At 40.7% G+C, this 72,089-nt stretch overlaps 2 protein-coding genes across 2 annotated transcripts in view; one reads left to right on the forward strand and one right to left on the reverse strand.

The window, feature by feature from the left end:
* The window catches only part of LOC136861540 (uncharacterized), a 6,649-nt gene extending 2,712 nt beyond the window's left edge, over positions 1-3,937 (forward strand). The window contains exon 2 of the mRNA XM_067138828.2: positions 3,561-3,937. Within this exon, the coding sequence (XP_066994929.2) occupies positions 3,561-3,788 (228 nt within the window). The 3' untranslated portion in view covers positions 3,789-3,937. The remainder of the gene's footprint in view (positions 1-3,560) is intronic.
* A 2,855-nt stretch (positions 3,938-6,792) lies between these two features.
* LOC136861556 (astakine) lies at positions 6,793-28,587 on the reverse strand. Its single transcript, XM_067138829.2, has 3 exons — positions 28,477-28,587; positions 18,761-18,895; positions 6,793-7,280 (listed from the first exon to the last, which is right to left on the reverse strand). Exons 2-3 carry the CDS (start codon positions 18,882-18,884, stop codon positions 7,072-7,074), a joined length of 333 nt encoding a protein of 110 aa, XP_066994930.2. The 5' UTR covers positions 18,885-18,895; positions 28,477-28,587; the 3' UTR covers positions 6,793-7,071.
* Between the last annotated feature and the right edge of the window lie 43,502 nt (positions 28,588-72,089).

Below are 72,089 nucleotides of genomic sequence, written 5' to 3' on the forward strand. Positions count from 1 at the left end.
TGATGGAGGATAGTGTTATGTGTGGTGTGTGAGTTACAGGGATGTTGGGTACAGCACAAACACGCAGCCCCCGAGCCATTTGAATTAACCAATGAAGGTTGAAATCCTCGACCCGGCCGAGAATCGAACCCGGGACCCTCTGAGCCGAAGGCCAGTACGCTGACCATTCAGCCAACGGGTCGGACAACTCTCCACTGATAACCCGGAGTATACTACTTAGTTCAGAAGCTCGCCGCTTTTCTCACAAGTCTTCCTAGCATATAATTGGCATCATTTTCTTAACACTATTCTTTTATCGGAACCACCCAGAATCAATCAGGCTACTTTCATTTGGATCTTTTGCAGTTCATGATTCATGCAATCCTAGTGAGAGTCCCATACACTGGAACTAAACTCTAATATACGCCCTTTCCTTTAGATCCACGCTACAACCCCTGTTTACTCAACGTACATATAATCAACATATTTAAATAAGAATATAATGTTCACATAGTGCTTCATATTAATCGTCATAATCATCATATGTAATCAGTGTAACGACTAACTTGTCTCTATGATGAGTTTCCTGGGCTGTTCTTTTAGCATCCTTTAATCTCCTACAGCATGTGTCAGTGGACAACCTCTGCATTGGCCATCCACTGCGGTGTTTCTCAGGTATCTTGCCCTGAACATCGACCATCAGTCTGCCATGTTTTAGTCTGTTCACCAGCCAAGTTGACCTCCTACTCTGGGTCTGGTTGATCTACTGTTGTTCCTCATCACCATGATATAGCACATCTGTAGAGGTCATATTCTATACCCAGCTTCTTTTCTCGACATCTGAAAGGCTTCTAAATTCTTGAAATCACCTTGGTTAAAAGTTCAGGTCTCACTACAGTATATTGCAACTGGCCACACGTAGATCTTCACAATGTGCTTTTCTTAACCTGAGCGACATGTTCCGACATATAGGAGATTGCTGTTTTACGAGATGCGTGCTTATCCATAGCTAAGCGACTCCTATATTCAGTTTCACTCGGAAGATTTTCTGTCATTATTTGTCCGAAACACCTGAACTGTTTCACTTGTTAAATTTATTCCCTTTTTACCGTAGTATGTAATATATATGAATTACTTATTTCAACCCTATTATATGCGTAAGCAACCAGTCTCGGTTCTGCTTTTGACATGTTCTAAATTTCTCTAATTATCAAACTACCACCAACATATTGATGAATATAACTCGAAAGATTGGTAAGTTTTAAGGCACTGAGTTTGTATTAAGCAAACAGGTTCTGTGCTTACCTTAAATCTTGATACAATATATTAAATGAAACGTTCCCACAATATTTAGGATTACAATAAATCCCATCGATTCCCCTAAATAATGTGGACGATGCTACCTCGAATAACTGAAATCTCTGAAACATGGATGGCTTAAGCTTAATTATTTTTTAGAGAATTGTGCTAGAATTTTTTCCATTTGTATTCCTAACCATTTGTATTTTATAGTCATTTAAGTGCAATTTTGTTATTAACTATTCATGAAAGGGTTATATCATCATTTAAGTCATAGGTATTTTATCTTTAGTGTATGAATGCATAGGATTATCACAAACGTGTTATGGGCAATTATCAAACGAAAGACTATATATAGTTATTATGACACAGCATATATGAACTTACAACGGAAAAATGTTGAGGGAAAGGCTTTCATGAATTATCACAGATAAACCTGAGGAAATAATGTCTCGGTTTGAAGAGAATCGGATGAGACTGACCCTTGTCCTGATGCCTGTTTATCGACTATTTTCCATAATGCAGACGTTTAAATCTGGCATTCAAATTAAGATTCCAAATATAATACTTAATTCTCACATTAAAATTTTGTGTTGTATGTAGTCCTTATTTAAATTGATCTTGGCAAGGACCTTGCAACATGCAGCTTTCACCAAATGTCAATGCCATGTATGGTTCTAAGAGTATAGAAGCAGCTGATGTTTGTGTTGGGCTGGGTAATAGTATTCAGAGCACGACTTGTACGTGTGGATGCTATGAAAAATGTTTATCAGACGGTCAGTGATGGTGCAATGGGAGGTTCTGACTCAGTGAGGAAATCGAATGGCAAATGACCTCACTGCCCCATCTTGCATCAATAGACCATTTCACTTGAATTTTACGGTTGCCTTATAACCGCATTATCTTTAGGTGGTGTTATTTTAGTATCCAACAATCGTTTGCGGCAATGACTTGTCAGATAGACGAATGTATAAAAAATATCAATTAATATCTATCCTGTTAGTCCGACTCATTGGCTGAATGGTCAGCGTTGAGATCTTCGTTTCATACAGATGTCGCTACTTGATTGTCAATTACTATCGACATAGTATAGTTACAGTAAACTCGTCACCGGTGGTGTAGTTTTTTTCAGGAACACCCCAATGGAGGTGAGCGGCAAGTGCCATGTTAACCACATACAAGCCGACCTGCAACTTATTACATCTCTGGCAGTACCGAGAATCTAATCCGGGCCTCCGAGGAGGGAAGCTATTAGAACTAACCGTTACGTTACGGAGATATCATAAATAACAATAGCTAGGTTTTCCAAACATTTTATATTAAATGTGTTTTGTTAAGTATAAAATTTTCCATTAACATTTTAGGAAAAAAATGCGCCTGATTTCTCCACAGGGCTTTAGAGTTTGTCGATCATTGTTTTAGTGGAAAGTACACTTGGCCAACCTCCCCCTCCAAAAGAGGAAAGGGAAGAGGTCGGACCCTCCGTAGATTGATGATATCCGCAATATATATTGGAGGGTTTTCAAAAAATATTTTCCCCTTTCACAGAAATTGTTTGACAAATTTTCAATTGAGACATGCGTATAAACTAAAGAATTAGGACGATTTGCATCATGACATAATTATGCTACTACTTCTTTGGTTCCACTTTTCATGAATTTATTCCTCTTATAGCCTAAGTTGCCATCTTATCCTACTGCACTGAACTCCTGCATAACATTTCAGTCTTTATATCGATGTCCTAATTAGGACACCTCGTATCTCCTATTGCTCTTCCTACCAATTATTTCCCTTAGGCCCACTCACGCCTCCTAGCCATATACTGATATGCAGTCCATCATAACAATTTCCTATGCCGATGTGTAAAAGGAAAATAAATCTTGCCTATCGTACTATAGGAATGTGTGTTTGCTTGACGTATTTAGGCACTCCTACAGTAAAAGGTTTTTAAGGTTCATTTTCCTTTGTACATCAGCGTAGGAAAATGAACACAACGAAATTTTTCTGATGGAGTACATATCCTTATGATGCTGGGAGGCGTGACCAATCTTAAAGGAAATAGTGGATAGGAAGTTCATTGAGAGATACGAGGTTTTCTAATTAGACCATCGATATAATCTTCATTTTGTCTCACCAGTCTCTATTTTCTATTATCCATGGAATAACCCAAGAGCCTTTCCTTTAATCTATCGTTGCTACAGAAGCGGAAGTAATATATTGGCATTATCTTGTCTTGTGAAAAGCACTTCACATATGACATAATTCTTTTTCTTCTTCCACAGTGCGTAGTGATCCTGGCCCTGGCTGCCTGCAGTGTCTCCGCCAATCCCGGACTCGCTGCCGCTCCTCTGGCTTACGCCGCCGCTCCTGTGGCCTACGCCGCTCCCGGAGTAGTCACAGCTCACAGCTCGCAAGTGATCTCCCAGAACTTTCACGGCATTGCTGCTCCTCTAGCTGTCCCTGCTGTCGCGGCTTACGCTCACGCGCCAGCTTTCTACATCCGGAAATAGAAGAACCTGATTGACAATCAGTTACCGAAGTCCACAATGTGGAGTCGGATGACTCATTTCCTTCTGTCTTCTGCAGTAGCAAGACGATTTTGTCTTGTTACATGAACAACTGAAATTTCCTATTGATGTTTGCTGAGTATGACCAAATAAAAAATCTTTCACTCTCAATAACAATGTTGATTATTTGTTCCCAACGGACGAAGTGGTACTAAGGGTTCCCTGCATCCCAAGTGGGTAGAACATTGACCAAATTCAGAGATATAGTAGTCACTGTTTCGTCTGTCTGTATCATCAGACAAATACAATTGGTTCATCCCAAGCTATGTGTTAATGTCATACTTCCATAACGTGTTTAATCTGGTTATGCCCCCCACTCCCCACTCTCTCACACGGTCTCACATCATTATCATCCTCTCATGTCCGGCGCCATGGCTAAAGGGTTAGGGTGCTGGCCTTCGTCGACAGGGGCTCCGGGTTGGATTCCCTGCAGGGTCGGGAACTTTAACCACCGGTGGTTAATTTCGCTGACACAGGGACTGGGTGTATGTGTCATCTTCATCATCATTTCATCCTCATCACGGCGCGCAGGTCGCCTACGGGAGTCAAATGAAAAGACCTGCAGTTGGCGAGTCAAACATGTCCTCGGGCAATCCCGGCTCTAAAAGCCATGGCCTACACCATTTCATTTCATCATCCTCTGGTTTTCTCCACATACTTTCTTTCCATTCTTCACTTCAGTTCTATTGTATCCCGGTGTCTTTCGTTATATTTATTTCACTTTTTTAAATGTCATTATATTTTATTTTGTTGCCATTGATGCTTTCACGGCCCGTACTTATAGACATGATATAGGATTTTGGGCTTATGCCGTGTCAAGAAAATAAGGTGAAATTCTTCACGTTTCGCAGAGAACTTTGCTCTGCGTCATCAGAAGAAAATCTCGACTGTTCACGAGAAAGGCTTCTAAAACACTTTATTTTCTTGACACGGCATAAGTCCAAAAGCCTATATCAGTTTATTTTATTTTATTTTATTTTATTTTATTTTATTTTATTTTATTTTATTTTATTTTATTTTATTGGTTTCTATTTTCTTCTACCACATTCGTCCCTGATTCGTCTGATGTCCTCCCTGATACTTCTAAGCACACACAGTGGGATAGAACACTTTAATTGGAGCTTAATATTGTCGTCAGCTCCCGCTTGGAGCGCTGTACCGGCATACAGCAAGCCACCTGGTGACGAACGAGCGTACCACCACAGTTCTCCAATAGTAAAGCATTCTTAAATTCAAACCCTCATTATTGTGGATCAGCCGAGATTTCCTTCTGAAGATGCAGAGCAAAGTTCTCTACGAAACGTTAAGAGTTTCACCTTATTTTCTTGACACGGCATAAGCCCAAAAGCCCAAATCATGTCTATAAGTACATTTTCCTTTCATTTAGTTACTGGGTTTGAGCTACGAACAGCCTGGCTGGAAGAATCCTCATAGTTACTTGACTGGAGAACACTCCCGCAATTTATTTTAAATCTGCATCTGTTAAGACCTAAATATGTGTGTCTCGGTACTTTTCTGTAGTGGGAAAGACAAGTTTTATGCTTATTTTGAAAAGAAAAAGAGGAGTATTATAAGTCACATTTTGGATTAATAACACATCTCGTGTGCAGGTAATAAAGAGAACAAGCTCGTTCGTTTGTAATTCGTACACTTGTGTGCAGAATATATGGCCATACCCGTAGATCACAACAATATCGTCCCTGTTCTGCCAAAACGGCGAACGTTACAATGCTCTTCCTATCCATTATTTCCCTTAAGACTGGTCACGCCTTCCAGTTATATATTAATATGCGGTCCATCAGAATAATTTTGGTTGAGTTCATTTTCCTATGCGGGTGTGTAAAGGAAAATGAACCTTAAATACATCACACTCTAGGAGTGGGTAAATGCCATGCAAACATACATTCTTTCAGTATGGTACAGTAAGGTTCATTTTCGTTTACACACTCACATAGGAAAATGAACTCAACGGAAATTGTTCTGATGGGCCGAATATCAACATGTGGCTTGAAGGCGTCATCAGTCTTAAGGGAAATAATGGATAGGAATAGCATTGTAACATTAGCCTTTTAGGCAGAACAGGGACGATATTATTTTCCTTCTTTAAGTTTTGTGCCACCTAGATTTTACTGCTTCTCCCCATGAATGCCCTGAAGTAAATCCAGAAAAATAAATAGGAACCAATAAATGAAGTCACATTCGGTGTCAAATAAAGGGAGCGGGTCAGAGGTAGTCTCGCTTTATGAAATTTGCATAGATTGGAGAAAATAAGAAGTGGGCTATCTCAATAGAATAAGAAGACTCAACCATGCAGAGGATGGGTTGAGTGTGACCCTCCACTAATTATTTTGGTGGGAGGTAAGTAACTTGTCTATCGTATTGAATGGAGCAATTGACACGGGCTGTTAGACATTTCATTTCCATCATAAAATCTCCATTTTTATATGTTCCAGATTTTCGTGTTCTTTTTAGTGGTATAATGTCGCAAAGGTTTTCAGCGATTCAATGATGGGAGACAGAACACTCAGGAATGTCGTGGCCATGGCCTTAATTAAGGTTTTGCTTGATGTAAAAATGGAAAACCACCTTCAAAGCTGCCGACGGTTGGATTCAAACCCACCATCTTCCATATTTAAGCTCACAGCAACGCGACGCTTACCGTGTGGCCAACTCGCTTTGTTTCCGGATTGTTTTGCTCCCAAGTGTACATGTTCAGTTCGTGTGTTAAACATATCAAAACAATCTTCAAAACAATGAATTTATCAAGTAGAGTGCTACCAAGCCGTAGAGTTATTATTATATTTGTAGGAAGGTTAGGATAGCGAGGTTTCTTGAATGTGTGAGAGAATACGCCAAAAAAAATTGAAAACATGTATGGGGGAACGGTTTTTTGAATAAACTTTAAATTCATAATTTTTTGGACTAAAGCATAAAAAATATTCGAGGCTATTATTGAGTAATTATGTTAGTTTTATTCAATTTTGGTACAAATCTAAAGAATATTACTTGAATGGGAATTAAGAAAGTTTAATATTACATCTTAGTAAGTCCAAGGAACTCGAGAACTATTCAACTAAAATTAATATTTTCTAAAATATTTAATTAAAATCTGACTGCTCCTGGGTAAGCCACATTTAAAAGTAGTCATATTTTATAAACGTATGTTGGAACATTTTCTTGATGTATTAATGTACCAATTCCCATCTTTCGAAGAAGTTGCCAGCTATTATTCCTTGGGTTGACATGTGGACGAAGGCTTCTCACAAACGAGGCCATCCGCGCAGGGACAGAAGAGCCAATAAACGTTGGTAAGCTCGACTTTGGATTGATCAGGGTACCCTACAGTGGTGTTCATTGGTTCTTGTCCTCGTCCTCGGCAGCTTTCTCCCACCTCATGCATCCTCTGACACATGGGTACACTGTAACGATTAGCGCCTGTTCAAACAAACAAATGAATACGTATTAGACGTAGGCACTAAACCATAAACAAACAATTCTCAGAAGCCACAGAGTAATAACACAGCATCACTTATGCATACAGCAATCAAGAGTAATTTATGAGAGTACAATGCCCTTTTGGAAAGGAAAGAAAATAAGGAAACACAGTCTCTATTTTGCAGCACGTGGATACGAAGGTAAAGCCTTTTGAACGACTCAGTGTTTCGGGTAGTTCAAGTATACACACTTGAGAGTCTAGGGATATTATTTTTCATCAAAATTATTCTCCTAAAATGTATAAATTATTTTTGATACCCAGAACAAATAGATTACCTGTTACCTATTGAAGATTGGGACCACTGTCGGCAGCCCTGAAAATGTTTTTCCGTGGTTTCCCATTTTCACACCAGGCAAATGCTGGGGCTGTACCTTAATTAAGGCCACGGCCGCTTCCTTCCCACTCCTAGGCCTTTCCTGTCCCATCGTCGCCGTAAGACCTATCTGTGTCGGTGCGACGTAAAACAACTAGCAAAAAAAAAAGATTGGGATAATTTCTTGTTTACACAGTAGCCTCTAAGTCCAGCTCCATGGCTAAATGGTTAGCGTGCTGGCCTTTTGTCGCAGGGGTCCCGGGTTCGATTCCCGGCTGAATCGGGAATTTTAACCTTAATTGGTTAATTTCGCTGGGTGTATGTGTCGTCTTTATCATCATTTCATCCTCAGGCAGGACGCCTACGGGCGTCAAATCAAAAGACCTGCATCTGGCGAGCAGAACTTGTCCTTGGACACTCCCGGCACTAAAAGCCATACGCCATTCCATTCCATTTCAGTAGCCTCTGTAACGATATCTCTATCGCAGCAGAGCCGTACGATTTCGCACTGTCGCTGTTTCCTAGAAAGTTCCTTCTTCCATCTAATAATTACTCCATAACATTCGTTTTAGTGTGTATTTATTCTTACCATTCACTTAGATTTCTCTCTCATATCATTATTATATGTTTGAAGGTAAAGGAAATATTGTTGTTAAAGGCAAGTCTTTGGAATTTTTACTGACGCATTTAAGGAGATTTGAGTAGAATACAGTAACTATATTCAATTTAATAATTAGAAGTTCTTGGGTGTGAACGATTAGTCTTCCTAAATTATTAAAAAATTACACTTCTAAATACATCAATAATATATCAGACGGTTGAGACATTCAGTGGAATATACAGCGTGGTCGCAAACAATGAAAACCGGTCATGATGAGCGTTAGAGGGTTCGTCACAATAATACATGATTTGAAAAAATAAAAATAAAAAAATAACTCGTTGTAACTTTATCAGATGCTGAATTCAACCAACCAGATCGCTTCGCGGGTGAATTTAACTGGCATTTACGAGGCGGTGTTGCTAAAACTGTAAGTGGCTTAAGACCTGCTTGAGTGCACCAATCGAAGAAAATGAAACTCTGCCAGGAGAAGGATTTGAACACGGACCTCCGAGCTGACAGGATTGTGCCACAGCAAGTATGTTAGTATGTTATTATCAGTTTCACTTTTTTCATTCAAATATTCTCAGCTCTGTACTAATCACTACTGATCTGCATTTAGGGCAGTCGGCCAGGTGGTAGACACCCTACCTGTTGTTTTCCTAGCTTTTTATTAAATAACTGCAAATAAATTGGAAATGTATTGAAAATCTCCTTGGTAACCCCTTTCCTATAAACGAATATTTGCTCCAATTTTCCTCTTGAATTACAACTTTATCTCCATATTTTGATCCTTCCTCCTTTTAAAGACCCCACTCAAAGTTATTCGTGCACTAATGTCATTCCATGCCATCTCTCCACTGACAGCTCGAGACATACCACTTAGTCGAGCAGCTCATCTCTTTTCTCCCAAGTCTGCCCAGCCGTGACACCGGCTGGAACTCACGGTGTGTTTGTGTTTGTGTTTGTTCTAACTTCTCGGTTATGGCTCTCAAACCAATCTTAATTCATGTGCAGATTTAGCAACAGCGCCTCGCAAATCCCATTTGAATTCGCCCGGGAAGTGATCTGATTGGCTAACTTCAGCAGGTGATAAACGGAAAACGGGGCCTGATATCGAATTACATTTTTTCGAATTATTTATCAGTATGACCAACCTCTAACGGTCATTTACCGGGTTCACGCGTCTCCCTCCCCCTGTATGTAAGTATCTCTGCAATAAAGAACGAAATCCAGCCTTTAAATATGCCAGCAACTAACTGCCATGTCTTCGAACAGTAGGAAAAACAGTTATGCGAGTTACAAGTTCACTTCAATCCACAAATGCTTGCTAATGTACCACAAGATCGAAAATAAGTTGCTCTCCTAGAGGTCTAAATTCTGCAATTTTAAGTAATTTTCTGGAAATTGCCTTTCATAGGGAGATAATTTAGTGGAAAGGTAAATTTAGTTTAGCCACCATCTGTGCCACTCTTCGAACTTCACGAAACTGATTGGCGGAGATTCTTCTGTCCCTCGAGGACGGTTACTAATGCATTCAAATACGAATATGGACATATTGTATACAAATATTGCCTTTAATACGAAATTACACAAGAATAACAAAATAATAGCATTGACTTTCTTAACAAACACCACATCGATGGCTTTCTTTTGATACTTCTTATGGCCCAATGCTCCTCCTGGCCATTATATTCCCTAAGTCTGGTCACGCCTCCCAACAACATATATGCAGTTCATCCGAATCATTTTTTCTTGTGTTCATTTTCCTTTGCAAATGTGTAAATGAAAATGAACCTTAAATATTATACTGTAGGCGTGCTTAAATTCGCCATGCAAACAGCATACCTACAATGCGGTATGGTAAGGTCCATTTTCCTTTTGATGTTAGCGCAGGAAAATGAACAAAATGAAAATAATTCTGATTGTTTGTATATAAATATGTGTCTGGGAGGCGTGACCAGTCTTAAGGGCTATAATGTTTAGGAAGAGGATCAGGACATACGAGGTTTTAAAAGAAAGCCATCGATATGTAAAATTAATTCCTATCTCTGTACATGTCCGTCATTTTGGTCTAATGGTCTATGTCAGTAACGAATGCTCTAATATTGCTCGGTTTAGCTGAGAGGACGTGGTTCCGGTTCCCCGTGAGGAAGTGGAAACATTTAGAAATGAAATTTGCACTTCCAGAGATGCCCTGACGTTCACTCAGCCTACATTAAAAACATGAATACCAATTTAAATCCTGGGGGCATAGAATAGAGCTAACTACTCTGTTCCACCGGGCTGAGTAGCTCAGATGGCAGAACGCTGGCCTCCTGAGGTAAACTTGGCGGCTTGGCGGCTCGGACCGGTAATATTTGAAGGTGCTCAAGTGCGCCAGCTTCGTGCTGGTAGATGGCGCGAGTCGGGCTGAGTGGCTCAGGCGGTTGACGCACTGGATTTCTGACTCCAATTTGGCAGGTTCGATCCTCGTTTAGTCTGATGGTATTTGAAGGTGCTCAAGTATGTCAGCCTCGTGTTAATAGATTTACTGGCACGTAAAAAAATCTCCTGCGGGACTAAATTCCGGCACCTCGGCGTCTCCGAAAACCGTAAAAGTACTTAGTGGGTCGTAAAGCCAATAACATTATTATTATTAGATGGTACGTAAAATAATTCCCGCGGGACAAAATTCGGACACATCGGGGTCTCCGAAAATCGTACAAGTTTTCTTTTCTTAGAGAATGGGTAACTTAGGACCAGGTGGAATCAACATTTATTTTTCTAGCCTTTCTTTTAGCCCAGTGCGCCTTTATATACAACGTGTGAATGTGTTTTCGTTGCATTCACCATGCGTGTTGGTGAGTCTTCCTATCTTCTTCCTCTAAACCCGGCTTGTGAGTGATCTTTTTGATTTCGTTTCGATCGTGTAAATTTAGTGATCCTAATTCTTTCAACTGTCTGTCTGTACCAAGGCAGTCGGGTAGCCTTGCTCTTAAAAATGGATTTTGTGTGTTAGTCTGTTTGAGTCCATTGCTTCTATGTGACCCATGAATTGGATTCTTCGTATGCCCATAGTCTCAGTGATTTTGGAAATATTTTTATATAATTCTGCATTAGGCTCAGGATAATGTACTCTGACTTTGGTCTTTGGTCCTAGGATTTTTCTCATTATTTTACCTTCTTTCACTTCTATTTTCCCTTTTAATATCGTGTGTTCCAGGGTAAGTGTTTCAGACGTGTAGAGAGCTAAATCATTATTGTATAATATCGGATTTTTCAGTTCCATAAGATACATTTTTTGTAAGTTTTTGTTAACTGGAAAGCAGTCTCTATTTTATGTATTTGCGATTCAAAAAATTCTTTTAGTTACAATTTGCTGTTATCCATTCGCAAAAATATTCACTCGATAGATGTTACCAACATGGAGGTCAACTGGTGCAGTTTTGATATCTGATAGCCTCTGCATTTCAATCTTTCAAAGGCCCTCATAGCATGTAAAGGGATGTTTTTGCTTTTGCTTTCGCTTTTGATGTTGTTCAATCTTATTACCACGCACTTCGATAGTTTTGCTACGCCTTGATTTGGCTTATCTCACTGTTTAAACAAAATCCTGCTAAAGGCTTCGGAAATAATGTATAAGCCAAAGTACAAATAGAGAGACGATTATACAGTAACCATCAAACAAAATTATAGCAAACTGGAGCGAGGCATACATATCCAGCTGACAAGAAGGGAGACAGCAGCCACTTTGTCCCATTCCCTGTCTCGTAAGGCTCGGTCGTTGGCAGACCTCTGTAGTAGTCCTAGTGAAATACGTCATTTCACTTGTGATTGTTAAGCACATTAAAAATCACCCATCTTAGTTAAGTATTCCATTTTTTCACCAGTGATCATTACATGCAACTGAAACGAACAGCCAATGAAAGAAGAGAGTGGTTGCATCGACAAGGCATTAGCTTTTAGAATATTGATTGATTGATTGATTGATTGATTGATTGATTGATTGATTGATTGATTGATTGATTGATTGATTGATTGATTGATTGATTGATTGGGAGGGGGCGGTAGAATACATTCATGGTATGCCGTGCCTATCGTAAGAGGCTACCAGGGCTCTCTGTTTGGGCGCATGGGTTCGCAGCCAAGTTCCCCGTAATTGAACATGGCATTGTTTCCACTTACTTGTCGGACCTGCCTTGGTCGAAACTTGTTATCTTCCGACTCCTACCGTCTTGTGTTTACGAGGCCTCGGGCGTACGTTATTTCACTTTCATGACATGTATAACCCCCCCCCCCCCTCGATATCTTCATTCTTCGAAGTGTGTAAACTCCTACACATTTTAGTGCTAATAGAAAATGGATGCCCATTTGTACTTACTCTTAAAACGGTAAACGCCACCATCAATAAGTATACCATTAATCAAGTAGTGATTATTTAAAAAAATTAATAAGCTATAACTCATATGAAAGTTGTGCGGAAGTACTGCAAACTATTGTCATAACTTTTTACACCATAAAACAATATTTCCGTGCTTTGTTTAAGAATGGCATGCAACTTAGTCCATCTTCAACAGAAGAAGGAATCATAAAAGGAAGCATCCAGATTTCAGTGGATTGATAAGTGGACGTAAAAGAGAAATAACAGAAGGCGAATTACGACGCGTGCCATATGATTTCCTTCGAAGACGTTAGGTCTGCATAATTGAAATAATTTCCAGCAGCTGTTATGACATTGAGGTAAGTACAGGGAAATAAATGCCTTATTTCCATTTCTTCTTTTTTTATGATAACGAGGCTGTTTCCTAATTCCTTCTAGTATAGTGGCTGTCTCCAGCGGCAAGAGCCGGTAGGATTCTGCGGGAATTAAGTTTATACTTCCCGTAAGCTCGCAATGCACACCTCGCTTGAATTTGCTTGGTGATCTCATCATATTATTAATTTATGAAAATACTAGCCATATACCAGTCCTTAACTACGGTTTTAAACTAAAAGTTATCGTTCAAAGTTTTTTATTAATTTTGGAGAGTCCACCGTAGGCTGAGCCTATGAAAATATACCACAAGTTCATGCATCAAACAGTTTTTTGAAAAATTACTACTTAATTTGGGTATAACACTCGTAGAAATCGAATATTTAAGTCCCTACCTTATTTAACATCTTGGACGTAGAAGCGACAAACCTGTCAAATTTTGACTTCGTACGTCAAATATTAATGGAGGAATGAACGTTCTGTTTTAGGGGTAGAATATTCATTTGAAGTATATTTCTTACCTAACGTCTAGGACATAAAGACCGACATTAGTACAACATTTCTAAAGTTTTACGTGTAACCCTTTTATAGAAATGAATACTTTTTTTCATCGGGCCTCATCCACTCCCCCAAAGCCCTTAGGGATGTGTTAGTTCAAGATCACTTCTTATTTAAAATTTAAGGTATAGTGGAACATGTGAAATGTTAACCTCATTAAACGCTTTCAAATTAATAAATAATTTTGCTTCGGATATTAATCCTCATTTAACACCTTAAGGGCTGAATTTTTCTGAAATAAATTTCAACTTTGAAGGAATTAATATTTTGGTTTCCGGGATTTTACCCCCGTTTCATTCTCTTAGTAGTGAAATTTGTAAAACCCTTTCTTAGTGATCACATTCACTGTAATATATAAATGTATGCCAAAAATGTCATTTCTTATGTCCAGTAGTTTTGCTTGGGCGTTCATAGGCGATCAGTCAGGACATTTCCTTCAAACGTATAGATTTCAAGTTAATAGGATCTGAAGCAGAAGTTCGTAATCAATACAATCAACAGCAGACTTCTTGCCATCAAACCATATTACTTCGTCTCGTATCGTGGTAAATATTAACCTAACTGCAGGGAACTCTATCAGCTACCTCCTCTTAATACTCGAAGGCATATCGACGGCTTACTTCTAAAACCTCGTATCTCGCAATGCTCCGTCTACCCATTATTTCCCTTAAGACTGGTCACGCCTCTCAGCCACATATTCATATGCAATCCATCAGAACAATTTTCGTTGTGTTAATTTTCCTATGCTAATGTGTAAAAGAAATTGAACCTTATCTGCATTATACTGTAAGAGTGCGTAAATACATGCAAACAATATCCCTACTATACGGTCTGGTAAGGTTCATTTTCCTTTACACATGAGCATAGGAAATTGAACACAATGAAAATTGTTCTGATGGACTGCATATTCATATGTGGCTGGGAGGCGTGGCCGGCCTTAAGGAAAATAATGCGTAGAAAGAGCAGTAGGTCATACGAGAATTTAGAAGTAAACCGTCGATATCCATGCAATGAGAATCTGACAGTGTTGCAACAACTCGTTAATTAGCACTTTTTGTTTGTGCTTCCTCAGAAATCTTACAATGAATATCTGTTTTTTTTAAGATTTGTGGATTTAGGTATTAAATAATTTATTCATTCATGATTTATGAAACATGTGGATTTATAACTCAAATTAACCATTAAATAAAAAAGTGTTTTCTGAAATAAATATCAGGAGAAAGACATAGTATTCTGACCTACCTAGCTGATTTTATTCCTTCACTGAAAGGTAGCTCAGAGCATTAAAGCACTGGGCGATGGGGCGACTACCAGTGGACTCAGGAAAATTTCATCTCAATAATCATGAAATGGATTTTCAGATTTTTTTCCTCCCATATTCTACTCTCTTAGATAATTACCGCACTCTTACAAGTTTTACAATTTCAATGATATGTCTCGTGCAATCTCTTATCTCTTATCACATGTACTCCTAATCATCCCTGCTAAAATTTTCTTCTCCCAACAATGCTCATTTAATTTGGTGGAAATTTAGTAATCAGTTCGGTCTACGACAATGGCATGTTCTTAGTGACAGATTGTGATGAAAGCTTACAATGTAATATCTTGCAAATTGAAAATAGCTGAGTATGATGGTTTAAAAGGCAAAAATGATACCATTAGGGAAGAAACCTAAGAGAATTGAGTGCCAGGTTGGGATCAGAAAACCGGAAATTTTAGTTCATTTCAGGCGTTTAAGATTTATCTTCTTCCAGGATCGTGGTATAGCATGTCGACGGCTTACTTCTAAAGACTCGTATCTCGCAATGCTCTTTCTATCCATTATTTCCCTTAAGACTGGTCACGCCTCCCAGCCACACATTGATATGCAGCCCATCAGAACAATTTTCGTTGCGTTCATTTTCCTATGGTGGGGTGTAAAGGAAATTGAACCTTAAATGCATTATACTGTAGGAGTGCATAAATATGTGATGCAAGCAACTTCCCTACTATACGGTATGGTAAGGTCCATTTTCCTTTACACGTCAGCATAGGAAATTGAACACAATGAAAATGGACTGCATATCCTTATGTGGGCGCGGCCAGCCTTAAGGAAAATAATGCGTAGGGAGAGCATCGGGACATCCTAGGTTTTAGAAGTAAGCCGTAGATGTTAAATTAAATGGAGGTGCAGTAAAGCTAATGCTGTGAGCTTGCAGTTACGGTCAAAACAGTATTCTGTAGTAAAGAAATCAGATCCCGGACTAAACTATCTTTACTCCGATCTGTTATTAGGCCGACTTGGCTGAACTCTGCCAATGGAGCTGTATGCGTAAACCGGCTTCTGTGGTGGGATCATGTGAGACAAATGGAAAAGAATAGGCTACCTAGGGGAATAATCGACTCGGCCATAGATCATAAGAGAGGTGGAGGGAGAGCAAGCCGACGATTTTTAGACCCAATTTTTAACGATTTGAAGTTAAGAGTTAATGCGATCATGTAGATCATCGAGCATGTTACAAACAGAGGATTGCGTAGGTGTTTAGTTAATTCACAGAGGCTTGCAGACTTCATTCTAAAAGAAATATCAGTCTATATTGAAGATGTATAATGGTACAATACACAAAATATGTTACTGCACGTACTCTTTCCATTGTACATCGCTTACTCAGTTCCACATTGCATAATGTTGCTGAAGGTCAGATAGCGCTTACTTAAAGCAGGTTGCTGCATGGGAGAATTCCCTTTCTTATGAAACAAATTATAGCAATATGTTCTCACATTCAGTATGCAACGAGACATCATGCTGGAAAGATAGCGCCAAATTACACATATTAGTTTGAGTTTACTTTTAGTTCTGAGAAAGAAGAAGAAGAAGTAGAAGAAGGAAAAGAAAAATAAGACCATGACAGTGATTTTAATAACGTCAATCGCTGCAAGCTCTTTCGAATTATCCCGATAATTCGAATCAAATGTAGAGAAAGAAGGGTCATCTAATTCTGTACAAAAATTAAACAGCCTGCAGTGATAATTCTAGCCAAAATTCACTCAGCATTCTAGAGAAGAATGAGGAGAATTCAATTTGTTTCCCCTCCTTCCTGGCGTTTTTATGGAATAGGCAATTAATAAAATCAAAAGGTAATTTAGGAAACAAAATACATTTCAAGAAGAGAAAATAATAAACATTCGCAGAATGTTTTTGTTAGTTTAACTGAGCCTGTAGAGGATCTAGAGAAATCACTGAGCGTAATAAACACGATTTTGGAGTAGTAAATGTTGAAAATAAATAAATCTAAATGAAAAGAAATGGCATGCAGCTGAATGAAGTCGAGTGATACGGGAAATACCAGATTACTTAACGAAATGTTAAAGGAAGTAATAAGGGCGAGGTATAATATCGTCGCTGGAACGGTAAAAGGTTGTATTCCACAAAGCTCTTCCTATCAATTATTCTCCTTAAGACTGGCCACGCCTCCCAGCTACGTATGCATATGCAGTCCGTCAGAACAAATTTTGTTGTGTTCATTTTCCTATGCCCATATGTAAAGGAAAATGAACCTTACAGTACCGTACTGTAGGAATGCACGTTTGCATTACGTATTTACGCACTCCTAGTGTACAAAGCATGTAAGGTTCATTTTCGTTTAATTGTCGACATAGGAAAACGAACACAACGGATATTGTTCTGATGGACTCTGTATCCATATGTGGCTGGGAGGCGTGACCAGTCTTAAGGAGAATAATGGATAGGAAGAGTATTGTGGGATACAACCTTTTACCGTTCCAGCGACGATATTGTATTATGAATGATATAACTAGAATAATCAATAATGGAACAAGTACGGACGACGTAAAATATGAACTAGCCTAAGCTGAATAGACCTTCCTCAAGAAAAGGAATCAAATCATATCAAGTACTGATATGTATTTTAGAAATATGTTTCTGAGGGCATTTGTGTTAATATGGTATCGCAATGAAGTGAATTACGGACAATAACTGGTGTAGAAATGAAGAGAATAGGAAACTTTGAAATATAGTCTTACTGAAGAATGTTGAAGCAGAAATTAATAAACTTGATCGCAAGTTAAAAGATATTTAGTTATGTTAGAGTGATGAGACCGATCTGGAGAAATTTTACCACAAGGACTGATAGACTGAATGGACAAATCTCGAGAAACATAGATCTTGGTCGGTTGACTTTGGAAGGAAGTGTAAAAGTAGCAATAGTTCTATGTGGGTCAGTGGAAGAGTCGGTACCCCTGTGGGCGGTAGATTATTTTTTTGTTTTGTTATTGGCTTTACGTCGCACCGATAGAGATAGGTCTTATGGCGACAATGGGACAGGAAAGGGCTAGGACTTGGAAAGAAGCGTCCGTGGCCTTAATTAAGGTACAGCTCAAGAATTTGCCCGGTGTGAAAATGGGAAACCACGGAAAACATCTTCATGGTTGTCGACAATGAGGTTCGAACCCACTATCTCCCGAATACTGGATACTGGCCGCACTTAAGAGACTGAAGCTATCGAGCTTGGTGGGTGGTAGAATAACACCCACGATAACCCCTGCCTGTCGTAAGAGGTGACAAAAAGGTACCACAAGGGTTCTGTCCCTTTTAGCGTGGGTTGGTGACCACGTGGCACTTAGCTGAGTCCTGGCATTGCTTCCACTTACTTATGCCAGGTTCCTCACTTTCATCTATCCTATTAGACCTACCTTGGTCAACTCTTCTTTCTTTTCCGACCCCGATGGTATTAGAGAACTCGAGGCCCACGGAATCTTTAATTTTCACGTCCTTCATGGCCATTGTCTTTCACTGGCCGATACTTTAATTTTTCGAACTGCTGGATCCCTTTCATTTTTCTCCCTGATTAGTGTTATACAGAGGATGGTGGCCTAGTTGTAATTCCTCTTAAACCCACCGAAAAGAGTCGGCCGTTGGATCTCAAGATCGCGGGGTTCAAATCCATCGGAGGTATTCGGATTTTTGAAGGGCAGATAAAAATCAATTCGACGTTACAACATGAGCTCGAAAGGCCAGCACTCTACCGTCTGAGCTACCGTCCTGGCAATATGATGAGGTCAGTACATGACATGTGGTTGAGGAAGGCAGCATCAAACAAGTCCATGGACTGAGAGTCCAATTAGGCAACACCAGAATGAATTCAAGGTTCACAAGATTAATGACTTCGATATCCAAACACACATAAAAGTCTCCAACTACTACTACAGTACTTACCGATAGCACAACAGCTTCCTGGGCCACACTCCTTGCTGTCCTGACACTCAATGTAACTAGGCCTTGACGAGTGCGCGGACGCTATCATCAGCAGCATCACAACGAGCAGTACCAGCTTGGACATCTTGACGTTAGCTGAAAACATAATGACCAAACATGAGCGTGCCGTTGTAATAAGCAAGCTGTCTTTAGGAGGAAATCCCGCTTTATGAAAGGCAAATTGCTGTAGTGTGTTCACACATTCAGTACGCAGACTCGACTGGTTCCGCTACGATACTCATCTATAATTAAATATCTCCCATTAGCAGTACAAGTATGTCCGACTCGTTGACTGAATGGTCAGCGTACTGGCCTTCGGTTCAGAGGGTCCCGGGTTCGATTCCCGGCCGGGTCGGGGATTTTAACCTTCATTGGTTAATTCCAATGGCCCGGGGGCTGGGTGTTTGTGCTGTCCCCAACATCCCTGCAACTCACACACCACACACAACACTATCCTCCACCACAATAACACGCAGTTACCTACACATGGCAGATGCCGCCCACCCTCATCGGAGGGTCTGCCTTACAAGGGCTGCACTCGGCTAGAAATAGCCACACGAAATTAAATTAAAGTACAAGTATCATAATCTATGTATATTCATCCACCGCTTTTTCCTCATCCGTGGGTTCGCGGGTGCGAATTGTGTCGCACATATGGATTTGGCCATGTTTTACGGCTGGATACCCTTCCTGACGCCAACCCTATATGGAGGGATGTAATACTATTGCGTGTTTCTGTGGTAGTTGGTAGTATGTGTGTTGTCTGAATATGAAGAGGAAAGCGTTGGGACAAAAACCAACAGCCAGTCCCTGGGCCAGAAGAATTAGTCAGAGGCGATTAAAATCCCCGACCCGGCCGGGAATCGAATCCGGTACCCTCTGAACCGAAGGTCTCAACGCTGACCATTCAGCCTACGAGTCGGACACCATAATAGATATAATGAGAATGTCTTTTGACTTATTCTCTCTAACCTACATTATCTGGAATAATGTGAAAATTATACTTTTCATCCTCTGAGGAGAAGGTGGTAGATTAAACTCACGTATCCGTTCTGTCATAAAAGTTTGGCAACCACGGTTCTCTATCTGAGTCTAGGATTCCCTCCACTTACTTGTGCCGGGCTCTTCACTTTCATTTTTACATCCGACCTCCTTAGGTTAACTCTATTCCTTTCCAACCCAGACGGTATTAGATTTTTATTATCTATGAAGTGTTTCATTTCCGTGTCCCTTTAGTTTTTCTTTTGCGGGTATGCTCCACCCTGACCCTTACACGCCTTTTGCCAATTCCTTCATACTTCGAAGAATTAGACCCCTTTCAATTTTTCCTCTGTTTTATGCTAAGAGAGGATAATGGAATTCTAGCTGCACTTACCCTTAAAAGAAAAATCACCACCTCCACCAAAAATATCAGTGAAAAGTATGTAGACTGCACATCCTGTATAGGAAGCAATAAATCTATTCTTCAAACATTTCTAGAAAGACAAGTTGAACATGCGGTACTGTCCCGCGGGGAGAAACATGTGTTCAATTCTCTGAAACTGGCTCATAATGAAATAATTGTTATTTTAAATTATACTAAAAAAGCATTCTTCTTCATTTAAGGAGCATAGTGATGTAACTGAAAACCGAGAATCTAAACGTTTGCCTACGTGGGGGTGGGATTTTCACAGGATAGAACTGTCGTAGGAACTAGACAAAAGAGTGACTGAATGGGTGGCTATATTTCTGGAAAATAGATCTCAGGGAACTGGAGTAGCTGAAACTGCATCTGGCCTTGTAATAATAAAGAGTGGAATTCCTCAAAGCGCTATTATTGGACCTTAATGTTTTATTATACATATATAAAATATACGAGTAAAGAAGTGGAATCAGAGATAAGGCTTTTTGCGGATGATGTTATTCTGTATAGAGTAATAAATAAGTTACAAGATTGTGAGCAACTGCAAAATGACCTCGATAATGTCGTGATATGGACAGTACACAATAGTATGATGATAAACAGGGTTAAAGTCAGGTTGTGAGTTTCACAAATAGGAAATGTCCTCTCAGTTTTAATTACTGTGTTGATGGGGTGAAAGTTCCTCTTGGGGATCATTGTAAGTACATAGGTGTTAATATAAGGAAAGATCGTCATTGGGGTACTTACATAAATAGGAGTGTAAATAAAGGATTCATATACCTGCACATGGTTAAGAGTGTATATAGGGGTTTAGTAAGGATGTAAAGGAGATGGCATATAAGTCTCTGGTAAGACCCCAGCTAGAGTATGGTTCCAATGTATGGGCCCCTCACCAGGGTTATTTGATTCAAGATCTAAGAAAAATCCAGGAAAGCAGCTCAATTTGTTTCGGGGGATTTCCGACAAAAAAGTAGCGTTACAAAAAAGTTGCAAAGTTTGGGCTGGGGAGACTTGCGAGAAAGGAGACGAGCTGCTCGGCTAAGTGGTATGTTCCGAGCTGTCAGTGGAGAGATGGCGTGGAATTACATTAGTAGACGAATAAGCTTGAGTGATACCTTTAAAAGTAGGAAATATCACAATATGGAGGTAAAGTTGGAATTCAACAGGGCAAATTGGGGCAAATATTCGTTTAGAGGAAGGGGAATCAGGGATTGGAATTACCAAGAGAGATGTTCAATAAATTTCCAATTTCTTTGTTATCATTTAAGTAAAGGCTAGGAAAAAAACAGATAGGGAACCTGCCACCTGTGCGACTGACCTAAGTGGAGATCAGTAGTGATACAAATGGTTACCAAATCCAGATGCGTACGTTGCCATATGGGAGTTAAGTGAGTGTTATATTGTTTGATAGTCTTCCCTCATTAACTTTACTGCCCCATCTACCTTTCACCGCGACATTTTAAGGAGTGTTCTCTCTTATTTTTCTTCACCTAGGATGATATATCTTCAAAACATCGGAACTATTTATCTCTGTTATTCATTTCGGTTATAAGTTCGATTTTATTGCTCCTGACAATCATTCAATCAATCATTCAATAGTAATCGTATGCTCTGGGCTACAGTATATGAACATTTTATTTTGATGACATCTAGGATGCCTGTGGTCAATTTCTACCAGATGGCGAGGTATTCAGGATCTCCCTTTGGGCATCTATGGATCAGTTTTACTGAATTTGTCGGTTGCATACCAAATGTGTCAAATGCTATCTTTTAAATGCCGACATCGTACGACATGGAGTTCCGCCCTTGAAAATCCAATTAACTCCGCCGGATTTGAACCCTTGATCACTTGGTCCGGAAGGAAAAAAAATACTCCACCACTGATTTACAGAGGGAGTTAATCAACAAATAAGTAAGTCTCCTTTTTAATCTGTTTACTCTCCAGGGTTGGTTTTTCCCTCGGAATCAGCGAGCGATGCCACCTCTACTGCCTCAAAGGCAGTGTCCTGGAGCGTGAGACTTTGGGTCGGGGGATACAATTAGGGAGAATGACCAGTAGCTCGCCCAGGCGGCCTCAATGCTATGCTGAACAGGGGCTTGCGGGGAGATTGTAAGTTTGGAAGGAATAGTCAAGGAAGAGGGAAGGAAGCGGCCGTGGTCTTAAGTTAGGTACGATCACGGCACTTGCCTGGAGGAGAATTGGGAAACCACGGAAAACCACTCCCAGGATGGCTGAGGTGGGAATCGAAGCCACCTCTACTCAGTTGACCTCTCAAGGCTGAGCGGACCCCGTTCTAGCCCTCGTACCACTTTTCAAATTTCGTGGCAGAGCTGGTAATCGGTCCCGGGCCTCCGGGGGTGGTAGCTAATCACACTAACCACTACACCACAGAGGCGGACGTATCTGACAAACCTGCAGCTAAGTAGTTCACGCTCTATGGCAACGGAATGAAGCGGAAAGGCCTTTTACAAACAGATGTGCAACAATTTTATGCAGTGACGTTATCCATTGCTCAACATTCTGTTAGTTATGCGTGGCATTTGTCTATCGATAACGACATGGAAATTCACTACCTTGGCCAGCGTTGCCAGTATCTTATCGCATGCACTGGGTTGACAGCAAAGAAATACTGCACCTTATATTTACTGTAAAAATGCAGTAAATGAAGAAATTCTCCTTTCAGTGTTACGTATGTTTTTCGCTGTTTTCTGTTATCATTTTGCTTCGTTATGTGATGGGTACATAGTTATAGGGGAAACCTTAAGGAAAGCAGCCAGTACTATAATAAGACAAAGGGGAGGAGTGAATTTGTTTGCCATTGTTCGCTTTGCTGACTATCTGTAGAACCCTGCACGGATATCCGCGAAGTTAGTGTCTTGGCGGATACAAAATGTGTGGCAGTGCGAATCATTTTGCAGGTAATTTCTAAATGGTGAGGTTTATTGATTTTCACTCAGGTATACTGTTGTTCTTGCTTTTGGTTATGCGACCCTTGACAGTAGTATGGAAGAATACTGATATATAAAGAGCGTTGAGACAATAAAATCGTAAATCTGATCAAATCCTAACTGGCTCCTGCCCGTAATTAATGGAAGGAAGAAAAAAAAGTCAATATGTCTGTAGTTGTCTCAAAATAAAATTCTTCATAACCTGTGACTGTAGGGGATGTGGTGCCAGGTGTCAGGTCTATTATATTTTGTTAACAAATCTACCCCTTTCAATACATTTGGTGTAATATACTATAGTTAAATATCTACAATATCCGCGGATAACAGTTTTGCGGATGCGGATATTATTTTGTATATCCGCGCAGGACTCTTATCTGATGGTTCGCAGACGCTGGCCATGCCACGGATATCATTAATCAGCAACACATGTCGCTAAGCAGTCTTCGTACTGTCTGATAATAAAAAGTGAGTGGGTTGGTTTCACGGTACGGGTCGTATAGTTGTTTGTAACCTTGAACGTGGTTTTCCATGACACCGCATTTTCTCACCAGGCAAATGCTGTGGCTATACCTCCTTAATCAAGGCCACGGACTACATCTACCCAGACGTAGCCCATTCCTATCCCAGCAAAGAAATCCTTAGTACATGTAAACTTTTTTTTTTTTTGCTAGGGGCTTTACGTCGCACCGACACAGATAGGTCTTTTGGCGACGATGGGATAGGAAAGGCCTAGGAGTTGGAAGGAAGCGGCCGTGGCCTTAATTAAGGTACAGCCCCAGCATTTGCCTGGTGTGAAAATGGGAAACCACGGAAAACCATCTTCAGGGCTGCCGATAGTGGGATTCGAACCTACTATCTCCCGGATGCAAGCTCACAGCCACGCGCCTCTACGCGCACGGCCAACTCGCCCGGTACATGTAAACTTAAAGGGCCTTGCATACACCTAGTAAAGCTATAGTGACGATGAACAGCTAACAAAGAAAGAAGACTCTAGGATATTAATATAATGTACACTGCTCTAGCCGTCGCAAATAGACAAATACGTAATTCTTAATCCGGTTGGAGATTTAGTCATCACCGGATTGAGTGTCTCAGATGGTTGAGGTGCAGGCCTTCTGACCCCAACTTGGCAAATACGATCCTGGCTCAGTCCGGCGGTATTTGAAGGGGCTCAAATACGTCAGCCTCGTGTCAGTAGATTTACTGGCACTTATAGGAACTGCCCCGGGATTAAATTCAGGTACCTCTGCGCCTCCGAAAGCCGTAAAAGTAGTTAGTGTAACGTAAAGCCAATAACAATATTACATTTAGTCATCAGGACTATGCATGTGGTTATCAAATGTTTCGTAACCTGAATAAAAATGTTTTCATGCTATGAAATAAAGTAATTTTGAAAGTACCCACCTCTTTTCATGACTGTTCATCCTTTGCTACCCCGTGGTGTAAATGTATCGTGCCTGCCTCTATCCAGAGTGTTTGGATTTAATTCCAGGCTGATTATAGTATTCTTCTCCTGGACTAAAGCTTTGGACGATGTTCACTTAGTCTTGTGATTAGAACACTGGAGCTATTTGATACAAGAGACAGCAAATCCTGTCACGAAAATCAAGCAATACCGCTGAAGTCGTCACGCTGTCAATATTATCATTATTTGTTGGCCATTTTGCTGGACAGCAGTCTTCTTGGTAGCCAAGTCCTCAATGGGCTACATGTGCTGGAGAGCGGTCATCTTTTGAGAAGGTTGTTTGGATATCATAAATCAGCCATTGCATATAAATTGTCCAACTACTTTGAATTGTGCTTATGACCAGTATATTTCACAATAACTACCAATACGTTCCATTCTAACGTATCATATTCTGAACAAATACATATCGTCGCTTCACCGGTAAAACGTTGTATCCCACAATACTCTTCCTATCCATTAATCTCCCTAAGACTGGTCACGCCTCCCAGCCATATATGGATACGCAGTCCATCAGAACAATGTCCGTTACGTTCGTTTTCCTATGTGGACGATTAAACGAAAATGAACCTTACATGCATTGTACACTAGGAGTGCGCAAATACGTAATGCAAACGCACATTCCTACAGTACGGTACTGTAAGGTTCATTTTCCTTTACACATGGGCATAGGAAAATGAACACAACAAAATTTGTTCTGATGGACTGCATATCCATACGTGGCTGGGAGGCGTGACCAGTCTTAAGGAGAATAATTGATAGGAAGAGCTTTGTGGAATACAACCTTTTACCGGTCGAGTGACGATATGAATTACGTGATGTAGACGAGAATTTCACAAGTAAGAGTAGCGTTGGTATGAAACTCGAGTACGAGAGTGGAATGCTAGGAAATACACATAATGTAATGAAACTGTAATCCGGATTCTACGATTGTGAATACTTCGCCATGAATTTTCAGCAGCAAGATAATATAAATTTTCTGGTCTTTTAGTTGGTTTATAGTTTCCAGCATTTCACAAGATACTGCTTCTAGAATTTTCAAGGGTCTGCTTTCTCCGAAGGTTAGTCGACAACTGGAAATCATTGTCTGGTCCTCCCACTATACGTTACTTACATGTATATCGTTCAATAATAGGAATATGGGTATTTAGCAGCAAGATAATACACATTTCCTGGTCTTTTAGTTGGTTTTATAGTTCCCAGCATTTCACAGGATACTGCTTCTAGAATTTCCAAGGGTCTGCTTTCTCCGAAGGTTAGTCGCGAACTGGAAATCATTGTCTGGTTCTTCCACTATACATTACTTGCATGTATATCGTTCAATAATAGGAATGTTAGTATTTAGTGAGTGCTCCAATTTGAAAATAGAGCAGTTATTGGATATTGACTAGAAAGTGAGTAGGATGGGCTTGGAATCTGAGAATAATTTACGAATTTCAATGATTGATATTTAACTAACCCATCTGACACAATCATTGCAGGCGAAATGTTCGGGATATGGATCTGCACTACTGGTGATAATGAAAATGTGTGCTGTTGCGTAAAATAATTTCTGTCTTTGAATACCATAAACATACACAAGAGTCTCTGTGAGTTAAACAATTTCAACTGTGTAACTTACTGCGCAACCCTTTTTCAACCCAGCACCGCCGGCTCCCCCGCGGCACAACAGCCCATTAACATCCCGTCCTGCGAAGGCGACTGCTACTCTAATAATAATGCTATTTGTTTTACGTCCCACTAACTACTCTTTTACGGTTTTCGGAGACGCCGAGGTGCCGGAATTCAGTCCCGCAGGAGTTCTTTTACTTGCTAGTAAATCTACCGACACGAGACTGCTACTCTAATAATATTATTTGCTTTACGTCCCACTAACTAATTTACGGTCTTCGGAGACGCCGAGGTGCCGGAATTTAGTCCCGCAGGAGTTCTTTTACGTGCCAGTAAATCTACCGACACGAGGCTGTCGTATTTGAGCACCTGCAAATACCACCGGACTGAGCCAGGATCGAACCTGCCAAGTTGGGGTTAGAAGGCCAGCGCCTTAACCGTCTGAGCTACTCAGCCCGGCAGACTGCTACTCTACCAGATGGCCTGCAGATATTGGAGTTTCACGTGGTCAGAATGGCAATACCCTCAATCATACTGCTTGACCGGATACGTTTCGTCACGAGACTGAGTGCACCCCACTCCAGTATAAAAATGTCTGCACTCTCCTGAAGTCGAACACGTGGTCTTCCAGCAGGAGGAACGCAAACTACCCCTGCACCAAGCTGATGCGACCGCTTAAAATAGGTTACGATAGATTCCCCGCCATAACAAAGTAGAAAAATTACTCAAAAGATAACGTAAAGAACTGAAGGATTCTTCTTCTCCTGCTTTTTCTTCTTCTCTTCCTCTTATTCTTCTCCTTAGGCTGTTTCAGTTTTTTGGAATTGGCACTACATGTCGATTTGTCCAGATTTTCAGCCGGTTGCCCTTCATTTCGCCATCAATACGGGGATGGAAGTAGGGGTGGTGGTGATGGTGATTATTGTTTGAAGAGGAAGTGCAACTGGGCAACCATCCTCTAAAGGAAAGTTGAAGAGGCACGATACTTCGAAGAATGAAGATATCGGCAAAAGAAAGAGAAGGGCCACAAAGGGCGTGACAATGAAAGACTGCGTAGGCCTCGTAAATCTACTGTCATCGGAGTCGGAGAAGAACATGATTTGACCAAGAAAGGTTATGAAAGCTTCTGAGTCGCCTTTTAATACAGGCTGGGACAGTGTGGTTGTTTCCTTCCGCCCCGACCCACAGGAGAAGGAGGAGGGAAGTATTCACTATTGCATGTAATTTTGCTGGTTGCCAATCTGATGCTGTTATAAATGTGCATTAAATCGTACAAAACACTCAGTCACCGAGCAAAAGGGAATTAATCAGATGCGAATAAAATCCCCGTCTCCAGTGACCATCCAGCACAGGATGGTCTAATGCGATAGCCGTTACGCTGCCACTTCAACTAAGAAATCGGAGATTGTAATTATTATTATTATAATAATAATAATTTCTTCTGGCTATTTCTAGCCGGTTGTAGCCCTTGTAAGACAGACTTTCCGATGAGGGTGGGCGGCATCTTCCACACGTAGGTAACTGCGTGTTAGTGTGGTGGAGGATAGTGTTATGTGAGTTGCAGGAATGTTGGGGACAGCACAAATACCCAGTCCCCGAGCCAAGGGAATTAACCATTTAACGAATTATGATTAAAATACCCGACCACATTGGGAATCGAACCCTGGATCCCTATGACCACAGGCCTGCACGCTAACCATTTACCCATTGAGATCTGATACCCACAAAATGATTTTTTAACATTAATACTTTCCTTGCTAGTAGACATTGAAACAGAACGCTTTCGCACAAATATGAAAATAGAAGTAAGCCCGTGACTCGACGGAACATTGAATGTTATAACTTATGGCCTGTTTCTATCCCTGAACGAGTTCTTCTGTACAGACGTAATCATATAACACGATATAGAAAAACGATACGGAAAGGAAATTTTAAAGAGCGGGAAAGTGAAAATATATACTACGTATATTCAAAATTATGGTCCTATATGTTTTATATTCAGCTCATTTATTGTATATCGCCGTTACACCTAGAAAAACCGTTATGTGACAATGTTGGGGGGAGTAATACTGACCCACAGCACATGTATCACATAGAACGAAAATTTGTTAGTATAGGCCTAGTTCGTGCATTACCAAACTTTAAATGACAGAACCTTTCTAGTCAGAGTTCTAATCTGAAAAAATATCACATAGCAGTTTTTCCAGGCGCAGCGATGATATTGTAGTTATTTGGAGAGACTGTACTTACTTGTCAGGAATAGCTCAACTCGGTTTATAGTGGAACTCGGACGGTACACGTAGTGCAGGCAGACTAGTAAGTACTGCGGCGAGACACACTGCAAGGCGAACAGCTGAAACAACTCCCAACACCGCCCATTATAAATGGTTTCCGTACTGATAACGAACAGACCACCAGATAGGGGCGAATGGCGTGTTTCATATCAAAATCAGTATGCCCTCACATCACACTGACAATTGGCCTACTTCCTTATTTACCGAGCTCGATAGCTGCAGTCGCTTAAGTGAGGCCAGTATCCAGTAATCGGGAGATAGTGGGTTCGAACCCCACTGTCGGCAGCCCTGAGGATGGTTTTCCGTGATTTTCCATTTTCACACCAGGCTGTACCTTAATTAAGGCCACGGCCGCTTCCTTCCCATTCCTAAGGCGTTTCCTATCCCATCGTCGCCATAAGACATATCTGTGTCGGTGCGACGTAAAGCAAATAACAACTTCCTTATTTCCCACAGCCTCATCACTACGACTTGGCTCACGGGAAGTTCCTCTCAGATATTGATAGATATGTTCATCTTTCTGGCAATACATTGGATTACTATATAATCACCTTCGTTCAGTAGAGCGAACTTACATGTGTATCTTTTTGGTGGGGTCCGTAAAGTATCCTCCATATTTTCTATATTGTAATCATTTCTTTTTCCTTTTGAGACGTGGAACGCGGGGATCTTTTTAAATATTTGTTTCAATTACTGTGTTGTTGGGGTGACAATAACTGAGGTTATGTTGAGTAGAAGGTCATCTCAGCAAAATTATACCTGTAATATTTTCTACACAACAGGTCCAGTTCATATGGATGTACTGTAGAATCCCTTAGATTCCCTTAGGGAACCTGACTCATTACATTGGTATTATGGTGCGTTCATTTAACTTGATAATGTTCGAAAATTCAATACATTTGCAAAATAAGTTTATTCACTTACTCCATAGAAACACTATATCCAGAAAGAACCACTACAATGAAGTCTGAAAAACAAGAAAAGAAAATACTGATTCAAATAAGTCGGGTTATTTATTCGATTGAAAACTGTAGATCAATGACGTTTTAGGTACAAAATCATATCTTGCTAGTGTGAACAATTAGGCCAGTAAAATAAAGAATACGGAGACATAGAGTTGTGTGTCACATCTGTAAAAAGTCATAATATTTTAGTCACCGAGCTCGATAGCTGCAGTCGCTTAAGTGCGGCCAGTATCCAGTATTCGGGAGATAGTAGGTTCGAACCCCACTGTCGGCAGCCCTGAAAATGGTTTTTCGTGGTTTCCCATTTTCACACCAGGCAAATGCTGGGGCTGTACCTTAATTAAGGCCACGGCCGCTTCCTTCCCACTCCTAGCCCTTCCCTGTCCCATCGTCGCCACAAGACCTATCTGTGTCGGTGCGACGTAAAGCAAGTAGCAAAAAAACAAAAAACAAAAACCAAAAATATATATATATATATATATATTAGTCTGCTGGCAGTGTATTCGTGATAAATTTCACGTGTATTAAATACCATTTCAAAGTATAACTCGCCCTTCTTCTTTGGTTCATCAGGAAATAGATTATCGCATTCTGGTCATATAGGGGCTGCCTGGCCGAGGCGGTAAAGGCGTGCTCGGTTCGTCCGGAAGGACGTGGGTTCGGAATCCCCGTCAGGAAGTCGTAGAATTTAAGAAACGAGATTTCCACTCCCGGAAGTGCATATAGCCCTGAGGTTCACTCAGCTACACCAAAAATGAGTACCAGGTTAATTCCCGGGGGCAAAGGCGGCCGGGCGTAGAGCCAACCACTCTACCCCATCACGTGCCGCGGTTAACAATGGTGGAAGCCTTTACCTTCCACTCCTCCAAGGGCCTTCATAGCCTGTACGGAGGTGTCTTTGTCTTTGTATTTTGGTCATATACGTAAAATTTATTTCGACCTATGTTTAGTGGGATAAATCATACGAGTATTCTTTCTAATTACATTTACCCTCCATGGTTGGTTTTTTCCTCGGACTGAGCGAGGAATTCCAATTATACCCCATGAAGGGCAGTGTCCTACAGCTTGAGGCTTTGGGTCGGATATACAACCGGAAAGGAGGACCGGTACCTCATCCAAACGGCGTCGCCTGCTATGCTGAGCAGGTGCCTTAAGAGGGGATGCGAAGATTGGAAGGTACAGACAAGGAAGAGGGAAGGAAGCAGCCGTGGCCTAATGTTAGGTACCATCGCGGCATTTGCCGGGAGGAGAAGTGGGACACCACGGAAAACCACTTCGTGCATGACTGAGTTGGGAATTGAACCCCACCTCTATTCAGTTGATCCCCCGAAGCTGAGTGTACGTTTTTACAGTCCTCGTAACACTTTTCGAATTTCGTAGCAGAGCCGGGAATCGAAACCGGGCCTCCGGGGGCGGCAGCTAATTACACTAAGCACTACACCACAGAGGTGGACTCGAGCATTCTAATCTATCTACAACACTTTCTTGTGGCTCTTTTTTGTCATTTTATGAGGAAGCCATACTTTTCAGTGTCGAATCAGTTAATGTAAGTTAAAATCTTCTCTCTTTGTCTAAAATGCTAAATATAACACATCTTCCTTGTTGCATTGATTGGTTATTGCGTATTTTCTCACAGGTGCAATGTCTGATGAATGTGTGTTTCTGCATAGCTTTGTTATTGTGTTATCATCATCATCATCATCATCATCATCTGTTTACCCTCCAGGTTCGGTTTTTCCCTCGGACATAGCGAGGGATCCCACCTCTACCGCCTCAAGGGCAGTGTCCTGGAGCTTCAGACTCTTGGTCGGGGGATACAACTGGGGAGTATGACCAGTACCTCGCCCAGGCGGCCTCACCTGCTATGCTGAACAGGGGCCTTGTGAAGGGATGGGAAGATTGGAAGGGATAGGCAAGGAAGAGGGAAGGAAGCGGCCGTGGCCTTAGGTTAGGTACCATCCCGGCATTCGCCTGGAGGAGAAGTGGGAAACCACGGAAAACCACTTCCAGGATGGCTGAGGTGGGAATCGAACCCACCTCTACTCAGTTGACCTCCCGAGGCTGAGTGGACCCCGTTCCAGCCCTCGTACCACTTTTCAAATTTCGTGGCAAAGCCGGGAATCGAACCCGAGCCTCCGGGGGTGGCAGCTAATCACGCTAACCACTACATCACAGAGGCGGCTTATTGTGTTATATGTGCTATAATTAGGTTTTAGACAAACGTAAAAGCTCTAAGGATTTAAATTTTAAATATTTGAAGTCTGGTGCAGGCCTTGAAAGGCAGACCATCCGATGAGGTCAGGCAGCATCTGCCGTGTATGGTTAAACACGTGTTAGTGTGGTTGAGGATAGTACCTGCGTGGAGTGTGAGTCAAAGGAAGGTTGGACACGTCACGAACACCCAGTTCGTGAGCCAGAGAGAAGACAATTTAAGATAAAAATCTCTCTACCCGACCGGGAATCGAACCCAGGGCCCGGAGCACCGAAGGCCATGACGCTGACTACTCAGCCAGAGTCGAATCCATCTATCCTCGTTCTATGGCTACTAGGTAAGGAAGGTGCAGCTCTAAGCTTGCATTTCGGAGACCTTGACTTCGAACCGTATCGTATGCAGGTGGCTGCTACCTTCCCAGTCCTGGGCCTTTCCTCTATCCTAAATGCCTATCAGCCTCAGAGTGACGTTAAACCGTTTTCAAAGCCTAATGTAATTCTTCCAAGAACGTGGACTCAATGAAACTAAATTAACAAACAAAGAAACAAAGAAACAAACAAACAAACCTCATAATGCTAAAGCTATGATGGACCTCGGTCTGCCGAGTGACTGCTGCTCAGGACAAAAGCCTACAGATTGCGAGGTGACTTGTTGTCAGCGTGACGAATTCTCTCCACCTTTATCCCTGGTTTTCTAAAACGGGACGCTGTATCACCGTTAAATAGCTCCTAATTTGTTCTCATGTAAGTAGAATGGACACTCTGATACAGGTAAAAATCCCTGAACTGGCTGGGAATCAAACCTGGGGTCTTCTTATAAGGGGCAGACTCGCTAGCCCTAGAACATCGGACCAGAAAGCAAATCAAAGTGCCTTATCTCCAACCTGAACGCAGGTGACCTAGTCAGGAATCCCAGCTTGGGCAGAGCTCAATGTCAGGCATCCCAAGCCGGAGCTTATTACGCTAGGGTGGCTAGTTTTCGTCCGCTTCTTCTTTACCCAGACAGTGCGTATGTTACCCATCCGAGGTGTGACGACGCCAAAAGGTGCTTAAATTCGGATATTCCAGAGAATCCGGTCGATAAATATATATATAAATCACCTCCCATTATTATTGAGGCAATTGTGGTTCGGCCTCTCGTTCCATGGCTCAGACGGTTGAGAACCTTCTGCACCTTGGTATTACATATTTACACAAAGATATAACATCTTTTCTGACAAAGTATAACTGGTATTATCTCATCATGTGAACACTTCTGGTAATTGCAGCCATTAGTTACGCAAGGTCTGACCTTCAGAAATCCCCTATACTGTTTACAACAATGATGTCACCGGTAAATCTAGGACTCGTCCTCAAACAGCCTCGCTCCAATAAAAATCGAATGACACTCAATGAAGAGGAAGTGATGAATGATCAGACTCCGACATCCCAAGTGAAAATGTAATTCTTGACGTTCCATTTTAGGGGACTGGGACCATGAGATCGGCTTGTGTGGTTGTGGTCACGTAGCTTGCATTTTCCGCCAGCACTGAAAACGGCTTTCCGTGGTTCCCCATGCTCACACTGGAAAATACAGAGGCTGTACCACGACCGTTACCTCCCCAAACCCGAGGTCGTAAATATTGCAAATCTTCTCACGTGGTAAAATGAAACGTCGTATGGCTTTTAGTGCCGGGATATTCCAGGACGGGTTCGGCTCGCCAGGTGCAGGTCTTTCTATTTGACTCCCGTAGGCGACCTGCGCGTCGTGATGAGGATGAAATGATGATGAAGACAACACATACACCCAGCCCTCGTGCCATTGGAATTAACCTGTTAAGGTTAAAATCCCCGACCCGGCCGGGAATCGAACCCGGGACCCTCTGAACCGAAGCCCAGTACGCTGACCGTTCAGCCAACGAGTCGGACTTCTCACGTGGTCCAGAAGGTATTTAGTGGTTGTAGTCTAGTAAGGATGTACCGGTATAGTATACTGTAAGCCAGTAGTAAGATTCCAATTAGAGTATGGTTCCAGTATATAGGGCTCTGGCGTGGTATACTTGATTCGAGAACTGGAAAAGATCCGAAGGAAAGCAGCGTGGTATGTTCTGGCTGATTTTTGTCGAAAGAGTAGTATTTTGAAAACTTAGGAGAAAGGAGAACATCTGCTCGACTAACTGGTATGTACAGGTATGGAGAGATAGCGTGGTATGGTATACATATGTTACATATTTTTTTCTGGCGGCTGAATATTGCATTAATACATCGAAGGCCGGCTGAGTGGCTCAGCCGGTTGAGGCGCTAGCCTTCTGACCCTAAGTTCGCAGGTTCGATCCTGGGTCAGTCCGGTGGTATTTAAAGGTGCTCAAATACGTCAGCCTCGTGTCCGTAGATTTACAGGCACCTAAAAGAACTCCTGCGGGATTAAATTCTGGCACCTCGGTGTCTTCGAAAATCGTAAAAATGTAGTAAGTTCGACGTAAAGCCAATACTATTAGTATTAATACATTGAAGGCTTTCGGCAACGCAAAGATGGGAAAGGGAAGTAAGCGGCCGTGAAGTAAGGCACAATCCCAGCCAACACTTACATGGAGTGAAAATGGGAAACCGCGGAAAATTATCTTCAGGGCTACTGACGGTGGGAATCGAGCCCCACCATCTCCCGAATGCAAGCTCACAGCAACGCAACCCTAACAGCATGGCTAACAGGCTTGGTGGAATGATATTCGTAAACCAATAAGCTTCACTGAGGTTTATGAAAGCTGGAAGTCATAATAAACATTAAAACTGGAATTCAAGTGGACAAATTGGGAAATATTATATTTGTTTATAGAAAGAGGAATTAGGGGTTGGAATAATTGACCTAAATAAATGTTCTATAAATTTTCAAATTCCTTGAAATATACGTATACCAGTTCTTAGGGAAGATGCCACCTAGGCGACAGCCCTGTGTGCAAATCATTGATTGATTGATTGATTTCAGTTCTTCCCCATCCTTCTATGTGTTAATGCGGTGTTAAATAACTCGCAAAAGGAAACATTATTGCTCGTGAATTTTGGCTGCTTTAATGTGTCTACTTATACCTAAGTGGGCCTAGAAATGATTCCAAAACACCCGTGATCTCTTTGGTGAAATACCAGCTTCGGTATTCACCAAGAATTGAACTAAGAAACCAATCAAAACACAGTTCGTGAACGACCGAATTAAAAAGCTCTAAGCCACTGCTCTGCCAGTCTGAGGAGTTCTTGTCACAAAGCATTATCATTGTAAATGAGCTCGCGCTTAGTTTTGGGTTCTAGTTTAGCCTCGGTTATAAGTGTACAAGTGTACAATCATTTTTAATTCTAGATTTCATGAGGTATTTACTCCCACAAGTACTAAATGAACAGTATACAGGGTGAAGCGTAATTAGCGCACTTGGGCGTCGCAGCGCGACTCCTCACATGCCAGCAATAAAAAAATGTCTCTTACAAAATTTCGTCTTGCCAGTATATCTGGCAGAAAAACGACGTTGAAGAGTAGCAATCTGGCAACGCTGTAACCACATCTAGGGTAACTACCTCTGTCAGGAGACGTTAGTCGTACTGTACAATTGGTGCAGTGAATAGAGTTTAGGGATGGCATGCAGGAGGTCGAGTGGCCGATCCTGGGTTGAGGCGTATGTTTTTTATTTCGTAAATGTAGGCCTAGTCCAGGTGGTATGGTATCTGGCATCTTAATCGTCAACAGCGATTGCAGAGGGTCCTCTAGAAACCATTTGCACTTACATAATACGATCCTAGAAATGGACGAACAATTGTTTTCATTGGTCAGATTTGAAAGGCGCCCTTTCCACGTCGTGGGCGTGAATTTAATATGGACAGTATTAGTGCTAATGTCCTACATCTGCGCGACCATATTACATGTAGTATGGTGGCATCTCCGAAAACCTTAAAATAGGTAGTTCGTGGGACATGAAACAAATAACATTATTACTATACATTTAGTATGTAAATGACAAGGTAGACGTTGTGTTACTGTACTGTGCTATCATCTTTAGCATATCGAAAGTGATATTGTTTGTGTAGTTATTCTGTCCTATGACTGGTCATTTGTTTCAGCTGTCTATTTCTTATTAGTCTAACCAGGTATTTGTTGTTTCAGCGTTACAAAATGTTGTAAATGTAGGATACATGTAACCTCAGAAACGGTGTCTTACTGTATTACAGTAGGTAATGTCAGATGGAAATTAGCAAATAAAAATGCTCCTCAACCCAGGATCGAACTATCGATCTCCTGCATGCCAACCAAAAACTCTACCCACTGCACCAACTGTACAGCACGGCCATAAAGCGCTGACAGCGTTAGTTACCCTACATATGCTTACAGTGTTGCCAGATTGCTACTCTTCAACGTCCGTTTTCTACCGGATATACTCGCAAGACGAAATTTTGTAAGAGAGATTTTTTTATTGCTGGCATGTGAGTAGTCGCGCTTTGACGCCCGAGTGCGCGAATTACGCTTCACACTGTAGATATCTTTAGATAGGACGTTGCCCGGCACTTCACCGTGTCGATTTCTAAGTACATTCTCGTCAGTGCACGCGACTATAGTGAATGATACCCTCTGCGCTGTCCGGCTCCATGACTAAATTGTTAGCGTGCTGGCCTTTGATCACAGGGTCCCGGGTTCGATTCCCAGAAGGGACGGGAATGTTGACCATCATTGATTAATTTCGCTGGCAAGGGGGCTCGGTATATGTATCGTCCTCGTCATCATTCCATCCTCATCACGACGCGCAGGTCGCCTACAGGAGTCAAATGAAAAGACCTGCACCTGGCGAGCCGAGCACGTCTTCGGGCACTCCCAGCACTAAAAGACATATGACATGTCTTCTTTTTTTTCCCTCTGCGCTCTTAATACCTTAATGGAAAGAGACTGCAATGCCTGGATTAGAAATTTTTCGAGATATCTCTTAATATATAGATCAATCAATCAATCAATCAATCAATCAATCAATCAATCAATCAATCAATCAATCAATCAATCAATCAATCAATCAATCAATCAATCAATCAATCAATCAATCAATCAATCAATCAATCAATCAATCAAATCATCGTTGAACTGAATTTAGAACTGGTGGTTGATTTCCTATGAATTGTTTACCTAGATTTTGTCCGGATCCATGGCTAAATGGATAGCGTGCTGGCCTTTAGTCAGAGGGGTCGCGGGTTGGATTCCCGGCAGGGTTGGGATTTTTAACCATCAATGATTAATTTCGCTGGCACGGGTCTGGGTGTATGTGTCGTCTTCATCATTTCATCCTCATAACGACGCGCAGGTCGCCTACGGGAGTCAAATCAAAAGACCTGCACCTGGCGAGCCGAACATGTCCTAGGACACTCCCGGCACTAAAAACCATGCACCATTTCATTTCATTTTACCTAGATTTAAAAAAATATTTCAACGAAGTAGGAAATTCATTGAACATTAATCTTGATCAATTATTTCATTCCCTACTGTAACTCCATTCTCTATAAATGAATGTTTGACCCAATGTGTCCTTTCGAATTGCCACTTTTCCTTGGTAATATGGCATTTCCTACCTTTAAAAGATCCACTCAAGCTAATTAACCTAATAATGCCATTCCAGGCTATCTCTGCAGTGAATGCTCGAAAATCCTGCTTAGTCGAGCAGCTCGTCTGAACTCCCATGTCTTTCCAGTCCAAAGATGGTAACATTTTCGCAACACTCTTCTTTTATCGGAGATCATCCAGAATCATTCCAAAATTCTTTAATGTCCTTCCCGGTTCTTTACAAACTACTTCATTAGGTCAGAAAATGAGTCTGAAGTGTCTTAAATCCTTCGTCAGGGATAATAAAACTGTTATGGAAGAAATAACTAAATGAGAATATCATCATCATCATCATCATCTGTTTACCCTCCAGGTTCGGTTTTTCCCTCGGACTGAGCGAGGGATCCCACCTCTACCGCCTCAAGGGCAGTGTCCTGGAGCTTCAGACTCTTGGTCGGGGGATACAACTGGGGAGTATGACCAGTACCTCGCCCAGGCGGCCTCACCTGCTATGCTGAACAGGGGCCTTGTGGAGGGATGGGAAGAGTGGAAGGGATAGGCAAGGAAGAGGGAAGGAAGCGGCCGTGGCCTTAAGTTAGGTACCATCCCGGCATTCGCCTGGAGGAGAAGTGGGAAACCACGGAAAACCACTTCCAGGATGGCTGAGGTGGGAATCGAACCCACCTCTACTCAGTTGACCTCCCGAGGCTGAGTGGACCCCGTTCCAGCCCTCGTACCACTTTTCAAATTTCGTGGCAGAGCCGGGAATCGAACCCGGGCCTCCGGGGGTGGCAGCTAATCACACTAACCACTACAGCACAGAGAGAATATCACGTCACCATATCCATTTCTATTCAATGCTCCACCGTGTGCTGCTGATCATATCCGTAATTCACTCATATCCATACTCGTACTTCAGGCATCATTTTAAAATATATTTCTCTCTAATTAATATTCTAAATTACCACACACAAGGTTTCACCTTACGTGGTATTTTACTGATATCTACTCGACTCTGTTGAGGTTGGTGTGATTTTGTATAATAATAATAATAATAATAATAATAATAATAATAATAATAATAATAATAATAATAATAATAATAATAATAATAATGTCCGCCTCTGTGGTGTAGTGGTTAGCGTGATTAGCTGCCACCCCCGGAGGCCCGGGTTCGATTCCCGGCTCTGCCACGAAATTTGAAAAGTGGTACGAGGGCTGGAACGGGGTCCACTCAGCCTCGGGAGGTCAACTGAGTAGAGGTGGGTTCGATTCCCACCTCAGCCATCCTGGAAGTGGTTTTCCGTGGTTTCCCACTTCTCCTCCAGGCGAATGCCGGGATGGTACCTAACTTAAGGCCACGGCCGCTTCCTTCCCTCTTCTTTGCCTATCCCTTCCAATCTTCCCATCCCTCCACAAGGCCCCTGTTCAGCATAGCAGGTGAGGCCGCCTGGGCGAGGTACTGGTCATACTCCCCAGTTGTATCCCTGACCAAGAGTCTGAAGCTCCAGGACACTGCCCTTGTGGCGGTAGAGGTGAGATCCCTCGCTAAGTCCGAGGGAAAAACCGAACCTGGAGGGTAAACAGATGATGATGATGATGATGATAATAATAATAATAATAATAATAATAATAATAATAATAATAATAATTTAATGTGTGCAAGAGATGGTTGCAAGTTCAATTTATTTTAAGTATTAATATGTTAATAATAATACTACTACTTCTGTAATATATGTGGTTTAGTTACAAGATAATATTTTTCAAGCAAGAATGTTATTAGAAGAGTTATGTATATATAAAACAGAGTCCTGTAAATATGTAAACAACATGACGAATGAATAAATACTACTACTAAATACAAATCGAGCTGCCTTCCTTTGAATTTTTTTCCAGTTTCAGTTCTAGTATCATGAATACACTAGAACTCTACTCTAATTGAGGTCTTACTAAGGACTTACGCGCTCTTTCTTTTATGTCTTTGCTACAACCCGTGAATACTCTCATAACCATATGACGAGATCTTACAGCGTCGTTACTGTGCTTATCCCTGGGAATATCTCTCCTTATAATAACACTCGAGTATTTACAGTGATCCCCGTTAGGTATGTTACTTTCAACCCATCAACACAATAATTAACGTTGACCCCAAGAACTTTGAAAAAATTCCACACTAAGCTTTCGACTAAGAGCACTGAAAAGTTTTCGGAATATCTAAAAGGACACGTTCAGTTAAAGGGAAACATACCTTAAAGGAAACCTACAACCTGTTTTCCAGTCATTGACCGGGCCAGGGATGGAATGAATGAAGAAGATATAGGTTATTAGTACGATGGGGTCACCACTCCCGAAGTGATTTACTAATGACTGATAGAAGCTATGAAATGAGAATGGAGAGTGTTGCTGGAATGAAAGATGACAGGGAAAACCGGAGAACTCGGAGAAAAACCTGTTCCGCCTCCTCTTTGTCCAGCACAAATCTCACATGGAGCGACCGGGATTTGAACCACGGTATCCAGCAGTGAGAGGCCGACGCGCTGCCGTCTGAGCCACGGAGGCTCTACCTTCTATGGTACTGGCGTAAAATGTTTAATACATCTTACAGCTTACGTGAATGAACTGAATCGACGAAATGTCACTGTAATGTAGATCCTAAATGGAAGATAATAATTGCTTTTACGCAAATAAAGTGTAAAATATGCGGTAAATTAAGAAAGAGTACGAAATATTTTACTTGCAGGGAATAATATGGACACATACTTTACAATCTTACAACTATTTTTCTGGTACATCGCAGAGCTTCCGTATGTGTTTTGTTTGTCTAACACTTTCTTGTGTAATGTCTTTGCTCACTGAAGTTGTTTGAATTAATTTTGTGTCATCTTCATGTCTCTCATTCGTTTCTGGCCCTAACTCATTCATTAAGTGATATAGTTATTAGTCCACGGATCATGCTATTTTCCTTTTCACAAAAAAGTAATATATTTATTGCTTCAGGCATCATGCTATTTTGCTGTTTGAACTGCCCGCGTTAGTCACATGGACAAAGATAATGAGAATTCACATACATAGTACTCCCATTCATTGGTGCTAGCCCTGGACCTCAAGAAAGAAACAAAAGACCGCACCAGCAGCGGAATGCAACATAAGGGAGTCCTGACTACTACAGCCCGTAAGTATACAGTAGAAATTTCTCTAGATATACCTCTAGCAACGACGGTATTTCGAAATTTACCGCAGATTTTACACTTTATTTGAGTAAAAGCAATTATTATCTTCCATTTCCGACAAATATTGCAGTGACATTTCGTGGATCCAATTCGTTCACATAACCAATCATACAAATGTGTGCGGGTTTTTTGGCTGGCGGTGATGTAACGAAATTGATGTCCGACTCGTTGGCTGAATTGTCAGCGTACTGGCCTTCGGTTCAGAGGGTCCCGGGTTCGATTCCCGGCTGGGTCGGGGATTTTAACCTTAATTGGTTAATTCCAGTGGCCCGGGGGCTGGGTGTTTGTACTGTTCCCAACATCCCTGCAACTCACACTCCACACCTAACACTATCCTCTACCACAATAACACGCAGTTACTTACACATGGCAGATGCCGCCCACCCTCATCGGAGGGTCTGCCTTACAAGGGCTGCACTCGGCTAGAAATAGCCACACGAAATTAAATTAACGAAATTGATTATACCAAAATTTCCCTTATAACTCGGAAATAATCAGGTATAGTATCCAAAATGGAGATGTGCCATTCGAAAGAGGAAAGTTGAAATAGTAAACTAAATGCCTATTGTGGAGGTGATGTCATCATACAAAAGAACATAGTCACAAAGTCATACATTTATGAGCTACCGCCAACATAAAATTAGTGTAACACGACGTAAAATCACGCGAGGAGTTCGCAAACTCGAACTATGAGCGCTTTGGATAATCCTAACAGGTAAAATAATAAAACAAACTGAATTCATGAAGTTTAATAAATTTTGTGCCTTCATTTGTGAAATACTGAATAAGAATATTGAATATCCTGCAAATATTTAAATATCTCAAGAATAAGAAAGTAAATGCCTACAGAAATAAGATACAAGTTTGAAGACCAAATTTTGAATCAATGAATCCCATAAAGTCATTCATGGAACGTTGCAGAAAATGTCGGTGGTGACAGTGTCAAAGCGAGAGTCGAGTGAGTTTTCCAATAGACTAATAATTTTGTGAGGCTATTTCTAGTAAATGTAAATCAGACTCTCCGACGAGGGTGGGCAGAATCTGCCTAGTTTAGGAAACTGTGTGTTTTGTACTGGAGGATAGTGTTATGTGTGGTGTGTGAGTTGCAAAGATGCTGGAGACATAAAAAACACGCAGTCCGCGAACCAAGGGAATAAAGAATTTAGGATTAAAGTCTCCGACACGGCAGGGAATCGAACCTGGCGTTCTCTGAATGGAAGAGGACTACGCTGGCCATTCATCCAAGGAGCTGGATAAGCGCCTAAGCAGCGGAAGCTGACGGTGTTGGTGGCTGTATCACCAAAGCTGTCGGTAGTTCGAGTACGATGGATTACGGCAGCATTGAAGTGTCTGCATGCAAAATATCTGCAAAAATCTGAAGAAGCCAGTCAGAAGTATGTTGAAACTTCTACAATCAAGATTTCGAGATAAGAATCGTAGGAAAAAATTCGTTTATTTGTTTGTTTATTTAATTTCAAAAGGCTGTCTGTCTGGCTGAGGCGATAAAGGCGTGCTCGGTTCGCTCGTAAGGACTTGGGTTCGATTCCCCATCACGTAGTCGAAAGAAAGGAAGGAAATAAGTTTCCACTTCCGCAGGTTCACATGACCCCGAAGTTTACTCAGGCTAAAGAAAAATGAGTGCTAGGTTTATTCATGGGGACAAAGGTGACCGCGTGTATAAATCTACCCCACCAGCTGCCGAGGCTACGGATAGTGGAAGACGGAAGACTGTACCTTCCACCCCTCCAAGGGCCTTCATGGCCTGTAGGGATATTGCTCTGCTATTTCATTTCAACTCTTGCACATCATCGACCACAAGAAGACGTTTCATACCATAAACGTCTACCGTAATCCCACGGACATTACTTGTTATAACTTGTTATTGTTGTTACTGCTCCTTAATACTTGAAAAATCGGAATCAATAGTCTGATGTATTTAATACGTACGAAGTCCGCCTAATAATGTGTTTATTTAAATTGTATTAGAGTTGGGGTCAGAAGACAGTTGTGGTCTCGAATTTAGCTATCATCCTGACATCCAACTAGTATTGGAATGGGAAACCACTTGCAAGGTATTGAACAATGAATTTTAATCAGCTACGATCCCCACTAAACTCCTTCTCATCCCAGAATTTAAATCCCTCCTGTTAGAACTAGGAGCCGAAAGAGAATTTGGTGGCTTGAACTTCTATTTAGAAAAGTTATATACTGATACAAAAACCTCATTGTTCATGAACAAAGAAAAGTGAATAACCTAGTTTAAGTGATAGACCTCACTATCGGTATTTACTATTCATGAAACAAAAGCGGTTCACCTTCATGGTCTTTCACTTTTGTACTTTCTCTTTGATTAATGTAAATAGACAACGGTTGTCCTGTTGAACACTCCGATAAAATAATAATCATATCAAAAAAAAACTTGTTCACGTTATTTGTTGGAAGAACGACTTTCACAAACTTTATCTTCCCCAACGTTTGCGTACGACAGCAAAGGGAACATTGCACATTCTTTCTTTAATTGGGATATAATGCTACGAGTAATCTTTATAGCCTACGCAGCACGCCCTAATGCATGTAGGACTACGGATACAACTCCTAATTATGTTACAGGAAGATCTGGGAAGCTGGTTCAGTAATAAACTCCTAATGAGCAGTTCATCATCAGCACTTATCCTGGCATCACCACATCCGTTTCCCTTACCGGTGACCTACTTAATAAGAGTGCCGTGACTAATACGAGTTCTAGGACTTCTCCACAAATTGAAAAAAAATGTTTCCCAACGTGAAACTAGAAACCAAATTTATTTATTTATTTATTTATTTATTTATTTATTTATTTATTTATTTATTTGCCTAATTTGATAGTTAATGTATCACTCCATCCCCGTAGTATAGGGGTCGCGCGGCAGCTTCTTACCTGGGGGCAATGGGTTCCATTCCCTGCTAGGTTAGGGACATTTACCTGGACCTGAGGACTATCTCCTACTTCTTCTTCAGCGACTTTTCCACAAATATAGACTTTTCCACAAATATACGTCAAAAATTCAAACAGTTTGATTGATGTAATGTGGCTTGCGGATGGGCCTGGCTCAGATAATTCTAGTTGACACCCGAGGATGATCTGGGCATCTGAGTAATTGTGTGTACAATGATGAGGATGGAGATGGTGAAGATAATGATTTAGGTGTATGCTTAAAGTTTTATGTCTCCATCCATCAACCCTTGAATCACAGGAAAGGTCTTTTGAGAACGATATTTTACTGTATCTATATAAATAAAGTTGTAGGGGGTCCGCTGTCTGTAATTTCGTTTGTTTGGCCAATTTTTTAGATATTTATCCGTTTTAGGACAACTCAAGACCGAATAGGTGGTTTTTATTTTTCGTGTCTGTTTGTCTGTTTGTTCCACCATCACGGCGAAACGGCTGGATAGATCTCAACCTAACTTCATATTTAGATTATACTCATCCCGGCGAAAGTTTCGATATGCATACCATATTAAAATCCTTGAATAGACGGGGGGTTTATAGGAAAACCATTTTCTCTTATACTGTTGATTTTCTGTAAATTCCGTGGACCGTATGTGAAAATATTCTTCATTATAAACAACTTTCGTTATGGTCATAATTTATCTTACTCTTCAAATGACGGAGAAATTTACTATTTTCTGCGGTTATCATGCTCTGCATTGAGTGACCGGCATCGACAACGAACCTGCAGGTTACTATGACAACGTATGTGACTGCATGCCAGCAGGGAAGTAACGTATTGCCATTTTCCTCATAATGCCTTTAAATTCGTGGTTGTTCCTTGGGTAGAAGGCACGAGAGGCTACAATCGGTCATTCTGTGGGATATTGGCGGAATATCGTTGGAGGTTATAACCGTCCTCGATTAGCTTAAGTAATAACACCATTAGTCATTTCTTATCTGTTTACCTAAGAATCCCTGCGCCTAAATTTCTCCTCTGTAACCGCTTTCTTATATCCATAACTCACACCAGCATAATTTATTCAGGGGTATTTGATTTTCCAGTACATTCACTTGGTATTTACATATTTGTCGTCATCCGGCTATCCTCAGTTATAATCCATTTTCTATTAATGTCAGCTTTCTTAACTGTATTATTTTCTTCCTTAATTACTCCGTATGCATGCCAGTGCTAATCCCGAAAACTGGACACTCTTTTCTTTTAGGAAATATTCTAAGCTATGGCCCCGGAAAATATCGAAATATGGATGCAATTTTAACAACGGTGCAGACCTTCGTTTCGGGATAAAGTAAACTCGTGTCCTCATCTCGAGGTGGTGCAGCTCTTTTCTGGCACACCCCCATTGGAGGTGAGCTGCATGTACCATTCCAACCACATACCAGCCCTCCTGCCATTGTTACATTTCTGGCAGTACCGGGAATCGAACCCGGGCCTCCTAGGACGGCAGCTAATAACATTAACCGTTACGCTACAGAGGCGGACCGTTTCGGAATAATTGGTGGCTAATAGGTGAGTCGTATCACAAATAGGAAAGCTCAATCACCTTTCATTATGGAGAGATCTACAACTTTGGTCCTACGACTTTTTGTCATATTTAATTTAATTCTCATATATTTATATTATTATGTTTTATTATTATCGGTAAATACTGCATAACTAGTTTTATAGAATTACATTTCCGATCACTTATGTCTTATACATTTTTACCGTACCGGCTACGATAACACACATATTCATGAACTAGCAAGATACCCGTGCTTCGCAACGGTATTATACTGAAATTTATAATTGAATGCTTATTGTTTTAGATATATAATCTGCCGAAATTCACGATCTGACTCGTTTTTTGCGAGAATCCACCAAAATTCCCGATCTGACTCGTTTTCTATTAGATTACGGCTCGTTTCCTCCCATTTTTCAATCTTCCTTTCCAGCAATCGATTTCGTACTTCCCGGGCTAGGCTCAGGTATTCCTCCCGGTCAGTTGGGTCCGTAAATCTTTGGCCATCTCTTCCTATAATCATTTTTAATATGGATAAAATCCTTCAGAAGATACGGCGTGGTGTCATATTGGGTGCCTTGGCGGCACTGAACCCGCGGCTGGACTGCATTCTTAGTCATTACCCATCCAGGAGCCGTTTCTAGCTCGGTCCGCACATTTGACGACGGTTCGGAACATTATTATTATTATTATTATTATTATTATTATTATTATTATTATTATTATTATTATTATTATTATTATTATTATTATGTGTTTCTGGAATGAATGATGACAGGGAGAACGGGAGTATCCGGAGAAAAACCTGTCCCGCCTCCGTTTTGTCCAGCACGAATGTCACATGTAGTGACCGGGATTTGAACCACGGAACCCAGCTGTGAGAGGCCGGCGCGCTGCCACCTGAGCAACGGAGGATCCTTATAAGTACATTAAGGACAGTAAAATCAATTGGTCTCACCTCCTTTTACACCCCAACGCCGTTAAGTTTATTTACAGCAAACCCTCCCCCCCCCCAAAAAAAATAATTAAAAGAAGGCGTGTTTCTTTAAGTTTAAAGGAGATTCCAAACACCAATGTTCACGTCTATTACCTCCAGTTTTGAGATATATGTATCCCCATAAAAATAATTCACTTTTTTCACTTCATTTCACACTGCTCCCCCCTCCCCCTAAGTGAATTTTCCCGCAAAAAGTACTTGTTTGTTTAATAGTAAAGGATCTTCTAAATACCAATTATCGCGACTCTAACTTCTTCAGTTTTTGATTTATGTGTCCACATGAAAGGAATTCAACTCCTTTACACTCCCGCCCCCAAAAATGGTTTCCCCTCAAAACGCGTGTTTCTTTACTTTTAAAGCAGATTGCAAATATCAAATTTCACGTCTATAACATCTTCATTTTTGAGATATCAGTAGCCTAATTAAAAGGATTCAACACCATTTTCAGTCACTTTTACCCCCTCTCCACCCAAGTGGTATTTCCGAAAAATAAAAATACACGTTTCTTTATGTTTAATAGAGATAAAAAATACCATTTTTCACTTCTGTAACATGTTAAGTTTTTAGATTTACCGTAAAAGTTCTCATTTAAAAATTTCACCCCTTTTGAGTTCCCCTTAAGTGGAGTTTCCAAAAACAAATCACCTATGTTTCTTTACATTTACAGGAGATTCCAAACACCCACTTTTTACGTCTGTAACATTTTACGTTTCCAAGATATTCTGTAGATATAGTCTTTCAAAAATTCACCCCAATTTGTCACTCCTATTCAACCGCCATTAATTTGAATTTCCAAAAACTAAAAAAATACGTGTTTCTTTATTTTTAAAGAGATCCCTTATACAAATTTTCAGTTCTGTAATATCTTCCGTTTCTGAGATATATGTATCCTCATTAAAGGCATTCAACCCATTTTTCACCCTTTTACACCCCTCCTATTGGGATTTACAGGAAACAAAAAAATACGCGTTTCTTTATTTTTAGAGGAGATTCTAACTACCAATTGTTACATCTGTAAATTTTAAAGTTTTAAGATGTAGACACACTCATTTTAAAAAATCACCCCCCCTTTTCACCACCCCCCCAATATTTGGATTTTCCAAAAACGAAAAAATGTGTGTTGCTTTACATTTAAAGTAGATCCCAAATACCAATTTTCAGGTCTGTAATATCTTCAGGTTCTGAAATATAAGTAGCCTCATTAAAGGCATTCAACCCATTATTCACCCTTTTACAGCCTTCCTATTGGGATTTTCCGAAAACAAAAAAATACGTGTTTCTTTATTATTAAAGGAGATTCTAAATACCAATTTTCATATCTGTAAACTTTTAAAATTTTCATGTGTAGATACACTCATTCTAAAAATTAACACCCCTTTTCACCCCCCCCCATTATTGGATTTTCCAAAAACGAAGAATACCTGTTTCTTTATTATTTTTAAGTAGATCCCAAATACCAATTTTCAGGTCCGTAATATCTTCAGGTTCTGAAATATAATTAGCCTCATTAAAGGTATTTAACATATTTTCACCCTTTTCCACCCTTGATATTGGGATTTTCCGAAAAGAAAAATATACGTGTTTCTTTATTTTTAAAGGAGATTCTAAATACTAATTTTTACATCTATAAACTTTAAAAGTTTTGTTATATATATAGATACACTAATTTTAGAAATTCACCCCTTCTTACCCCCCATTAATTGGATTTTCCAAAAACAAAAAAATACGTGGTTCTTTATTATTAAAGGAGATACAAAACACCAATTTTCAGGTCTGTGACATCTTCAGTTTCTGAGATATAAGTATCCTCATTAAATGCATTCAACCCTTTTTTCACCCCTTTCCTCCTTTCCTATTAGGATTTTCCGAAAACAAAAAAATAAGTGTTACTTTATTTTTAATGAAGATTCTAAATACCAATTTTTACATCTGTAAACTTTCAACGTTTTGAGATATAGATACACTGATTTTAAAAATTCACCCCCCTTTTCACCCTCCCATTAACTGGATTTACCAAAAACAAAAAATACGTGTTTCTTTATTTTTAAAAGAGATCAAAAGTACCAATTTTCAGGTCTGTAAAACTTTTAGTTTCTGAGATATAAGTACCGGTATCCTGATTAAAGGCATTCAACCCTTTTTTCACCCTTTTCGCCCCTCCTATTGGGATTTTCTGAAAACCAAAAAATACGTGTTTCCTTATTTTTAATGAAGAGTCTAAATACCATTTTTTACATTTGTAAACTTTAAAAGTTTTGAGATATAGATACACTCATTTTAAAATTTCACCCCGCTTTTCACCCCCTTAGCGACGGAATATCCAAAAATCCTCTCTTAGCGAGCACCTACATCTTAATATGAATGTATATCCAAAATTTCATTTCATTATGTCCAGTAGTTTTGGCTCGGCGATGATGAATCAGTCAGTCAGTCAGTCAGTCAGTCAGGACAAGCTATTTTATATATATAGATGTATGTTGTATGTTGGGTATTCAGCCCGAAGGCTGGTTTGATCCTCTGCAGCTCCGCCAACAGCTGTCATAAATATCTAGGCATCAATGAAGAGGCGTACTAGGGAAATGAAGAGTGAGGTAGTTTCCCGTTGCTTTCCTCACCGAGCCAGCCGTTGCTATTACATGTCAGTCTGCCAAGCCCACCGCAATACATGCACCAATAGGACCCTATGAGCGATATTTTCACACTATTCATAACAGGGACTGGCTGCATAAAGAATGGTATTACTAGCATCACTCATACCTCAGTCACTTTCATATTGTGAAAGTCAAGGATGAGACTGAGACAGGTCAATGAAAGTAACAAATTTGATATAGCCCATACCAGAAGACATAGTCCACTGTAAACACTACATCTCGCCAGAACAGGCATTATTCATGAATATGTGCTGCTAAGTCCATGTCAATGCCGAGCCAGGAGAAAATGGGTGAAGAGAATTTATTGAAAATCGGTATATTGAGCCGGCGAATAAGAAGCTACAGTCTAAGCTATAAACAATTTTATTCACCCAGGATTAAATTGTAGTTTAGGGGAAGGCACCTAAAATGTAATTTTTTATACCTATGTTTTTGGTCCTATCGAAAAGTACTACATAACGAAAGTTATAGATAATACAATTTCCAATCATGTATGTTTTATTCAGTTTTACCGTACCATGATAAGAGTGGTATTTTAGAGTTGGAAGAAAACTAAATGTGAAGGCCTACAATATCGAAAGCGCATAACATTGATCAACAACATCCCCCTGTGGGTGGGGGCGGTAGAATAACACCCACGGTATCCCCTGCCTGTCGCAAGAGGCGACTAAAAGGGGCCTCAGGGGCTCTGAACTTTGGAGCGTGGGTTGGCGACCACAAGGCCCTCAGCTGAGTCCTGGCATTGCTTCCACTTACTTGTGCCAGGCTCCTCGCTTTCATCTATCCTATCTGACCTCCCTTGGTCAACTCTTGTTCTTTTCCGACCCGGACGCAATTAGACTTGCGAGGGCTAGAGAGTCTTTCATTTTCACGCCCTTCGTGGCCCTTGTCTTCCTTTGGCCGATATCTTCATTTTTCGAAATGTCGGATCCCTTCCATTTTTCCCTCTGGTTAGTGGTATATAGAGGATGGTTGCCTAGTAGTACTTCCTCTTAAAACAATAATCACCACCACCACTGATCAACAGTAACATTTCAGTGACCATTGTTTGTTGTGATATTCTTTGTATCATGGTGCCACTCGACTCCGATAGATGGAATTATTGCTGCAAACCGAGTATAACAGCTTTACTGAATATTAGCGAGAAATAGCTGGGGAGTTGGAAAACTTTCTTCTTTAACATGTCATTCCCCTTGTTTATACACTTCCTGATTCTGCTGGTATGTAAAACACTGGGTTCATCATAGTATTTCAGCTATTCGATCCCTACTCTGACGCGTTGTTTTGAATGAGCAGTGTGTACATTTACGGCAGATACTCACTTAGTAATAGTAGCAGTATGCCCTGGTATAGAATTACAATTTACCGGGCGATTTGGCCGTGCGGTTAGGGGAGCGCGGCTGTGAGCTTGCAATCGGGAGATAGTGGGTTCAAATCCCATTGTAGGCAGCCCTGAAGATGGTTTTCCGTTGTTTCCCATTTTCACATCACGCAAATGCTAAGGCTCTACCTTAATTAAGGCCGCGGCCGCTTCCTTCAAACTCCTAGGTCTTTCCTATCCCTCAGTCGCCATAAGACATATCTGTGTCGGTGCGACGTAGTCACTAACAAAAAATAATTACAATTTAGGCCGATTCCAAATTGTAGCACCACTAAATAACTCAAAACTCAACCCTGAAAAGAGCCGTTTCTTAAGAAACTCTTCTTCCTCTTCACTTTTATAAAATTGTACATTCATTTTATTCCAAACTAGCGAATGTACCGGTGCTTCGCTACGGTATTCTACATTGTATTCGAATATCGAAGTAAATAGTGTACATGCAGTAAATAAGATTGTTTTAAAATTGCATGTCTCTTAGCGTTATCCGAGAAAGAGCATGGGGAGGTCCCCGTACGTTGTTTCCAATGTAAAGTGTTTGTTACGGATTTGTGATATAACAGCAGGCTCACTTGCCTACTGGCATTCACAATCGAGTTGGAAAGTTTACATTATAATTGCAGGCCACATTGCCTACTACGCGGACAGAATCGATTTGGGGAGTTTTCGTTAAAATGGCAGCCCCCTTTCCCACTTACAGACAGATTACAGTTGAGGAGTTTCTATTATAATGGTAGGCAATTTCCCTACTATCACTCGAAATTGAGTTGTGCAGTTATCATTTTAATGCCAGACCCATTTTCCTACTGCCAGCCAGCTTACTGCCAGTCACACCAAGTTGGTGAGTTTCCATCAAAATAGCAGGCCACTATGCCTAATGCCAGTCACATTTTAGAAGAGGACATTTCTTTATAATGGCGGGCACCCTTGCCTACTGCCCAACACAATCGGGTAGGGGAGTTTTAAACAAAACTGCATGCTCACTTGCCTTCTGCAAGTCAAATCGAGAAGGGAACTATTCATTACTATTGTAGGCCTTCCTCACTAATGACAGTTACACAGGAGTTAGAGAAGGAACCCTTTCCTACTGCCAGTCAAAGTCGGTGTGGGGAGTACTGTCTACAATATCAGACCCACCCTTTCTCGATCGCTAAAAATCGACATCAGTGACTATATATAGATAGACATACGAAAGTATATGCGTGTTTACAATATTGAAGACCTTCATTTACATATTAACTGCTACTAAACGTACGTCATATCGACAAAGGATTATACCATAAGACACTCCGGATTTAGTGGCCTAAATGGCTGGTCCTATGATATGTCATCTATTCTTGGGTCAGATTGAGTTAGAAACGTGGAACAGGGTAAAGGTTTTGTTAGATTATCTCACATTACATTACTTTTCGGATAATTATGTGACAGCTGCATACATAGCATTTGGCTCACATATGCCTACTGGGTGGGCCAATTTTCGTGAAGAGTATGATGATTCTGTATTTCATATAAGTAACTGAAAGTATGAATTATGCATGTGAAAATTCCAAATTGACTTAACATCGATTAATAGAGAAAAATCAAACGTAAAAGGGATACAGATACGGCAAAAAGTCATAAGACCAAGGTTGTAGATCATTCCAAATTGAACGGAGATTGTGCAATCCGTTATGTGATAGGAATTTCCCAAGGTCTGCACCATCATTAAAATTGCCTGCATATTTCAATATTCTTCAGGGATAAAAAGTAAAAAAATTTATGATCTAGGATGTTTTCCGTTCGTTACAGGCTTCTTTTTCGTCTGGCGGATTATGCCGCAATCTGGATTTTGGGCGAGGCGGGTAAAAATTAGGACTTTCAGGAAACTAAACCAAAAATTAAGGAGATGGTCATTATTACCCCTTAAACATAAAGCTATAGGAAAATTTCGCCAAAATTTATATAGATAAGGAATCTGCTCCATGTAAAACACCTTTTGGGCTATGTCCGCTGGACTTAACCTGCAAAAGTGACCATTCATGATATCTCCCTTATTAATCCTCCTGACGAAAAAATGCACATGAAAAGAAAGGTTTAGAGGTGGAATTCCATCACGTTTGGTCGATTTCCAGTCAGGTTGGTCTTGTTCTGTATATATTGTGGAAGAGTAAAATCACCATTTGTGTTCCCTATAAACCGCCAGTCCATTCCGGAACATGAAATGTTATTTACGTTTAAAACCTACCTTTGGACAGGTGGGTGCTAAATATAAATTTTGGTTCGAATGTCTTCAGTAGTTTTCAAGTTGTAAGGAATACGCTTTACACTCACCCGCTCGTGAGTCAAGTCCGATGGGAATTGTACAGAAGAACGGTCCGTTAATGATATCTCCCTTATTAATCCTCGTATCGAAATGATGCACATGAGAAAAAAGGTTTAGAAATTAATTTCTACCAAGGTAGGTAGATTTCCATTAAGTTTGGTTGTGTATATTTTGTGGAAGTGCAAAATCACTGTTTCGGTTTCGTATAAACCCCCAGTCAGTTCAGGGATTTAGAAACAATATTTGCCCTAAAACCTATCAAGGATAGGTGTATTCTAAATATGAGTCTTGGTGGAAATACATCCAGTAGTTTGTAGCACTCGCGTTCATACGGCGTAATTAAGGAAGAAAATAATACAGTTAAGAAAGTTGAAAGTAATAGAAAATGGATTATAACTGAGGACAGCCGGATAACGACAAATATGTAAATGCCAAGTGAATGTATTGGAAAATCAAATGCCCCTCAATAAATTATGCTAGTGTGAGTTATGGATATAATAAAGCGGTAACAGAGGAGAAATTTAGGTCCAGTGATTCTTAGGTAAACAAATAATAAGAAGATGACTAATGGTGTTATTACTTAATCTATTCGAGGGCGGTTATAACATCCAACGATATTCCGCCAATATCCCGCAGACAGGCAGATTGACGCCTCTCTTGCCTTCTACCCAAGGAACAACCATGAAGCATGATGAGGAAAATCGCAATACGTTACTTCCCTGCTGGCATGCAGTCAGAGACGTTGCCATGGTAACCTGTAGGTTCGTTGTCGGTCTGTCGGTCACTCAATGCAGAGCATGATACCAGCGGAAAATTGTAAATTTCTCCATCATGTGAAGAGTAAGGTAAATTGTGAACATAACGAAAATTGTTTATAATGAAGGGACGTTTCACGTACGGTAAACGAAGTTTACAGAAAATCAATAGTATAAGAGAAAATGGAGGAAAACCATTCTGGTTTTCCTATAAACCCCCCGTCTGTTCAATGATTTTAAAATTATATGCATATCGAAACCTTCCTTGGGATGAGTATACTCTAAATGTGAAGTTTGGTTGAGATCTCTCCAGCCGTTTCGAAGTGATGGTGGAAAAACCATTCTGGTTTTCCTATAAACCCCCGGTCTATTCAAAGATTTTAAAATAACATGCGTATCGAAACCTTCCCCGCGATGAGTATACTCTAAATATGAAGTTTGGTTGAGATGTATCCAGCTGTTTCGACGTGATGGTGGAAAAACCATTCAGGTTTTCCTATAAACCCCCGTCTATTCAAAGATTTTAAAATTATATGCATATAGAAACCTTCCTCGGGATGAGTATACTCTAAATATGAAGTTTGGTTGAGATCTATCCAGCCGTTTCGACGTGATGGTGGAACAGACAAACAGACAGACAAACAGACAAACAGACAAACAAACAGACACGAAACGTAAAAACCACCGATTCGGTCTTGAGTTGACCTAAAACGGATAAATATCTGAAAAATTGGCAAAACAAAAGAAATTACAGACAGCGGACCCCCTACAATTTTATTTATAGACTAGCAAATGTACCCGTGCTTCGCTACGGTATTCTGCATTGTATACGAATATTGAAGTAAATACTGTACATGCAGTAAATAAGATTGTTTTAAAATAGCATGTCTCTTAGCGTTATCCGAGAAACAATATGCAGAGGTCCCCATACGTTGTTTCCAGTGTAAAGTGCTTGTTACGGATTTGTGATGATAACGACAGGCTCACTTCCCTACTGCGATTCACAATCGAGTTGGGAAGTTTACATTATAATTGCAGGCCCCATTGCCTACTGCGCGGTCACAATCTATTTGGGGAGTTTCCGTTACAATTGCAGGCCCCCTTTCCTACCTCCAAACATATTACAAATTGAAGAGTTTTTATTATAATGGCAGGAAACTTCCCTACAACCAGTCAAAATTGAGTTGTGCAGTTATCATTATAATGATAGGCCCCTTTTCCAACTGCCAGCCAGCTTCCTGCCAGTCACACCAAGTTGATGAGTTTCCATCAAAATAGCAGGCCAGTATGCCTAATGCCAGTCACATTTTAGATGGGTACATCTGTTTATAACTGCGGGAACGCTTGCCTACAGCCAAAGACTGTATGCTGCATGCTCCCTTGCCTTCTGAAAGTCAAATCGAGAAGTGAATTATTCATTACAATGGTAGGCCTGCCTCATTAATGCCAGTTACACAGGAATTGGAGAAGGACTCCATTCCTACTGCCAGTCATAGTCGGTGTGCGGAGTACTGATTACAATAGCAGACACACCCTTTCTCGATCGCTACAAAATCGACATCAGTGAATATATATAGTTCGACATACGAAAGTATGTGCTTGTTTACAATATTGCAGACCTTCATTTACAGATTAACTGCTTCTAAACGGTACATCATATCGAGAAAAGATTGTACCATAAGACGCCGGATTTAGCGGCCTAAATTGCTGGTCATATGATATCTCATCTATTCATGGGTCAGATTGAGTTAGAAACTTGGGTAAAATTTGTGTAAGATTATCTCACATTGCATTGCTTTTCGGATAATTAAGTGACAGCTACATACATAGCATTTGGCTCACATATGGCTACTGGGTGGACCAATTTTCGTGTAGAGTATGATGATTCTATCTTTCCTCTAAGTGATGGAAGGTATGAATTATGTATGTGAAAAGTACTACTTTACTTAAGATCGAGAAATAGAGAAAAGTCAAACGTAAAATGGATATAAATACGACAAAAAGTCGTACGACCAAGGTTGTAGATCACTCGAAATTGAACGGGGATTGTGCCATCCGTTATGTGATGATACTTCCCGAAGGTCTGCACCATCATTAAAATTGCCTCCATATTTCGATATTCTTCGGGATAGAAAGGGAAAAATTTAAAGCTCTTGGAAGTTTTCCGCCCGTTACAGGCTAAGTCGTAAAATTTTGCCAAATTTCAGTTTTCTTTCTCGACTGGCAGATTATGCCGCAATCTGGGTTTTCAGTGAGAAGTGTAAAAAGTAGAACTTTCAAGATACTAAACCAAAAAATATGCAGATGATCATTATTACCCCTTAAGCGTGTAGCTGTACGAAAATTTCGACAAAATAGTCTATGTACAGGCACACAGTAGTTACGATTTTATTTACATAGATAAATAAGGAACCTGCTCCACGTACAACACCTTTTGGGCTATATCCGCTGGACTTACCCGGAAAAACGGACCGTTTATGATATCTCCCTTATTAATCCTCCTGTCGAAAAAATGCACATGAAAAAAAGTTTTAGAGATGGAATTCCATCATGTTTGGTCGATTTCCAGTCAGGTTGGTCTTGTACTGTATATATTCTGGAAGAGTAAAATCACCATTTCGGTTCCCTATAAACCGCCAGTCCATTCCGGGAACATGAAATGTTATTGACGATTAACACCTACCGTTGGACAGGTGGATGTTAATATAAAGTTTGACTCAAATATCTTCAGTAGTTTTCAAGTTGTAAAACATACGCTTTACACGCACCCGCTCTTGAGTTAAGTCCGGTGGGACTTGTACCGGAAAACGGTCCGTTAATGATATCTCCCTTATTAATCCTCGTATTGAAATGATGCACATGAGGAAAAAGGCCTAGAAATGAATTTCCATTACGGCAGCTAAATTTACATTAAGTTTGGTTGCAAAATGACGGTTTCGGTTTCGTATAATCCCCCAGTCAATTCAGGGATTCAGAAACAATACTTGCCCTAAAACCTACCAAAGGACAGATGGATTCTAAATATCAAGTTTGGTGGAAATATATCCAGTAGTTTCCAAGTTTTAGACAAACAGACAAACAAACAAACAGACAGACACCAAAACAGAATATATGCAGATGGTCATTATTACACCTGAAACGGATAACTGTACGGAAATTTCGCCAAAATTGTCAATGTACAGACATACTCTAGAAATGTAGACCTTTATTTCGATAGTTACTGCTTTGCAACTGTACGACGTATCTACAAACGGACTTCACCATCAGACGCCCCTTTCAGTGCTCTACATGGTTGGTCCTATGACATCTTCTCGTATCTCCTTTATTTATGGGTTAGATTGAGTTAGAGTCATTGAATGGGGTGAAATCTTGTACAGTTTTTGAATGCTACTTTATATTTTTGATTCTCATGTGACAGCTAGAATCATAAAATTTGGCTATAACATTGCCAATGGTCATGTCAATGTGCGTGCCGAATGTCATGATTCTACCTTTCCTATAAGTGTGCCAAATGATAACATATACGTGTAAAAGTACAAAATCAACTTGTGTTTAATGTATTAGGGATAGAAATACGACGAAAAGTCACAGGACAAAAGTTGTAGATCTCTCCAAAATGAAACGCAATTTGCATTGTGACTTTTGATACGACTTACTGATTAGCCACCAATTACCCCGAAACGAAGGTCTGCACCGCCGTTAAAATTGCATCCATATTTCGGAATTTTCCTGGGCCAGAAGTTATACATTTGCATAGCTTAGAATATTTCCTCAAAGGAAAGAGTGTACAGCATTCGGGATTAGCACTCGCATACATACGTGGTAATTAAGGAAGAAAGTAATACAGTTTAGTAAGTTGAAATTAATAGAAAATAGATTATAACAGAGGACATCCGGATGACGACAAATATATAAATACCAAGTGAATGTATTGGAAAATCAAATGCTCCTCAATAAATTATGCCGGAGTGAGTTATGGATATAAGAAAGCGGTAATCGGAGAGAAATTTAGGCGCAGGGATTCTTAGGTAATCAGATAAGAAGATGAATATTTGTGTTATTACTTATGCTATTCGAGGACGGTTATAACCTCCAATGATATTCCGCCAATATCCCGCAGAATGGCCGATTGACGACTCTCTTGCTTTCTACCCAAGGAACAACCACGAATTTAAAGGAATGATGAGGAAAATGACAATACGTTACTTCCCTGCTGGCAAGCAGTCAGAGACGTTGCCATGGTAACCCATATATTCGTTATCGCTCTGTCGGTCCCTCAATGCCGAGCATGGTATCGGCAGAAAATAGTAAATTTCTCCGTCATTTGAAGAGTAAGGTAAATTATGAACACAACGAAAGTTGTTTGTGATGAAGAGACCTTTCACATACGGTCCACAGAGTTTGCAGAAAATCAATAGTATAAGAGAAAATGGAGGAAGACCGTTGTGGTTTTCCTATAGACCCCCGTCTTTTCAAAGATTTTAAAATGATATGCATATCGAAACCTTCCCCGGGGTGAGTATACTCTAAATATGAAGTTTGGTTGAGATCTATCCAGCCCTTTCGACGTGATGGTGGAACAAACAAACATTTTTATTCTTTTTATTTTGCTAGTTGCTTTACGTCGCACCGACACAGATAGGTCTTATGGCGACGATGGGACAGGGAAGGGATAGGAGTTGGAAGGAATCGGCCGTGGCCTTAATTAAGGTACAGCCCCAGCATTTGCCTGGTGTGAAAATGGGAAACCACGGAAAACCATTTTCAGAGCTGCCGACAGTGGGGTTCGAACCTACTATCTATGGATTCGAAACTGTTTATTTTTTATTTTTTATTATTCTATATCTCACCCCCACCCTTTGCTCCCCACCTAAAAGGGGGCTCTACCATGCGAGTTGGCCGTGCGCGTAGAGGCGTAGAGGCGCGGCTGTGAGCTTGCATCCTGGAGATAGTAGGTTCGAATCCCACTATCGGCAGCACTGAAGATGGTTTTCCGTGGTTTCCCATTTTCACACCAGGCAAATGCTGGGGCTGTACATTAATTAGGCCACGGCCGCTTCCTTCCAACTCCTAGGCCTTTCCTATCCCATCGTCGCCATAAGACCTATCTGTGTCGGTGCGACGTAAAGCCCCTAGCAAAAAAAAAGGGGGGCTGGACTTTAAAAAATTCTAGAGTATTACTTTTCAACTCAGCGACCCCGAAAACTATGAATTCGACACTATTCTCGATTATTATTGTAACTACCCCCCCTGACCCTCTCCCTTAAGGGCGCTAGGGATGGCTTAACCCCCACAGTGCTCGTCTCCCGATAGTAAGTGATACGTGTACCAAGTTTGGTTGAAATTGCTCCGGTGGTTTAGTTGGAGATGTGTCATTTACACACACACTTCCATTTCTATATATAGTAAGATTTTTACACTCGTTCTTCACCCCCTTTCCATCCCCGCCCAAAGGAGTCCTATGAGTGCCTTACACAACAGTATATTTTTTTCCCAGATATTAAGTCTTATTTGTACCTATTTTGGTTGACAGCTATGCCCAAACGTACATGCATAATCTCACTGCTCTAGAATCCTGGAGCTGACGTTGCCATGGTTACGGCAGTTCATTTCTTTATCCGATTCCTAGAGCAGGGGTAGTGTGGTGCCAATATCTCCGTAACGGTTGGTTTTAGGGCCTTAAAACATGGTTTTCGGGCCCGTAGGGCTTACCGAGTTTTGTTCTTTGCGTCAAGAGGATTAAATTGAGCTTTGTCTCGTCCTTATACGACAAATTCGATATTTTGCCTATAATAGTATAAGAGAAAATGGAGGAAAACCGTTTTTCCTATAAAACCCCCGTCTTTTCAAAGATTTTAAAATGATATGCATATCGAAACCTTCCCCGGGGTCAGTATACTCTAAATATGAAGTTTGGTTGAGATCTATCCAGCCGTTTCGACGTGATGGTGGAACAGACAAACAGACAGACAAACAGACAAACAGAAACAATTTTATTTATATAGATAGATTAGTAATTTAGACGTGCTTCTCCTCTGACTCGGAGGAAAAATTTGCCTCCAAGTCAGGTAGTTTTTTCCGCCACCAGTGTATGAATTGAGATTTTCCGACTCGTCGCGTACTCCTAGGGAACAGGTTAGTAAAGGGGCATAGTTTTCGCCCTTGGACTCTCCAGTATTCGAAGTTCGTTAAAAGTGAGGAAATGTGTGGTTTTCATTTCCTTGAGTATTTCATATGAAAGCTTTGCTTTTAATCGCGCCATTCCTACTGACATCATTGTAATGATCTATGTTCATTTCAGTTGGGAAAACTACTAAGAGAGTCTTTCTGAGGATGTAAAAAGGCAGGTGGAGAGCGAGTGTCTGCCATTATAATGTAAACTCCCCAGTCTGATTGTGACTGATGGTAGGTGAGCGGGACTACTATTGCAATGAACATTCCTTAACACAGTTTTCATACGAGAAAAGACGTTTAGTGACTTCCCCGTCGCGTTTCTAGGGTAACGTAAAGAGCTTTGCAATTTAATTCAGTCTTGCTCACAACGTGTACATTACGTAATCTAGAATTCTGGATACAATGTAGAATTCCGTAGCGAAGAGCGGGTACATCAGCTAGTATGTTAATAATTCTCGGTATGATGATAACAGGCCTTTGCTGGCAAGATGTAGTGTTTACAGTGCGCTATGTCTTCTGGTATGGGCTAGAATAAAATTGTTACTTTCATTGACCTGTCTCACTCTTATTCTTGGCTTTGACAATATGAAAGTGGCTGAGGTATGAGTGACGCTAGTAATGCCATTCCTTATGTAGCCAGTCCCTGTTGTGAATGGTGCGAAAATGTCCCTCGTAGGGTTGGTTGGTGCACGCATTTCAGTGGGCTTGGCAGACTGATGTGCAATAGCAACCTCTGGCTCAGTGAGGAAAGAAACGGGAAACCCACTCCTCATTTCCCTAGTAGGCCTCTTCAGTGACACCTAGGCCATCTATGACAGCTAATGGTGAACTTGTTGAGGATCCAACCAGCTTTCGGTCTGAATACCCAACATACATACATGATGACAACAGCGTTTTATATCTTTGGAATCTCAGGTGGGAAGTAGAGTACACTCAGGATAGTTATCACTGCCATCAGAACAAACGTCACTTCTTGAGGAACAGCCAGCTGTTTGCGCAGCCTTTTCACTTTGTTCTTTTCCAGCAGTTAGTATATGTGATTTAAGATCAAGGACAACGTAACGAGATTAACGCTCCGCTGTTTACTACACACCTAATGGTGTGCTAAAGTCAGTGCGTGATGGATGGTCACGGGACTTCTCCATCCATCTCCTAGCATACCAACTGAAATGCACGTCACCAACTTGAATTAATTAACCGTGGGTAAGCACTCAGGAAACAGAAATCTGTCTGCGTAAATGTCCACGAGATGCATTCCTGCAGTAGTTCAACAACACAACAGTATGTACATTCGACACCCAGCAGGTAAACTTACGTTTCACACGAGGTTCAAATACCGCTCCAATCAATGATTCTCCGACTGAATGTTTCCACGTTTCTCTGCGACTTACGAAAAAATTCAGAGGAGTTACTAGCTTCATATCCTGCAACAGCTATCCTAATCCAAAACCAAATTATATCAGTTACGCTATCACACATTCGACAATAACATAGGATATCAAAATGTTTCTACCCACTCAAATCTGTGAGGTTATTAGTCTCAAGTTCTCAGTACAAGAGTTACAACAATATCAACACATCCATATCCTCCGCTGTGCGCTTAATATTGCCGGGCTGAGTGGCTCAGACTGTTCAGGCACTGGCCTTCTGACCGCAACTTGGCAGGTTTTGAAACTGACTCGGTCCGGTGGTATTTGAAGATAATCAAATACGTCCGCCTCGTGTCGGTAGATTTACTGGCAAGTGAAAGACCTCCTGCGGGAGTAAATTCTGGCACCTCGGCGTCTACGAATACCGTAAAAGTAGTTAGTGAGACGTAACGAGATTATTATTTCTTTCTGATTAACACACCTGGATCTGCAGTTCATTTCTGTAGAATTCACTTTGTATCTGATGTCTTTCAAGGACCGCCTGACGCTATTTCTTGATAGATAAAGTATGTTTGTATCTGTCTCATGCTACAACTTTGAATAAAATCTAGCTTCCACTTAAGTCTTAGTTTCGTCAGGGCGAGTATATTATCAAGTGTTGGAACTTCCATAAGGCTCCGTTGTCCAGAGAATGTAGTTCCATTTTTCAACACCACACGACGCACGCATCGTTTGGCCTGAACGAATAGCTGTTAAGCGCACTGTTGTGTAGGTGCGACGCACTTTATACCAGGGCGAAATTTTGTTTACGTATGAATTGAGTGGTGTTGTAACCATCATCGAGAAATTGCCAGGTTGTAAGTCTGGGTATAGTAAAGGGGATAGTAGGCACTTGTTTAGACTTAAGCAAAATTGTTTGAGCGAATGGAACAGAAAAGGTTTCGAGGAGTAATAGACTGTTAACTTCGAACGAACGTGTGTGTGACATACATTAGAGTGACGACATGCTGATGAAAGTGGATACCTTCAATATACAGATGGGAAAACAGTGGAAGTGGTTCGTAACAAGTGGGAGTTAACAGAGAAAGCTGTGCCATATAATTTTCCGGAAGTACCAAGCTACTTCAATCTATATTGTTGTCTACTGAATGTATGATTCGAAGCAGTGTATCGATTCATTCAGTCTCCGAGTGAATCGATTCACAGGAATGGCCAGCTCACGACACACGATTCAGCTTACTCCCAACGGACAGTGCTGAGTGGCGCATTCACGGCTCACTAGCGGGGCATTGAACGTTGGCGGGGAGCCGAGCTTCCACTGCAGCGAGACAGTGAATCATGGCACACCGAATGAATCGTGCTCAGTGAGGCACAAGACACGCACGGGTCCTTTTCGGTACACTGGACATTGGCGGGGAGCCGAACTTCCTCTGAAGCAATGCATACAGAGCCATGGTACACTGAAATAATCATATGCAATAATGCACTCTCGAGCTCAGCTCAATTGAAAATAATACCCAATTTCATTCACTGTCCTCTTCTTGCAGGGAGGTTTAAACACCAGATGGATTTATTTGTAGTGTTAAAAAGGTAGTAAAAACATAATTCTGAAGTAGCTAGTAAGTAGGTAGGCTATTATGTTATACTATTTATTAGTTGAATGAATCTTAGTATTATAACTTAGTTGTCACTTGACAATTGATTAAACTCGACTCTAGCTTGCCCTTTAACTATGAGTCATGCTGATGACCACTCAAAAGTACAATTTTTACATTGGGCTCAGTATTCTCTCAGTTCGTATGTCGCATGGTTGCACAGGACTTCAGTCATATGTGGACAGTAAGTTATCCGACTGACGCAATAACTAAACCAATAGTATGTTGAATCAGAAAATCAGTGGGCTACTGTACATCTCGGGTAGACTATAGGCCTACAAAATATGACGATTTAAAAAATTTCTCTGGTGATAGAAAAATGCATATTTTCTAAAATGACTGAGAGAGTTGGACGTGCGGTTAGTATCGCGTAGCTATGCCCTTGCATTCGGGGGATGGTGGGTTCGAATCCCACCGTCGGCAGCCGTTAAGATGTTTTTCCGTAGTTTCCCCATTTTCACATCAGGAAATGCTGGGACTGTACCTTCATTAAGGCCATGGCTGCTACCTTCCTATTCCTAGACCTTCCCCATCCTGCGTCGCCGGAAACCTTCGATGTATTAGAGTGACTAGCATTTTTTCTAAGAAGGGAGTTCATAGTATGAAGAACAGATGGCAGCAGCGAGCACTGAATGCTGTTGCTGATGTCTTTTCAATACTTACTACACAGATGTATTAGGAGCAGTGACTCTAATGTGCCGTGCAGTAACGTGAACGGAATCAAATGAATCGATTCAGTAAAATTAATCGAATGTCTCATCACTAGTCTATATACATTCCAGTGAAAGGAATTCTTTCCACTGTAGCGAACTGTGAGGATGTTGTTGACCACAAGCTCTCATCCTTTGCGCAAGAGATAAGATCAATGGCACGAGATGAAAGACTATTATACTGACAGATATTGAACCGGGCCTCAGTTCCATAGGTATGTCAGTTAATAATAACGGTTAAACTCGAGCACGCGATAAGCTCGTGTATTATTTAACCGGCTACTTGATGCACACAGTGGCAAAAAAATCCTTGTAAATTGCAGTTAGTGTGTCAAATCGTTAGAATGTGATTCTGAAAATCGTGTGCCCTTAATTACGTGAGCGTTATTTCCAAATTACGGGATATTAGCGATAGTGACTCTAAATGCTCTAAATGCCTCAAATATCCTTCGTCAGTCTTGTACGATGTGATGAGACGTGTAGACAATACGATGGAAGAAAAGCTGAAAGGAGAAGGCGCGATGTGGGGGTGATTTATTTTCAGACTGTGTGGGGATGATGCACGAACTTCCAGTGTTTCGAAATTTGTGTTGCTCAGTTGATTATCTGCTATTATATTTGCCCAGAATTATATTCCATTACATTAAGGGCAGATTTATTTTTCGGGCAAATGGAACATCAAGAGAGGTGAAGTCCAGCTTATCATCTAAAGTAGCAAGAAAAATATTGGAAGTTTCTTCCAATTAGAGGTACCGTAAGCATTTTTAATTGTATGTGACCCGCATTATATTTTTACCATTTATTTCTATAAACAGTAATTTGGGCGTCGTATAGGGCTCCGAATAATAATTGAATTAATGAGTATTTAAATTATGTGCAGAAACTGCAGCTGTATCATTCAAAGATATGAACTTCATTAATGTTTTCATATTGAACTGAGATCAACGATTAGATATCTATTAGGTTCAACCTTTTCAATAACGAAGCTTACGAGGCAAAACTCAAGGCCTATCATTATAGGAACCTTAAAATATGATGACATTATACATGACAAAACCAGTCCCCAAGTTGAATTAAAGGTATTTGTTACATCAACACGTAATTCGTATTGAAATTTTGAACCTAATAGATATCTTATCGTTGAGCTATATCATGTTTCGGAATGCAGTATTGCAGTCTCGTTTAAGGCCAACTAACCTTAGCTCCCCCTGGCGGCGGGAACGTTGAACTACATGAGTTCCACCACTTAATACTTCACTCGCCCTGATTTCGTTCATTGTTGTGATAATATGAAATCGCTCACTCCATTTCAACAATGCAGAGAAGCTTTTACTTTTAGATATCGTCGCTCGACCGGTAAAAGGTTGTATTCCACAAAGCTCTTCCTATCAATTATTCTCCTTAAGACTGGTCACGCCTCCTAGCCACGTATGGATATGCAGTCCAGCAGAACAAATTTTGTTGTGTTCATTTTCCTATGCCCATGTGTAAAAGAAAATCAACCTTACAGTACCGTACTTCAGGAATGTACGTTTGCATTACGTATTTACGCACTCCTAGTGTACAATTCATGTTAGGTTCATTTTCGTTTAATAGTGAACATAGGAAAACTAACACAACGGACATTGTTCTGATGGACTGCGTATCCATATGTGGCTGGGAGGCGTGACCAGTCTTAAGGAGAATAATGGATAGGAAGAGCATTGTGGGATACAACGTTTTGCCGGTGAAGCGACGATATCATATTCAGCAGTTGAGAACAGACATAAGAGTAGCAAAAAATGATGAATGAATGAAAATTCACGGCCTGTTTCCAGTCATTCCACCGGGTCAGGGATGGAAATTAATGAACCCCCTATCTAGCGGCGGGGATTGGAATTGTGCCGGCAGGTTTCGCCAGACAGCAAGAATGATGGCTGATACAAATAGGTGGCAACAATGCGAAGAGGATACTAGAAATGAACAGATAAAGGCTATGTTAGTAAGAAAATCGATGGCTGAATCTGTACTCATACTCCTTTCCATCTTGGGGTAATGTGAAACGAATTGAAGAGCTTACGTTACCTGGGAAAATAACGGACTCGCTGTGTAGGGTAAGAAAAGTAGACAAAGACCAAGGTGGGGATAGATAGCCTCATTTCTTAATGATTCATTGATGGAAATTAATGGAGCCATACAGCCAGTTGCAAATAGAAGATTGAGAAGGTGGTTGCTTAATCATACCGGCGCTTTCGTATTAAACACTGAAAGACGTAAACATATGTATCAGTGTTGAGGAAACTACGACTTACTCTTTTAGTTCCCTTCCTACAGTACGAATTCGGAAGCAGTCCACTATTTTCTTTTTAGCCTACAGAAGAGAACAAATTGTTCTATGACGATTTCTAAAACAGAAAGGCTAGTTCCTACTTAGTTCTTAGCCCAATCCACGCATATTCTCATCCCAAATAAGAACATGATTTTCTTTGGAATTTATCATTATTTTTTACATCGTTTTGCCCTACTTGGAGCTAAATTGAATCAGCTTAGCTGATGCGTTGGCCTTCTTCTCCTCCCAACATCTCTTCATCCTCTCACTGAGCTTCTTCCTTCTTTTTTCTTTCCAAGTTATAGTGGCTCTAATGTTGGGGTTGTCTTCAAACTGGTGATTGTCGATTTTGATTCTGAATTTACATCTGTCCTGTACTATGTCTCCCGTGATGTTGATATCCTGGTGATCTGTTTCAATTTCAGATCTGTTCTTGGCTTCAGATGAAAGGGCTAGGGTGAGAATTCTATTAGTTGGTCTGGTACTGTTCATTCTGATAATGTATCCATACAATTTCAATCGTCTTTTCCGAAAAGTGTGACGTACATTTTCAGAATGACAATATATTTCCTGAGATGATTTTTTTCCTTCATATTTGAATTGGTTCACCTGAAATATTTTGTCGAATTTAGTTATAATAGGTTGTCCTAAGTATCGTGAAGCACCGTCCATGTATTCACTTTTCGCATACGAGATTTGAAGTCCCGTTCTGATGGCAATTTCATGCAATCTTCTATTATTATTATTATTATTATTATTATTATTATTATTATTATTATTATTATTATTATTATTATTATTATTTACGATGAGGGGTGCTAGGGACCACATGTCGATTTCAGTTCATACTTCCTTGTTGTATCCTCCTCCGTTCTTTCTATTCCTTCATCATTGGAGTAGGATTTATTCCTCTCTCCTGAGACCAATTTGGACCGGGTTTTTAAAATTCTTTCTTACAATCCTACCATTCTCAAAACATCTTTTCTAAAAATCCTTCTTTCGGTAATTTCCTCTTCTCTTATTTTATTTCTAAATCTTTCCTGACCTCTTGTATCGAGTTCGTTGTTGAACTTTTCTCCCAAAGGTACTTGAACATCTGTTTTGTTAATTTGTTATCATCCATTATATGATGATTATTATTGTCATTATTATTATTCACGTTTTTGATTTTACATCCCATTAACTACTTTCAAGATTTCCGAAGAAGCCAAGGTGCCGGAATTTTGTCCCGTAGGAGTTCTTTAATGTGCCAGTACAGTAAATCTACCGACATGAGGCTGAAGTAGTTGAGCACCTTCAAATACAGCCGTATTAGTCAGGATCGAACCTGACAAGCTTGACTCAGAAGTCAAGCGCTCTACCGTCCGAGCTAATCAGCCCGGAATTTTATTATTATTATTCCATGGTTTTCCATTTTCACACCACAGAAATGCTGGGGATGGACCCTAATGAAGGCCGCGGTCGATTTCTTTTCAGTCCTAGTCCTTTCCTCTCCCATCGTCTCCATAAGACCTATCTGTGTCTCAGCGACGTAAAGAATTCTAAAAAGTATTATTATTATCATCATTTTTATCAAATATATCGCAATTGAGAAATTGTTTACTTACAACGAAGTAAATTTGAAACATAAATTACACAAAAACAACAACAAGAGCGTGTATCTCCAAGCTTTGTCCCCTTCGTAGCAACTTTTTACGACCGCATACCGTTCTTAAAGTCAACCTCGTCGGAGGAGTTAACGAGGTGAAATGAGTGGGTGACACTTGGTGCCGGTACACAGCCTACACCTATTGAACAGCACCAAAGGGTCTCCTCAATGCTTAACTTCGCCATCCGACAGGCGGATCACCATCAACAGCGTTATATACCCTCATTTTTAGACGGAACTTGGGAAGAGGTTTAGAACTAAATGCAGCTTTCTGCAAGCTATCCCTGCCGGTCAATATTTTGATGGTGACATTTTTTCGACCAACAGGACTTGAACAAACTAAGCACAATGTCAGAACATGTAGATTTGACGCCATAACGTCCAAGGCCACGATGAGGGATTAACAAAAACAACAACAATACACAATTCTACGAAAACAAAATACATGAAAGAAATTATGCCGAGACAAGACATTCATTTCAAGACTGTTTATCCTGTGCGACTGCGAAGACGGGGCCCTACCTAAGATGAATTCTAATGCTGAAGACGGCACAAACATCCTTCCCCGTGCCAGAAGAATTAACTACCAGTAATGAAAGTTAATATCCCCGACCCTTCTAGGAATCGAACTCGAGACTCACCGTACCAAAGGCCAGCATGCTAACTGTTTAGCCTTGGAGCCGATCATTTCATGATATCGAAATACGAATAAAAAACAAGAAGAAATGAATTGACAATAAACAATGACATAGGAGTACCGTAACACAATAAGTAAAAGCAAGAGAAAAGAAATTAATTCGAAATTTCTATAAAGCAACTTAAAGCACTGACAAAGAATATGTCCTATATATGTTGGTACGAAGTATCATAATATGAAGATAAAGTTGGAATTCAAGAGGAAAAATTTGGGAAAATAATAATTTAAGCCGTGCTGAGTGACTCAGACAGTTGAGGCGCTGACCTTCTGAGCCCATCTTCGATTCTGAATGCTGTGATACTTGAAGTTGCACAAGTACGTCAGCTTCCTGTCCACAGATTTACTGGCACGTAAAAAACTCCTGCGGGACAAAATACCGTCACCTCGGCGTCTCCGTATACCTATAAAAGTAGTTATTGGGACGCTAAAGCAATTAAGATTACTATTAGTATTAATATTATTAATTTACAGTAATAGGAATTAGGAAATGGAATAATTCATCAAGGGAAAGTTCGATTAATTTACAGTTTTTCTGAAATCCTGTAGAAAAGACTAGGTTTGATAGGGAATCTGTCACCTGGGCGACAGTTCTAAATTCAGACCGATGATTGATTGATTGATTGATTGATTGATTGATTGATTGATTGATTACGTCCTGAAATGGATCTGAACTTTCGGAATGAAGAGAAGAAAAGCGCAGGAACAATATAGATACGTGTATACCACCTTCATCTAAAGTTCCCCTGCCACGGTACCATTCCACTAGGCAATTTATTGCTACTCGTTCAGAGTGAATCACTGCTGTATTCAACGCTAGTCAAAGTGGCGCGCTCACATACAAACATATATAGGGATACACACAGTCAGTCTGTGCTCCTCACCTTTGAACTTGCGCTTGGAATACATTCAGTCCTCTCTCTAACTCCTAGTAATATGTTTGTTTCGCTCCCCTTGATGGCTGTGTCTGGGTGTATGTGTGTATGAATGAGAAAGATAGAGTTCCTCGTTTACATGGAAATTAAATTATAACGTGCACTTTACCATGGACTAACACAGAGTACAACTTCCCTTGTATTCAAAACCACGAACGCTCTAATTTGCATTTTATATACTTTTGTAATGCGATATTATTCAGCTTTTAGTTTTACGTCTGAGTTGTTGGAAGGAAGAAGTATGTGTAGAACACCTCTGTGAACATTCAGAAAGGAATAAAAAGCATTATTTGTTGGAAATTTGTATGTATGCTGATTAATTCCTAGAAATTATTAGCACCGAGCTCGATAGCTGCAGTCGCTTAAGTGCGGCCAGTGTCCAGTATTCGGGAGATAGTAGGTTCGAACCCCACTGTCGGCAGCCCTGAAAATGGTTTTCCGTGGTTTCCCATTTTCACACCAGGCAAATGCTGGGGCTGTACTTCAATTAAGGCCACGGCCGCTTCCTTCCCACTCCTAGCCCTTCCCTGTCCCATCGTCGCCACAAGACCTATCTGTGTCGGTGCGACGTAAAGCAACTAGCAAAAAAAAAAAAAAAATTATTAGCAATAAGAAAGGACAATATAATCATAGGTATTGTTCATGGAAAATTATAAGGGTGGGTCAAATGAAAAAAGGAACGAAATAATGGAAAGTGTTCACAACTGGTTCCATTCTCGACCAAAGAAGTTCTACAAGCAGGGTTTTCACCGCTTGGTTAATGAAATGTCGCATGGCTTTTAGAGCCGGGATATCCCAGGAAGCGTTCGGCTCGCCAGGTAGCAGGTCTTTCTATTTGACACCCGTAGGCGACCTGTGCATCGTGATGAGGATGAAATGATGATGAAGACAACACATACGCCCAGCCCCCGTGCCATTGGAATTAACCAATTAAGGTAAATATCCCCGACCCGGCCGGGAATCGAACCTGGGACCCTCTCAACCTAAGGCCACTACGCTGACCGTTCAGCCAACGAGTCGGACTACCGCTTGGTGAAACAGCGAGACAAGTGATTGTGTAACTTGGGAGATTAATTTTGAAAATAAAGCTTGTTCATTTCATTCGGAGGCCCTGTTCTTTTCAGTATGAGCCCTCACAGCATTTCTTATGTGCGACAGAACTCTAATTGGATTCATAGTAATATAGAAGATAATAGAATGGAAACTGAAAAGATAGAATGTCCTTTCCCCCACCGGTGCGAGTACCGTAATTAAAGATTTTCCGAATCGTCGGGTAAACGTAGGGAAGTAATGAGTAATAGAGACATGTTTTCACTTGTCTTACCAGAATATGAAACAAACAAAACAACGTCGAACGCAGACTACGCAGCAAGGAACTGCCCATCACATAATCTGCTCAAACGAGTTTCCATACCGAAAGAGGTATACTGCACTAGGGAATATAATAACTGAACCAAAGGAATTAAACAGACTCATTACGGGAACTTTACACATTAATGAAGCATACAAATACTGGACCAGCATTAATTCTAAACAGGGTAGAAAAACGTATATAGGCTGCAATGGATCTAGGGAAATGTTAGCAGGATTGTATCTCCATGAGAGAATGACGATGCAGTTAATATGGTTACTGGACATTTGGTTGTAAAATTGTTACTGTTATATTTGTTATTCTTAAATTTTTTTCTTTTACACATAGAAATGTAGGAAAAGATGCACAGGTATTGTTGACCTACGTGATGTATGTGTGATAACGTTTGTGATTGTGGCGTATCATTAAGCCTGTCCTTTAATACTAGGCTTGGTTTTGGATAGGAAGCTCCAAGGCCTGGAGTTCAAGTAGAAGTGGATTTCATTCCACTTTCTACTGCAATATGTTTTTGAGGCTGAGTTCACCCTACAGCTCTCTAGCCAGCATTCAGTCTTACGCTTGTGGCAAAGATGAGAAACGAATCCAGCATAACCAGGTGGAAAGATATAATGCTAAATACTAAATGCAAGAAATGCATTTTCTTCTTCTTGAAAGACTTGTAGGGCATTGCTGTCTTCATACATAATTGGAGGAAAATAAAATCCGAGCAAGTGGCTGTGCGGTTTGGTGTGCGTAACTGTGAGCATGTATTCGGGAGATAGTGGGTTTGAACCCCACCGTCGGCAGCCCTGAAGATTGATTTCTATGGTTTCCAATTTTCACACCGGGCTGTACCTTAATTAAGGCCACGGCCGATTCCTTCCCACTTCTAACCCTTTCCTATCCCATCGTCCTCATGAAACCTATTTGTGTCAGTGCGACGCTAAAAACCTAAATTACCGAGCTCGATAGCTGCAGTCGCGTAAGTGCGGCCAGTATCCCGTATTCGGGAGATAGTGGATTCGAACCCCACTGTCGCCAGCCCTGAAGATTGTTTTCCGTGGTTTCCCATTTTAAAACCAGGCAAATGCTGGGGCTGTACCTTGAAGACCACGACGGCTTCCTTCCCATTCCTAGACCTTTCCTGTCCCATCGTCGCCATAAGACCTATCTGTGTCGGTGCGACGTAAAGCAGCTTGCAAAAATAAAAGCCAATTGTTTTTACAAAAAGGGAAATAAAATAACTTAATTAATGTGCGAAATAGCACCTTCGTTGCTTTAAATTTTGAACTATGTTATCAGTTCATTGCAGCTCTATGCATGAAACTAGTCTGTTGGTGACGGTGATGGTGATGATTATTTTACTGAGAAGTAGAACTGTGTAACCATACTCTCTCAACAGCAATTCTAGAAAACCTGGAAGAGGGTTGACCCTCCGATGAGGGTATCGGCAAAGCAGAAGGGCCACATAGGACATGAACGAGAAAGACTCCTTAGGCCTCGCAAACCTAATACTGTCCGGGTCGGAAATGAACGAGAATGAACGAATGAATGAACTACTGCTCTCCTATTTTTGGACAACAGCCTCCCCCCTCCAATATTAGCCAGTTAGAGCAGTGTCCTTCTTTGCTGCAACTGTTAGGAACAGAAACCCCAAGCTCAGAAATCTGTCTACGCAGCAGGTATTAAGGGCAATAAATGTATCACTGCTGCACATCAAGGGGCAGGTAGCTGACCTGAGTTTCCTCCACGGGATGTTAAATGAGCGTTACCGTTCGGAACATCTTGTCCCACCCTTCCTCCGTTTTCCACCAGAATCAACGATATCCTCCACATCCCCACACTCAGCACTTAATACTTCAACAATCTTCCCTCATTCGCCTCCCAACACTCTTCTATAATATTATAAAAGGAAGTGTTTGTCTGTCTGTCTGTCTGTGTGTCTGTGCGCGATGCCCAGCAAAATCTACAGCACGTAGAGATCTGAAATTTTGAACATAGGTAGATGGAAAGGGGTCCGAATGCACCTCGAAGCCGGAATTTTCATTTTCGCTTTCGTTGGTGAGTTATGAACGAAAAACCATCGGAAAACATGTATTGGGATATGACAATCTAACGTGCTGTCACCAAGATTAAATGCATAGAGTCGCTGTGGCTAGGCAACGTACATAAGATAGGTAGAGAACACAATATTCAAGGAGCCAT

This window comes from Anabrus simplex, chromosome 1 (genome assembly GCF_040414725.1).
Source record: "Anabrus simplex isolate iqAnaSimp1 chromosome 1, ASM4041472v1, whole genome shotgun sequence".
Lineage (NCBI taxonomy): Eukaryota > Metazoa > Arthropoda > Insecta > Orthoptera > Tettigoniidae > Anabrus > Anabrus simplex.

What these genes read in the sequence shown, in the direction of transcription:
- LOC136861556 (XM_067138829.2), bottom strand. Translation starts at nt 18,884, where the DNA reads ATGTCCAAGCTGGTACTGCTCGTTGTGATGCTGCTGATGATAGCGTCC. An exon ending in AGGAAGCTGTTGTGCTATCG is followed by an intron (nt 7,281 to 18,760) that starts GTAAGTACTGTA and finishes TTGTTTGAACAG; the next exon opens with GCGCTAATCGTTACAGTGTA.